The sequence below is a fragment of the Physcomitrium patens genome, chromosome 10 (assembly GCF_059467195.1).
Source record: "Physcomitrium patens ecotype Gransden chromosome 10, ASM5946719v1, whole genome shotgun sequence".
NCBI classification, from domain to species: Eukaryota; Viridiplantae; Streptophyta; class Bryopsida; order Funariales; family Funariaceae; genus Physcomitrium; species Physcomitrium patens.
The window spans coordinates 2,091,251-2,152,198 of NC_143419.1; the positions used below are offsets into that span (position 1 = coordinate 2,091,251).

Consider the following 60,948-nt stretch of genomic DNA (forward strand, 5'->3'; position numbering starts at 1 on the left):
GTCAATATTGATCTCATACATTCTGGAAAGGAATGATGCAACTCGATGTTCTGCCATCATTGAACTTATGAAACAATTATTGTCTGTTTTGAAATCTTGTCGTAGCAGCGTATGCTAAAATCTCTTGCCAATTTTCTTGTGCGAGAGCAACTGGATGTTGGTGCGACATCCAAGGACTTACGCTAGTGTTAAGACATTCGGATTAGAGATGCAGGATTATTTCTGCTATCAGCACAGTATCATAAACTCCTAACCATAAAATGACGACTGTAAATTCCTGCATTGTTCTGCATTACCTCGTTTCTACGACTTATCCCTGCTTTTCTTACGCGCAGGGAAAGCCTGGGAGCAGGGATGAAAGAGGGGAACCATTTGTAACGTCTTACCACAAAAGATTTAAGGGTACTGTCGATTACATTTGGTAAGCCCACATTGTCCTTTTATTTTGGTTTTGTCTGCAGTTGGATATTTGGGTGAGGTTTTTCTTGCTCATGATGTTTCTGAGAACATAGTTAATTATACCAGCATAATAGCTCTGAGCATATTACAAGCTTTAAGGTGGTGAATGATGCAGGCATACAGATGAGCTATGCACAGTGAGAGTTCTGGACACTCTTCCCTTTTCTGTACTCCAACGTTGTGGAGGACTTCCCTCGAAGGTCTCATTCTCTAACTTATCCTCCCTTTCTTCTAGAAGGGTCTGAAGTTTTTTCTTCCTCACAAAGTCATATACAAGCATCACGCGCACATGGACTAATAAGTTCCGCTTATCATCAGAAGCATAGCCGACGCTTGTTTTGTACTTCAAACATTAGTATTCTACGTTCTAAAGCCATCAACACTTTGATGATGAAATAAATTTCTACAGAAATGTGTGGTCTCTAAATCGCCTGTAACGATTGTCTAATTCTGTGAAAGGAATGCATCAACCAGAAGGTAGTAGTTTTGTAAAGAGCTGACGTGGTATTCGGCTTGCTCTACTCCACAGTTTTTGCGGCATTCTCGTCCGCAAACATCTAGATTCCCCTAATGCAATTTTGGGTTGTTGTCTGCAGAAATGGGGAAGTGACCACTTGGCGTTGGCTTGCGAGTTCTCCTTTGTTCCAAGCGCGGACGTTTTGACTGCAGGACGCGAAGAGTCTGAATCAGAATCTGGATAAGCCTGGACCTCTCTTTATAATCCTTACAAAATGGAAACTAGAAGGGAAGACAGATTCAGAGAGAGATAGAGAAAGAAGAAAGCATTCTGTAGATTCTGTAATTACATCATCGACAACATCAATACACTAATAGCCACTTCAAAAACTTGGTCTATGCCAACACATGCCGTTTCAGAGGGTGCCGTATTTTTTCAAACGCACAACACACTTGTCCATTCGCACCGTCTGTGCATATACTCAGCAAAGCATGAAACATGTACGACTATTCAAACCAACCACTCATTTTATCTATTTTATATAATTCATTGCAGTTTGTCAGATAATGGGGGTGGGTCCCACAGTAAAACATTTAGTCAAAAGAACATAACCTAACACACACTCAACTGACAACGAAATAAACATATATGTGTTAAAACAATAACACATGATGCTGAGCACCGCTAGACTGAAAGGATGGTAGCGGTAACTTAGATACTGCTCTCCCCTCGCAGCACCAAAGGAGCTCTCACAGCTCAGAAAGGCAATAGGCGTGTAGCAGTGGGGAGACAACTCTGAGCATGACGGACAGATGTACGTTTCCACAGCTTGACCTAGTCCTGGAGCATCATCAGGGGTAGCAGAGTTTGATCAGTGAAAGCAAAGATAGACTTGGTTGGACCAGTGCAAGCAAGTCTGCAACCCAGCTGGGTCCATCCAGATTCACTCCCCTCACTCCCTCACTCTCCGACAGCAAATGATCTGCTCTGCCATGAGCATCCTTCACGTAAGAAACTACTCCCCCACTACAACCGTGTTGGATTCTGTCTGTTTTCCATGTGTTGACTGGCTTTGTCTGACACCCTTGTTTTTTGTGGGGTTGCAGAATGCTGCAGTCATGTGGTGTTTTTTCGTGTTGCTAGCTGGAGGTGACGTGGGGGAGAGAGCCGCAGCCATGGGGTTGAGGAGAATGAGGAAGTGAGGGAGTGAGTTAGAGTAAGTAAGTGAGTGAGTATTTTCTTCGTTTCTGACATGGCCTTTGGAAGCTTCCACGTGCAGAAATGGGGTCGTTCTCTGACACTTGAACGTGCCGTTTCTGTGTCTGATTCTGCTCATTTTTTACAATGTTTTTGTGAACTGAGGTTTGGAGTTGGTGGCTTGGAATAGCAGGTGGGGAGATGAGTTGGAGAAATGGATAAGTGAAAAATAGTTCCAAGAATGTTGCATTTCAAGCTCGAAATAACTGCGAAAAAAGTGTTCACTTTTTTTTATTTTAAGAGGAACAGGAAGCTGAGGCTGCAAGAAATTTTTTTGGATTCTTTCTTTTATTTAGCTCTTGTGTTGAATGTTGTTCTTGTTGGAGCCCTGTTTTGGATTTTTTTTGGTTTTGTTTTTATTTTTAATTTTAATTTGGAGACGCTATAGAATGTCAAACATGGAGTGTGAATGGAGGTTCAATTTTGGTTGGGAGGATTGGATCATGTGTGTTGTTTGGACAAGTCTTTTTCAATCCATTTCCCTCTTTTGACGTCTTCTAAGATGATGTAAGATGCCAGTAATAGTGCCAACGAAAAGATAAGGACGCTTTATTTAAATATTACAAAAAAAAAAATACAATGGGTCGAAAAGAGGAATATATATATATATATATATATGTGTGTGTGTGTGTGTGTGTCAATAAATATATATATATATATATATAAGGAATTATAAATAAAAATTATTTAAAAAGTGACGATGGATTGATAAATGTAGTGCATTCATGGAGATATGATGTTAAGTATGTACATAATAAATCACATGTGTTCTTAACGAAGTGCCAAAAAATACTGTGAAGGTGTTTTAAATTTACTTTTTTATTGTTTGGAAAAAAATTCTATAAGTATACAACTTATTCTACTTACTTTTTAAGACACGTTGATATTGCACTGTTATTTAGATTTATTAGATTGTATCATTAATTTATGTTTATTCTTTTGTTTAATAAAAGAAGCTGCTCCATGATACAAAGTCTTCAATCTTAATAATAAATTTATAACTAGTTCTATAACTTTTGAACACTGATCAATAAACGTAAAATATGAAAATTTAAATTTATGTGTTGATAATAGATGATTTTATTGTGTGTATCAGTTTATACAAATTATGTATACATGCAAACTTTAACCTTAATGTTGTAGAGGAGAATGTTTTTATATTTTGAATTTTTAAATTTTAAATAGATTCTAATTCTTTGAGAACATATTTATATGTCATATTCCCAATAACCTGCACAACAACTCAGATGATTTCATAGTTAAATATCAAGATACACTTAGTTAATTGATTCTTGTACTCTTTCTTCTTTAATTTTAAATTTATTTTTTATTTCTTATTTTTATGCTTCTCTCATATTTTTATGTTCTAAACTGTTTTTCTAAATTAAACTTTTCATAATTGCTACCGTTGTCATACATTTGTAGGTTCTTCATATTTTAATATTTATTTTGGGTGATATCAAACAAGTAGAATTGTTAATAAAAATAAAATAAAATAAAACTTCATAGATTAATTAGTCATCTGATTTTTATAAGCGGATATATATATATATATATATATATAGAATATAATATGACAATGTTTTTTATTTTATTTTAATGCAAATTTTATTGCATAAAAAATAAATATTTTAACATTTTTTTGTTGTAGAATATGTGAAGTTGTAGATAGTGTCGTAGACAACATATATTTTCACTCAAGTGAAAGGATCTTTTTATTAATATGTTAAGAGAAATTCAATGTGATATATTTATTTTTTTTAGAATTTTTCTTCAATTATTTTTGCAATGAAAAATCCCAATTAAAAGTGATAATATTTTTAAATTTGATTAAATTGATGTAATTTTAAAAGACAGTCGAAGGATCAAAACGTCTAATAATTAGTTTTTAATAACTATTCATGAATCCTAGAGCTTCCAAAAACATAAGGTTAATATCAAGGTTAGTATCATTTATTTCTTCTCTAGCTATGTAGATGTGTTTTTATTTTGTCACATTTTTTTTTTAGAGAACTAAAGTTTTTCTTTTTTTTCTTTTTTTTTATTCACTATAAATTTTGGTGTCATTTTGGTTATATAGCCAAGTTACAAGATTTGTCTAATAATATTTAGTCCTTGTTGCAATAAACACCAATAAATGATTCAAAGTGATAAATTTAACAAAAGTGTAGAAAAATAAAATAACAACAACTACTAAATAATTTCTAAAAAAACGTTTCATCCAAAATATACTTCACTCAAAGTTTTTTATTTAATCAACATCCTTTATCAATTAGTATTCATATAAGTAAAGCACTTTCAAAATAAAATAATATAATGCTACAATCATATATTCGGTGCACAATACCTATACCTAACGCACAAGTTACATTGAAGTAAGTTTATATAATAATTGTTTAATATCTTTTATTTTTATTTTTTGAGATGATAACATGCAACAGGTTTTATAACACCCACATAATATTTTAATTATGTTTGTGGTATTATACCCATTTATCTAACATCATGGCATTTGACAAGTGAAAAAGCAGCATTCTAGTTGCATAATTTTACAATCTTCACATCTAATAGAACATATTTAAAAAACATAATAAGAACATTGTCAAATGGGCTTTATTTTGACCTTGCAGAGATTATTTATTTATTTATTTATGTTATTAGTTATATTTCTATTCTATTGCTGATTTCATGAATTTTATGCTTTCATTTCCATGGTTTGAACTATTCTTATTGTAATCCAAATTAAAATAAATAAATAAAAATAAATAAAAATAGCATTACACCATATGTAGCAACAAAAAAATTAAATACTTCAACTTGTACTGATTCCCTATAATTTCCACATGAATTACTGCAAATTGTGATGTTCTCAAACAAGAGCCGAGTATTAATACACAAATAAAATTGTATGTTGCCAATGCAAAGATTATCTTGTTTATGACAAAAAAACATTCTTTATGGGATAAAATAGATTGGCTTTTATCAATTGTGAGTGTGTTTAGGAAGTTTAATAATAGAAATGTTTTCAAAACATAAAAATAGGAAGAATATTGAGCAAGAGGCAATTGTTGTATCAACCTTCCTAAAGCAAATTACTATTCGAAAATTCTTGTTTCATCTAAAAAAAAAAAAAAAAGTTCTATTAGACAATAATGTCTATATTTAGTATTATCTAATTAACATTATAATTAATTTTAATTTTTGAAAAGATTTTCAAGCATGTAAAAAGAGCCTCCCAAATGATCCATATGGAAGTAAATGGCACATAATTTTCTCAACAACCGAATATGTTCTAAAAAGCTCTTATCAATGTACCTATTATATCAAAAAAATAGGTTAATGTTAAAACAATAATCTTATTCATTCAAACTTTTTAAAGAAAACAAAAATCTTCTCTACAATAATGGCAATAATATTTAATACACAAAAATTGGAATGATACAGGAAGCCCATCTACAATTATACCACCCACCATTATAATATATAGTTCTTCTTTTCAAATATATATATATATATATATATATAAAAAAGAAATTTTCAAATCATTCAATAAATGAGAATTTGTGAGCCTTCAAAAAGCTGGTTGACATTACTAAATAGAATCGACAGTTGCAAGATTGTTCAATAGTGGGTTTGTTGATCTTTCAAGGTAAATTGGAAGCAATTTTTATTTGTAATGTTTGGCTAGAAAAATTAGCATATGTATATATATATATATATATATATATATATTACCAAAATATCTATTTCAAAGTTATGTTGTTGTCAAGAACTTCAAAAATGTAACAATGCTTTAGAGCCAAAGTCATGGAAGTATTAAATAAATAAACAAAGATTCTACTACTAGAAGAAGAGTCTATTATGTTGATTAAATGGTAAGAAATTCAAATATTTACTCAAAAAATTGATAGCCATTAAATTGTATTTCTTATGTAAAAAAAAAAATGCATCCTGTAGAAATACACTATGTTTCAACATCCATCAACAACAAAACTTATTTTACATGTTTTTTGAATTCAAATAGTAAATGTAGAAACTATTTTATCTAATTTTCAAAAAAATATATATATGAGAGATAAAATCTAAAAACTTAATTTTTAATTTTTAAGTAAGTTTGTAAAAGAAAACATTTTTAACGCCTTATGTTCATGAAATATAAAAGCAATATATCATAGAAAAATAAAAGTCATTACATTTTTCATGAAACCAGATGAATTTATTCATGGAAAATAATGCATCAATTAGAACACTCGTGTTCATCATACTTATGAGGATGTTATTTTCCTTGTTCTTCACTTGAAATAATATTTACTAAATTCATAAAAATTCCTTAGTTGTGCAAAAGTAGAATATTATAAACAAGTTTATAGTATTAAGTAGTACAAAAAATTAATTATTTTTAGTTCAACAAAAAATAATGATGAAAACAATAATATTAGTAATAATAAAATCACTCATTTGAATGCAAACATATCAAAATAAACAAACATAATGAAACTCATATTTTTGATGTTTTTAATTATATAATTAATGTTATTTATTTATCATGAGTTTAGTATTATTTTATTCAGTTTGGTAGGTAGGTAGAAATTGTTTTCTCTAATTTTTTTTAAGGTGATATTTTATACATATTTAATGAACGAACTTTCAATTATGAATTTTATAATGTCTTTTCAATGAAGGAAATGAATTAAAAATTAAAAAACCTTAACCTCAATCTATTTTCAATTTTTTAAATATTTGACTTAAAAAAGATTTAATTCAATTTTTTTAAAAATATATTTGGTTGTAAAAAATGTTTATTATTATTATTATTATTATTATTATCATTATTGTCAAAAATGTCTCAAAATAATAATAATTAAATGAATATCAATACCCAATCCTTGTTTAAAAGAAACCCCACCTTGCATCCGTCAAATTTTGTCACCAATTGTTTCAAAACATACATATGATGCCAACCATCAACCAATTTATCCATAATATTCTTAAATATAATAAAATAAACATATTTCTCCTTTTTGCTTGTGGTTGTGTCAAACTTTGTTCTTAAATGAAAGTTTAGGTGGAAAGCCAAAAGAGATTGCACTACTCTCAATAAAATAAAAAATAATAATAATAAAAAAAAAACAACAACAACAACAAAAAGTGAGTTTAAATTCTTGTCCTTAAAACTCCTCTCACTCCCTTCGTCTTTTTGTTTTTTTCCTTTACTTTTATAATATTTTTTTTGTCTTTTTTTCTATTATGGTCACTCCTGCCCACAACCCATTTTTGTTCCAATTAATTAATTGATTCCATACAAAACAAACTATCCCCTTTCATGAACCTCGGGATTGGGGCCAACGCAGCGTGGGGACGAAAAAGGGGAGCGTGTGGCCGTGAGCGATCCCTCACAATCACCGGACCGTTGTCCTATCCCCACGCGGCTGACATGGCCCAAGGATCCTAGTCCAAAGCTGAGCAGACCCAGCTGGCATCCACAGCATGGACCTCCATTGGACGTTTGCCCCACCACCCCGCCACGCTGGCGATGCTGACGGAGACTCGACCAGGCCCTCGTGGCAAGGGCACAAGCTCCTTTTCCCACCCAGCCAGGGATTTCTTCGAATTCGAGGCGCCAGCTCAACCAATGTAGTCCAATATAAAACATTGTGGAATCACCCCCCTGGTCGAATATTCCCCATCTTATTCCCTGCAAGCATTCAACTCCATGAGACTCCAGCACAGTGTTACTTTTACTTTTACTTTTGTAAGTGCTGTTACTGGGTATTAGCACACCATTGAATTTATTGTTTTTTAATGTATTAGTGAATATAATGATTAAACTTACATATTGTGTTTCAGTGACACTTTAAGCAATATGGGATGGGAAAAAAATATATATTTTTGAAAAAATTTGCATTGATGAATCCAGTTTCTTTGTTGAGGGTTTGGTAAACAGTTAGACTCTATGTCCCCCCACCCTCCCGTTTTAAAATACATATTATTTTTTTAAATGTGAAAAAATATATTTTAGAAGAAACATTGGATCAACAAAATTGGTGAACAAATATATGTCACGAGCATGTGGACAAAGTTGTGCATCACAAAGTTGTTGACTCATCCAGAGCATTTTAAAAACAGACCCACAAATTAAAATATGAATTCATATTTTTCTTCATGGAGGAAGAAACAGAAACCCCTCAACTATATATATATATATATATATAAATAGAGACGAAGGTCTCTTGTAAAACACAGCATTTCCCAGAATAAAAAATCCTCCCTTCCCTCCTGTTCCTCAAATTCTAGCTAATTATGGATGTTCAAATGAGAAAAGATGCCTATGAGGTGGGGTAAACAAACAGTAAAAGCAAAAATAAAACATGGAGCAACAAGATTCTGCCAGTTGAAATAAGTATGTGACGTGTATAATAAAGTGAAAAGGAGGACTAGCAAAAGAATGGGAAGATTGCACTTTAAATTTATTTTCTCTAGCCCAGTGTAACATAACTACAGAGAGAGAATAGTATCATTCATAAATAACCAAATCTGTCTTATCACTCACTATTCACATTTTATCCCATCACTATTCACCAGGTGAGTGAGTTCCATCTTCCCCTCAGGTTGTATGAATGTTGTAGTAGTATTGGCATTTCGTCATTGGTTTCCACAATAAATAATTAATTAATTAAAGGAAAAGCGGCGCCAGTTTGCAAGCTACAGGTGCCGCTGCCGATGGTTTCCCCCCACCATGTTACGCGTCAACGCGGGTTGGCGTCACCGAGCGGCCCCGCGGCGACCCTCGAATGCCGACGAGTCCGAGCTCGCCCGCGCGCGGCGATGTTCACGAGAACCCAGTAAAAAGGACACCATCACCAGCAGTAATCAATCGTTCCGTGGAGTTGTGTGAGTGGCAGCGGTATCAGAATCAGGAGCAGGAGGAGAATTGGAAGTTGCAGCTTAATCCCCTCCCTCCCTGCCTTCCTTCCCCACCCAGTTGACGACGATCTGTGGCGATGAGGGAGGAAGGCCCAGGGAGGGAGCAAACGGAACTGGGCGCCGTGGCGGCGGAGATCACGGGGTTCGGCGGAACTGGGAATCCCACGTCAGTCATGGCAACGCAATAATCTCTGCTGCTGAAACGCACTGCCATCACAGATTCCAACCTCATTGCCCCCCCGCGCTCCATCGTCGTCGTGTAGTCACGGCTCCTCCCGATGCGTGTGCGTTACCCTTCCATCCATCTGGCGTAAGGCCGGGACTTTGCTGACCCTTCTCCTCCTCCTCCTCCTCGCCAGCATCGCCTGTTACCAGTGCTCACGAAGAAGAGGAGCAATGTAGCACCAGCCTGGTCCAGCCTGCCCTGCCCTGGCATGCCCACTCGATGGAATGCGACAACTCGCTGCTCATCCCCCACCCCCTCCTTCCCTCTGCTACTGTCCCTACTGTCGTTGCTGTGTTACCTATCACCCGCTGTGCTGCTGCTGCTGCAGCGCGTTGCCTCTACTGCACCCCAATTGAAGCTCAGCTCACGCTTGTGTCTACCAGAGTAGACCATAACTGGCTCGTTTAGTTCAATCTCACGATTGCTGGTGTGACGGTGCGGACTTGGGTTGGTGGGATTCGGAGAATTGAGCATTGCCTGGTGGGTGAGTGTGTTTGAGAGTGGAAAGGCGTGTGCTTCGCCACTAATCTTGTAACCCATTTGTGACAGTGTGTGTGTGTGTGTCTGGTGGTGGTGGTGGTGGGAGATTAGCTTTGTTTTGGTTCACCATACAATGTAGGTTGCTTTAGCGCTTTCTTTTGCAGGGTGAAGAGCTCTGGCGGCATGTGCTTTTGGTTATCTGTGTCGCTGTGTCGTCGCTCCCAGGGAAATTTCTTTGTTTTTATTTGTTGTTGTTGCTGATAATTTTTATGCCCATTCGGAGATGCGCGAGCGTGTGTTTTTCTTGGGTAGTGGAGCGGTGGGCGTTGAATAAGTTACGTCGGAAGGCCACCGACCTTGATACTTAATGCTGCCGTTTGTGTGTCAGAGAAGTCGTGGTGATCCGTCGTGGGGCTTGATTTGCGGTGGTTTACGTAGTTTGGTTGGCTGAATAGTTTAATTCTGGACATTGCAGTATTCAGAGAGGGAGAGGAAGGGAGGGGTCATTTCGGGTAGTGGTGCGCGTTCTTTTCTGGAGAAAGATTGCTTACGTGCGTTTCAACACGTCTTGAGCTTTGATTTTTATTTTGATTTTCCTGTTTCTTTTGTTAAAGACGGTTGTTCCTTTCCTGTAATTTGTTGCAGGCATTGGCCAGAGACGTACACTGTAGTCTTTCAGGCGCGGTTTCGGTGAAGGATGCGAGGGTTTCAGTGAGGCTTTGTTGGAGCGAAGAGTCATTGTTTTGGTTCGATACCGTCAGGACGGCGGCGAGAGTATGTGCAATGAAAACTAAACATGGAAGGAACTGGGTTCTCCGCGTTACCGTTCTAGTTTTGTGCTGCGTCTTGGCGGCAGTAGGGGCGCCCGACGATGGTGCTGTATTGCAGGACTTTCTGAAAGGGGTTGCAAATGGTGCGAGCCTGGGGTGGACTGGGACGGACTTTTGTGCAGGATGGACTGGGGTGGTCTGCTCCGGCGGCAACGTTGTGCAGCTACGGCTACGCGAAGCAGGTCTCGGGGGGACGGTCACGTCTACTCTCAATCAGATGACGGACTTGACGTATCTGGAGCTCAACGGCAACAGCTTCACAGGTGCAATGCCGTCCCTCGCAGGCATGGCCAACTTGCAGAACATATTCTTGCACCAGAACAACTTCACCAGCATCCCGGGAGATTTCTTCCGAGGGTTGACAAACGTCGTCAATTTGTACATCGACAGAAACTTGGGTTTGAATGGGACTGCGGGATGGACCATCCCTGAGGATATCACTGCGTCCACGAAGCTCACGAATCTCTCTGTGGCTTCGACCAACCTGAACTCTCTTCCGGAGTACCTCGGCACCATGGCGAGCCTGCGCGTCCTGTTGGCAGCCTACAACAACATCCCGTCTATTCCAGCGTCTTTCGCTGGGTCTAACATTGAAGTGCTGCAAGTGAACAATCAGGCGGGGATGAAAGGCACTATGGCGCCATGCGGGGCAATGCCGGCGTTGAGGGTCTTGTGGCTGCAGGTGAACCAGCTTACAGGTCCCATACCCGATGGCCTCGCCGCCTCCACAGGGCTTTCGGATCTTCGTTTAAACGACAACCGTCTCCTTGGGCAGATTCCTCTTGATCTGGCCAAGTTGCCGCTCACAACAGTTTTCTTGAAGAATAACTTTCTCAGCGGCCAGCTTCCTTCTTTCCCAGTTGTGCCGACCTTTGACGATGTCGATTTCTGCTCCACCGATGGCACGCAATGTTCTGTCGAGGTCGCAGCGTTGATACAGTTCCTGAAAGGTGTTGGCTATCCTCAGTCCATTTCTGAGGCCTGGACCGGAGCAAACCCGTGTGGGTGGATCGGCATAGGGTGTTCTGGAACTAGTGTTGTCAGCATTTCTCTTGCGTCTTCCGGTTTGACGGGAACCATTTCGCCGTACTTAGCAAACATTACTACGTTGAAATCAATCCTCCTAAACAACAACACTCTTACTGGGTCTGTACCTAATCAGCTCACCACCTTGCCAGATCTAGTTACCCTCGATATAAGAAATAACAATATTTCCGGCGAGATCCCCAAGTTCCGACCTGGAGTCACCTTTCAGAGCTCAGGGAACCCTTTTCTCGGTACCGTTCTACCACCCACCTCTCCGTCTCCAGGAACGCCCGGCGCTACTCCTAATACCCCTGGCGGCGCCAGCTCCTCATCCTCATCTTCGACGTCGGTGGGTGTCATTGTGGGTGCTATTGTTGGAGCCCTAGCTTTGGTTACTGTTGTTGCACTTTTGGCATTCTGCTTTTTCAGGCGAAAGAAGAAGAAGAAGTACTCGGCGCTAATACAAGGACAGAACACGGTTGTGCATCCGCGAGGAGACTCGGGCTCGGATCCCGAGCTGGGCAAGACATTGGCAGAGTACCGCGCCAATGACGGCACGAGAACTAACTACAGCGGTCCCAGCGACATGCAGGTGGGTGAGGGTGACAGCCTCGGAACCTCTTACGAAATCCTGCGAGATGTGACTGAAGGTTTCGCCGAGAAGAATGTGCTCGGGAAGGGAGGCTTCGGAGTTGTCTACAAAGGAACATTCCCCGATGGCACAATGGTCGCAGTTAAAAGAATGGAAGCCGCTGTGATGAGCAATAAAGGGCTTAAGGAATTCCAGTCAGAGATTTCGGTGTTGTCGAAAGTGAGGCACAGAAATCTCGTAGAGCTCAAGGGATACTGCGCGCACAGGAATGAGAGGCTCCTTGTGTACGAGTACATGGCACAGGGCACTCTAGCCCAGCACCTCTTTGAGTACCAGGCCATGGGTGTGAGACCGCTAGAGTGGACGAGAAGGTTGAGCATTGCCCTGGATGTTGCGCGGGGGTTAGAGTACCTTCATGGATTGGCGCACAAGAGCTTCATACACCGCGATTTGAAGCCATCCAACATTCTACTGGACGACAAGTATGCTGCCAAGGTATCGGACTTCGGTCTTGTGAAGCTGGCGCCTGAGAATAACTTCTCTGTCGAGACGAGGCTGGCGGGTACCTTTGGGTACTTGGCTCCGGAATATGCAGGTGAGAGCACTTTCCTTGTCCTCGTGCTGGTACTCACAACCCATTAGTAGACTTTAGGTCTGTTTCTACTGCTTGCTGCTTATTGTTGAATCTGTACACAGGAATGCATACTTCTAGAGGTCTTGACAATAGTACTTTTTGTTTTTGGTTTTATACGGGGACGAATACACCATACACCAGATGAGGCACTTTTTTTTCTTTTCTTTTTTTTCTTTTCTTTTCTTTTCTTTTGTTCAGTGATCACCAAGACGGTTCTGAGGTCGGATGCTGGCCACGGGTGAAACTATTTGCGAAAGATCGAGATTCGACCGTCAGATTACCGTTTGTTCGGTTCACTGCTGTTGAACCTTAGGTTTTGTTCATTGTATGGTAAAGCTTGTCATGCATTCATCGTTGCTGATGGGTTCACGTGCTTGTCTCCTGTCTACCTTTGTGGCAGTGACGGGTCGTGTGACCACAAAAGCGGACGTCTTTAGCTTCGGCGTTGTTTTGATGGAGATGATGACTGGTAGGAGAGCTCTAGATGAGACGGAGGCTGAGGAGAACATGCACCTCGTCACGTGGTTCCGACGAACCAACACTAGCCCAGAGACGTTCGCCAGGTGCATCGACCCAACCATCACCATGACCGAAGAAACCCTCAAGAGTCTCAACGTCGTATCAGACCTAGCGCTTCAGTGCACTGCCCGGGAGCCGTATCAGCGGCCAGACATGGGCCACGCAGTGAACATCCTGAAACCTTTGATAGAGCAGTGGAAACCTGCGAAATTCGTCGGAGAGGGTAGTGAAGAAATAGACCTACAGCTCACGTTACCGGAAGCTTTGAAGCAGTGGCAGGATTTGGAAAACGATTCTTTCTGTGGGGTGGATGACAGCAGGGCAAGTATCCCTCAAAAACCTCTCGATTTTGGTACTGCAGTTGATGGACGGTGATGTTCTCACCTTTGTTGGTCCAAAGTAGAGCATCTAGTCGGAGCCAGGCAGGTTAAGCCAAGTGAATGCATCAAGTGGAGATTACTTGGGAGATTAGGAGGAGTTTTGCGTTTTCGTCATCAGGCACTCCAGACTTGTAGATGGCGGCTGTAGTTTCTCTTTCATAGCTTGGTGTTGTGTGGATTGGACACGATGCACCCTGAGGCAAAGCCACAGTTTATTTAGTTTTTTCTAACTTTTAGTTCTTAGTTTTTTAGTTTTCTTTGGGGGGCTTTCTCCATTTCACTCTTCATGATACCTCAGTTTTGGACAGGTCTGTTTTGGCAAATGTTGCAGCTGCAGGGCAAGACTGTACATTATTATTCCTCAGTTGTAACACGATTTGGGTTTTCATGGTTGCTCTCCCTCGCCAAACATGGTGTTTATATTATCTGTTGCAAAACCTCTGATCCACATGGTTGAATGTACAGAAATTGCCTCACAGGAAAAATCAGATTTTTCTCTGCAACGAACATATACCTCTTGCAGTATCGCTAACTTTCAGGATTAATCTCACTAAAGTGAAGGCGAAGCTTCTTCAGAAGTTCACCGTTTGTGAAACCTGAAGGAACCTCCTGAAATGCTTTTATGGTTTGGTAATATCTTATCCCTGAGAGCTTCGATCAATGCTCTAATTAATGAAAAGGTAAAGCCTTGGCTACTGACTGGGCTTGTTTGGATCTTTTATTTACTTCCTTGTTGTTTGTTTCTTTGTATAATTTGCTATTTCTCTTGTTTAGGTCTCTTATCTACCTCGTTGTTTTCTTGCATTTCCTTTGTTGTATGACCTTCTTCTTTTCTTGTGTATTAGCTAGAACCGATGCCATTGATCACACAAAAACTTACAGAAATTATATTTACATTATTTATTTATTTATTTATTTTCTATGTTAACAGTATCTTGCCTAGAATCAATCAAAAATCATGCCTGTAGATTTTATCAGAATCTATTACAATATACTTGAGCCATCATCATGTCAATGTTTATTATTTACAATTTATAAAAAAATAAGGTTAGTTTCTGCAGGTTACTATTTGTTGCTTCAATAAATTGTGGGCATGTGGGAAAGAATTAATGCTAGAGAGTTCTGAAGCAATTATGAAATACTGAAATGTCATATAATGAAATTTAAATTTTCATTAAAAATTGACACCTCTTCACCAAACTTTAAAATGGTACTTGTGCAATTTACTTATAAATTCAATCCATGAGTATAGTATAAAACATAAAAGGTACTTATTTTAATCTTTTTATTTACTTATGATCCTATTAAAAATTACAAGAGAAATACCAGTATATTTAGAGGTCAGATACAAAACGCTACTACCCACACACAGAATAAAATAGTTTGAAATTACTTTAAATAACTAATTGGTGCAAAAATAGTTTTTGATGGTTATATTTCTTACACACACACACACATATATATATATATACCGATCTTATTTTTATATCTGTATGTACATAATTTCATCCACATACACATGTTGTTCTAATATTTTGCATTCAAATATTTCCCATGATAAACAATATAAGAAAAAAACAAAACAAAAAAAAAGAAAATTGCAAATCTATTTTCACTTTATTATATTTACCCAAGATTATAGATATTCACACACACACACTCTCACAAATAATAATAATTAAACTAGGTAAACTAATCAAATTAAGTAAATAAGTTCTTAATTAATTAAAATCTTAAGGAAGCTGTATTGATTCACGGGGGCTTATCCAGTGCTGACACGTGGAAGCGTCCGGACCGGTACAGGATGTGGGAACTTGGGAACAACGTAGGGAGCTCATTGGGGACGTGAGAACAGAAGGAGGAGAACGAGGCGTCCGGATAACAGAACCACAAGCTTTCAGGAACTCTGAGGAAGCTTGTGCTGCGGCGAGTGAGAGGCTTGTGCGTAGTCTTAGTTGTAGTAGTAGTCGTAGCCTTGAGCCATGGTGGCTGTAATGACGGATATGGCGTCCCTGCTTCGGCGCTCTACGGTGCCATTTCTCCACTCTGCTTCATTCGGCGCTTGTGCGCCAACCACAGCCCTCTTCTCCTCCAAAAATCCGCCTCGTTTTGATACGTTTTCGAGTGCTTGTAATGTACTAGGGAGAACTCAGAAGCGAGCAGGTGGAGTGCGCTCAAGATCGGGAGTATTTTGCGCTCGTGCTTCCGTGGGCGAGGATCGGCGAGACGATCGTAAAGAGCCGCAGTTTCCACCTCCGGTGAGGGAATTGACACCTGTGAGACCTTGAATTTAGTAGAATCTGGAATGAGTTCGTGTTGATGGAGGTTTATCTTGCTGTGTAGACTTGATTGTTGGCCTTCGGTGTGGACGTCACTGCGTAACGACAGAGTGGCTGAACGCTGTTCTAGAATAGGCGCAACCAAGTCTTGCCTCTTACCCCTGCGTAGTCCCTAACATTGTGGTTTGGCAATCATGGTTGCGCCAGCATGTCCTCTAAGGTCATTTTGGTTTAGATGAATGTTAAATTTGCGCAGTTTTAAGTTGCTTTTTCTTTTAGGGTTTTAACAGTTGACGGATTCCAGCTCTCGGATAGCTTCCTCGATGAATTCCGATGGTGCATATTCTTGGGGGAATGGAACTTCGACCGTTGGGTTTTGATTATTTCTGTGTCATAATTTGCTTTCTAGCAGTTGATTTTTTGAGCGAATATAGATTTAGACCTTGGCTGTTGACGGGTCTCTTGAATGGTTTGCTTGCTCAGGGCGAGCTGCAGTACTTCGGGAAATTAAGCGCAGGATGTGTTGCTGGTGCAATTTTGGTGAAATACGGCAGCCTATGTGTGCCCTCCATCACTAGTCCAGATATAAATGTGGCCCTAACTCTGATCTTCACTCCATGCGTCGTAAGTTTGATATTGTTAGCACTTGCTAGCGTGTCAAGTCCAGATGGAAATACAAGCAAGCAATAATAGTCGATTTTACTAGTCACTGTCCCCGTTGTCAATGTTGTGTGTGAACTTTTGGTCATCTCGTTCAGACGTTGCCACAGAAGTGTTATTATAGTTTTCATGTTAGGTGTTCATTGTCTGTTTAGCTCCTACACTCGAAACGCAACTTGGTCATGGAAACCTACATTCTGTGAAGGCTCTTTCATCATCTTTATTGGTCCTCTTGATTTTTCTCACCGCGGCCGAGTTGATGAACCACCAGGGATTCTGATCCCTTCAATACCTCATCCAATACCACATATCGAAGATGAAGAGTCAACCTTAAAACCAGTGACAGGGCTGATATATGTGTAAGCTGTTGTAGGATATCTGATTCTACACAATTAGAAACCATCACCACTTTGATGCATGAAATTGGCATGATCTTCCTTAACACATCGGAGCAAATCTCGTGCGAACTACAGTGAGACACTGCCGAATATGACATTTGAATCGTTGATATTCAGAGTAGCATGTGTTCTTCCACACCGCCATGAAAATCCCTAACGTAACGACAGTGTTCGGAACAAATGCCCATGAGTAGACCATAAGCAGGAGCGTCATTACCCTTTCATCTCTGCCCATACTTATCTCTTCTAACTAACTTTTTGCACTCGTGTCCGAGGATTCCAATCGCTCTATCCTCAGCTACAATGCCCGTGTCCTCTTCATGGTAGCGATCATTGTGAGGAGTTTCTGAATCTGGAGAAGTATAAGAACTCGTTGAGGAGTTGATAATATTTTCAGTTACGTTACCGTAATGCTTATTAGTAAACACGTTGATGCAGGTGCGAGCAATTTCTCGATTACCTTTCCTGTCGATGTTTCACTTGGTTCTTGATCGATTTTCAGAACTGAGAGCTGGTGCGAGCATGAGAGTGGAAGGATGCCAAAGTGTTTACACAACAAGGGACTGCATAGACAAAGTTGTAACGCATATGGTGTTTGGTAATCATTCAAGAATCTGGTTGTTAACAGCTTCAAGCTGCATCGTAGTATTCTATTCATTAAATTTTAGGACTCAATCTTTGAGATTTCTGGAAATGGAGGCAGGCATGTTGCTGCCTGATGATAGGTATCAGCCGCCACAACACAATATTCTGCTTGAGTAGGACGTAGCAGTGGCTTCGCAATTTTCTAACCTGAAGAAATGAGTTCACGAAGTTTGAGCCGAAATACATTGTGATCGCGACCTCTGTGGTGCGCAGGAGTTGAGCTCTCCGTCAACGTAGTACTGGTCGTGATTATGAAGCGTACTGTACACAGCACGCAATGGCAAAGACAGTGGCAATGAAAATTTACAATGGCTTAGAGCTCGAGCAGAGTTTTAACTCATTCCAGTTGGCTTTTGCAGCTCAGCTAGATTTCGGTTGCAATTGACGCGTTTTATGAGAGCATCAGAGAGCCTACAACGAATTAGAGCGGCACTGTACATTGGTACTATGAACAGACTCGTGCAGACATGATGATCAATGCGAAGCGTGACACATGATGCTATTGTGATGGCTTCGTAATGCATACGTTTGGAATGGCTACCCTGTTCCACCTCATAGGAGCGCGAGTACAACGGTATGTTCAACATGATACAAAACTCCACAGTGGTTGGTGGTGTCCGGTAGCCTTGGTCCCTATCATGCCCCTGGCAAGTGTTTCTTCCTTCAGAATCTTTGACCGGTTATGAAAGGGTTACAGTTTTGTAGGAGACTTAGAATGCTCTCCCCTGATCTTCCAGCCGCCAGTTCGAATTCTGTCAGGTATAAGGTAAGAAAATCAGAATCAAATCTGCTTGCAATGGATGCTGCCGGTAGTTGCTAAAGGTTGAACCGGATCGAGGAGGGACCATGAAGTACGTGAAGTAATACACGCTCCGGCGTCGTAACGAGTACAGGAATGTACATGTCGCAAGGCAGTTGGCGAAGAGAACAAAAGTTGGAGATACTAGTCCCGCATTTCTTTCAACTTCCTACCTTTGTCACTTCTCTCCAGTCGAACGTCAAGGGTTACCATGATCTACAGAACTTCAAGTAGCGCCTGAAAACGCCGCCTTAATATTAATGCCATACTTTTACTTCACCGTTGCGTTCAGTGATTGATTCCAGACTCTTGTGAAGACTATCCAAACTTTATCTGCTGTCTTGTCTGTGTCGGAGAAATACGTTGAAGAGTGCTTTGTCCTAGGCCTCGGTAATTTTAGAAATTAGACCAAAGCTACTGTAGGCGCTGAAAGAAAATTTGAGGTGTACAGAATTGTGGTAACTGGGAATACTCATGTGCACAAGACTTGTATACTCAGAAATGATCTGTTGGAAAAGTCACAGTAATCTGCGTGTAGGACATAGGAAATAGGTTTCTCTTTGGCGGCTATATGGAAAGGCACGTATAAAAGTGACTGGTGTTTGCGCTTCATTGAATGTTGGCAGGGATCTGTTTGCTATTACAACTTGGATGCGTGCTTGTTCGTGATGGAACAGTAGCAATATAACTAGAAAACGGGTTCGAAAGCTTCTGCACATTCTGGCATTATTCACCTTCATATTTTAGATTTATGTTCTTCAAATTGCCGCTCTCAACATTCACTCTACTACATTGTTCTTTTTTTGACAGAAAATTCCTTGTTCCATGTTTCAGTGTCAATTTGAGAGTGTGAGGTCATCCTCTTGAACAAGCGAAGCCCGCATTCTCATTCAAAATCCCGTTAAAGCGTCCAATCTGCCAAGACCTACCTCTGCTGCTTCAAAATGAATCCACCTCTACTTGCAGGAAGTGGCTGCACAAGAATCCTGACCATTCTCGCGGCCATAGTGGCAGCTGCAACCTGCTGCAGCGCGGCGACATGCTCGTCAGAGTCTTTGAAAGCTTTACTGGAATTTCGAAAAGAATTTATTGACCCGAGCGGCAAAGTTTTCTCTACCTGGAACGAAACCGTTAGTGATTGCTGCGCATGGAAGGGGCTTACATGTCAAAACGAGATGTTGGTGGTGTTGGATGTGGAGGGGCCATCTGGGACAGGGTCAGACTTTGTGACAAGTAACAAGAGCTACTCGAGCAAGCCGGGCCACAGTCTGTCGAAGCTCAAAGACCTGCAGACGCTGAGGTTGAAGAACATCTTGTTCAGCTCCAAGATCCCATCTCAATGGAGCTCCTTTTCTGATAGCTTGGTGGAGTTGACAGTCAACAATTGCGACCTCCAGGGCTCCATTCCCTCCGGATTAGCCAGCAACATCCACTTGAAATCGCTCGACCTCATGTCAAACAACCTGAAGGGAGGAATTCCTAGCAAACTATGCAACCTGAAGGAACTGAAGTATTTAGACCTCTCCTACAATGAGCTTAACACTAGCACAGTCCCCGATTGCATGACCAGTGGGCGCGGCTACACCATGAATGTCAGTTATGGGCATCAGAGCCACAATTCGGGGACCGGATCCCCTCAGTCTGCTCCGAGCGGTGGTGGGAGTGCCTCTTCCCCATCTTCCTATGGTACTAGCGGGGGTGGAGCAACGATACTTGACAAGTCCAAGGATAATGCGCTTCTTCTCTCGGCTGTCGCTTCAATTGCAATCTACTGCTTAGTTTGAGCAGCACTGCACTCTTGCGCCCTCCCACAAATCCCCACTATATTATCCCACTCACTGTATAATCTGTGGCATCATACTGTGATCTGAACGTCGGCGAATTCTGTTTGAAGTCGAGTCGAAGTTCCGCGCTGACGATCGAGGTGGATTTCAGCTCTACATTCATATTTTTGTGATTTGTATTCTGTTCATGTCAAGAAGCTCGAACTCGCTGCATTCGCAGCACATCTTGAAGTACCTTTTAAAGAATGCGTGATGCGAGGGTTAATTGAAGACTAATAGAAGACTACAGATGCGGTGACGTTCTTTGTTCTTCTTCGATCTTTGTACAAAAAGTGCACATTATACTGAAATGTTTTTATCGTCTCATAATAGAAATTCTTACATACTTTGTCCATGTCAGCCTAGTATTCAGTGCTTGAACTGAGATCAGCCTTTACCTTCTCCAGAAACTGGCTCTGCAGCAGCTCACTGAAGCTGCAAATAAGAACTGGGAGCTCACTACTATTCAATGGGAGTCTCAAATCCTAATAATCCTGCGCATACATGTGGTGTAAAAATAATAAAAATGATTATTTGCGTAGGATGGTCGAGTTTTCAAAATATCAAAAAACATTGAGTTTTTGAATTTTTATTGTGATAATTATTAGATTTCTTTATTTTGTTTATTTTGTTTCTTTTGTCTCAATTACTGGATTGGGAACTTGAACACGGACAATATGCAAATATGTGAATTTTCAATCAAACTTTTATTCTGGAGAGACACATTAAAAGAAAAAATGTTTTTAAAGAAATTAAATTTAAAATATATCTTAAATTTTGAGAAAATTATAAGTTTTGTTCATGAAATTCAATGCAGGATCGAACTATTTGAACTTGGTTACAAAATCCAGAACATTACACACATTATATGTTAAAGAAATGGAAATGAAATTAAATTTTCCTAGTAAGTTTTTCTTGTTGATTACATATACTTGGTTAATTCAACACATGAAATTTATGGAATGCATTTGAAATGGAGTTGTTGATTATATTTGTTGTTTAAATGATTTCTAGTTCAAATCCATTCCACAAATGGTTTAAACAAATGGTGGATGAACTGGTGGATGGATAGATTGTACTCTAGATGGATGCACAGAAACAAACATCATTATTTTGAATATATATATAAGTCATAAAAGTGTGAACATACATCAAAAATTAAAAAATTAAAAAAAAGGTCTTTTAAAAATCTCAACATTTAGTGGAATTTGCTCAAAAAACGTATTAATAATATCAAAGTATCATCTTTAATCATTTAATACATAAATAATTTTAAAACATTTTGTTAACACAATAAATCTGTAATACAATTACATCATTAATATTTTAGTTTTTTATAATCGATACTAAATATCTTCATTAGTTAAAAAATCTAATATAAAAATGCACATAGTTAAAATGCATATTTCCTTTAAGAGATTTTTATTTTTTTTAGATGTGTTACTTTAACATAAAATGTTTTTGAAGAAAGGTACTTGGATGTAAATCAAAAGTTTCACAATGGTTTTTTTTCTAATTTATTGTTAAAAAAATTGAAGCTGTTATATTATTTTGGGTTGTTTAGGCTTGTTAAATGTTAAATAAGCTAACAATATATGGGAAACTCAAAAGCACATTTGAAAAACGTGACAATTAACAAGCCTAAACAACCCAAAATTACTTTTGTGCTATGAAGAATCTAACACAATATTACTTACACTCAAAGATTACATTTTAAACTAAGTCCAACTGCATATTTAAAACAAATAAGATAAAGCTGGTTTGGTTTAATTATTTAAAGCTAGCTCAAATTATATTGTCATTCATAAGATTTAAAATTTAAAATTTTAAAATTTTAATTTAATTTTAATTTATTTTTTTTATCTTCACATCTTAACACATTTATCAACCTATGATATCAATTATGATTGTTTATATAACTTTCCTGGAAATATCACCGAATGGACGTCGACAACGAATTCTGGACTGAGCTCAACATTCGTTCCGTTTTCGTTTTCTCGTTCGTTGCCGTCGGCGTTTTTAGGGTTTCGAGGGTGCGTGTTTGTGTTTGTCGCTCTATATAGAACCACTCTTCCATCGATCCAATTAATTGTGTGTTGTGGTATTTCCCGTGCTACTGCACCTTAGTATAGTTTCTGAACTCTAGCATTACGTCCCAGTTTCGTTTCTATCTACTGAAGGCTTTTGGATTTATAAGCTTGTTATCACTTTACGTCGGAGCTTGTGTCTCTTCTGTTCTGTTGATGACTTCCTGTTATTTGTGCGTCGGTTCTGGGGCAGTGCGGAGATGAGGACTTCAATTAGATGTGTGAGGCGCGCATGCGTCGCTGATCGGAAAGAATTGAGGCATAATCCATTCTTAGCTGATCCCCTCTCCTTGGCCGTCGTTTAGGTCTTGAAATATATGATGAGCGTGCCGGTAAGATGAGCAGTGGCTGGGGAAGTGCAGCTGCGAAATGGGGCAAGCTTCTGGATGCATTTTCCCGTCCTCCCACTCTTCTGAAGGGTTTTTATGTCCCTGGTCGTCGGTTGTATCATGTGCTATGATTGTAACAATTCCTCGTACTGAATGCCAAAAGCATGACAGACTATCTCTACCCATAGAATATGAGCACAAAGTCTGAATATGCCTGTACTTTCTTTTACTACTAGTCCTTCGTGAAGATTATAATCCGGTTAACGTTTCGAGGAATTCTCTACTAAGGAAGGAAGTGTGTTCTGGACCAGAAAGTTGTCCAAAGGAGGCTGTTCCTCAAGAGTGTGGAGAAGCTCGTGCATATACATCCTAAAGCAGGGGAAGTGCAGCTGCATTACCATTGTAGAAGAAATACTCCACAGTGGCTTATTTCTGATTCGCAAGGTTATGACAGCTCCTTTGTTGAATTCGGTGCCTTTTGCATTTGATTTTACACTTATGATCGGGTAGCACATCAGGCAGCCTGCCGCACGTCTCCTGTGTGAGCAAGGTGTTCTGGTACCCGGACAGTGAACACTTGATTTGTGAGGCTCTTGATTCTCATGACATGAGTCACGTATACCGAGTGAATATTCCTATTAAATCTATAACTTACAGCTGAGACCGACCTGCAATCTGAAGGAGGTTATAGTTTCTAACAAAAATACCGAAATTGTATTCCCTACATGGGTGGATACGTTTGTGGTTACAACTACAAATGCATTCTTCTAAAATTTCTCCCTCCAGTTGTGGCACCCATATACAGTGAGCTAACCTCTAACAAAAGAAGGTTTAATCGATGTTTGTCGGAGAACTCACTAAGGTACCACTGTTGTGGTGGCTAGCATCTTCCATTCTACATCCGAAAACCTGGATTTCAAAATGAACACTAAGAATGATAAATATGTGGCTAAGAAATCTTATGCCAAGTCTCCGAGGAAACTTGTGTCATAGAGACGGTTTTCAAAGTTCTTCGCTGACTTTAATGCAAAATAGTCCACAGAAATAGCCTACTACATTAGTTAACATACTATTGAATGCACCCATTGTATGGTGGTAAAACAAGACTCCGAAAAGTCCAAATGATGCCGGGAATATGAATTTGTGCGTCAGAGCTTATCTAAGCTGACTGGACCCATGATGAAATTGTTATTGATATGTATGGATCTGTAACGTGAATTGTAGAACTTGACATACGTTACAAATGATACAAGCAACTATCAAATAGTATCATATTTTCAGTGAAACCATCTAAGATCAGATTTTAGGTCTGGGTCTTTCTATCAAATAGTCATCAACTTAATTGACTTAAAGGGTCCCTCTACATTTCAATTTTTATAGTTTATTGTACTTCATGTATTTACATAACTTGTTCACTTATTCACAATTTGTTATTTTTATTGAAATTCGTCTCTTTTTGTTGTCACCAAACTCTGTTTCTAGTGCTAACACTTTTACTGACTTATGTTTTGATACAACCTTATTAATCCATGTTGCAAATTAATAATATATATTTTATTTCTTTTGACGAGTATACAAGAGTTTATTATACACTAAATTTATTTTTAAAGGGTTAAATTTAACTTTTATAATCTATTGTTTAAAACTTGTTTTAAAAACATGTTATTTTGTTTATTCACAAACTTTTTGAGCTACATGATATTAGAAGACAATTTAAAAAATGAAAAATAGAAAAAAATACTTTTAGATGTTTTAGCAATATTTTGAAAAAAAATCATAAAATATTCATAATTGGATTATGTAATTATTCTAAATTTAAAAATCAAATAATTTCTTTAAAACTTTATAAAAAATAGTAAAAAAAAAAACAAACAAACAAAAAAAGAACCATAAATGTGTATCTTTGATATGTTCTGCCATGACAAATACACTTTAAAATATCACAAAAACATATCTTAAAGTCCTTTTGAAAAAGGAAAAGAAAAAAAATACTACTCCAATATTATTAAGAAAAATCAAATCTCAAAATTCATACAATTATAATTGAAAATTAATAAATTATCCTCCAAGATAGACTTACAAAAATCTTATTTTATTAAAGCTAATGTCTATATGTTTCTTACCCAATTGATGATGTTTGTCGACATCTATGCTATTTGAACAATATTGTTGGCAACATCCACATTCTCCTCTTTGTACTTCTTTTTCTTTTTCTTCTTCTAAATTAGTTATGTTCAATCTTTGCAGAATTGATAACATTGTGAGCTTCATGTCCTAATCATATCTATTAGACCAACATTTTTGTTTCCACAATTTTTGTGGATGGCTTCAATTTTGGAAGACAATGACAAGGAATTGCAGGGACAAATAAACAAGGAGTTTGGTGTTGAGGCTCTACCTCCATTCTTCTTTGTTCATGTACTAAGCAACGGTTCATCCACCAACAATTGAATATATTTCTTACGACATGTGCTATTAGACACCACAAGAACTAGACATGCTTGAAGAGGGAAAAAAAAAAATTGTTGATATGTCATAGTACACTGATTTTACTAAAACAATGAAGAATAAGAGAACAAATGTCTATATAATTGTAAACTAGGCAAACCTCGTAAAAAGCTTGAGTAGTTATATGACCATAAAGGTCATCAAAGACTTCAGCAAATACCTGCTTATGTGATAAATGGAGGAGTCCACAACATTTTATGCTCTGCAAGATAGAAACATTGTTGATAATATTTTTGTGCAATTTGTTAATGACTTTCCAATATTGAAAACATACATTTCGCCTTTTTTGAAATGGAGAAATTGTGCTCCAAAAACAAAGCGAAGAAGTAACTATCTAAAAAGACTATTTTGTATTGTTAAAAGACAAAGTGAAATTGGCCAATAAAGGATAAGAATTCAAAGAATGTAAATACATAAGCTAGATCTATATCTGAGAGAGATGACAAAAAAGAAATAAATTAATATGTATATTCAAGAAGAAACTGGAATGGCTATTGCCAAAGAATAGAAAATTAGAGATTCTTGAAACTAGAATAGAAACAATTAAAGATTTGACAAGAATGAGGAAGGCCACACTCTTACTCCTATATATACTAACTTAGAGCTAAATGGAAATATTCTATAAGAGCTTTAACACATGTCTGACTTACAAGACAAGTTTTTTATATGTGCACCACATAGCCAATATGTATAATGTATGGCTAAGTTGTTGGCCAAATTTTCAATCTATTAATCACCTCTAGACAAATATAAAGTCAATTTTGTGTCTATGAAGTTTCTAGGAGAGCTTCTCTACAAGATATTATTAAATTTTCTTACTTCCATTTACTTCTATATAAATCTTTTAATCTAATTAATTTCTTGTGTAAATATGTATGTTTATAACATGGCCTTATTATCACCCATACTATTGTATTTTAAAAGATTATTCAATAATGCTTAACCAAATATTAAGAATATTTGTTCTTACAATAGAATTTTATCTTTGTATTATAAAGATCAAAATATGATCAAAGACTAGCTAACATGTATGAAGATGTTCATACATGTTTTTGATTAAGGCGCAATTTATTATTGCATAGAAATTTTGGTGCTTACTAAAAGTAAACTTCTTTACTTTAGTCAAATGTATTTTCATGGCATTGCTTTCGAAGCTCAATTCAATTGTAATTGAAACATTTTTTTCTATTCAGATTAAATTTTTTTATACAATATTCAACATTTTTTTTTTTTTTTTTTTTTTTTTTTTTGCATTAATTCTTTTGTGTGAAAATTTATGTGTACATGTGCTTTTGTAGGAAGAGATATCATTTTTTATATTGTTAAAGGCCCTCTAATAAGGATTAATGATGTACTTGGTGTATTTGATTTCTTTTATGTATTGTATTATATTTCTCTATAGAAAATATAGTTGGAATTTTAATATATCCTATAAAAGAATGGAAATAATGGAGCCCAAAAATAATAAAAATGATGTAGAACATAAATAATATGATTTCAATTGACCTAAGAAAAGAACTTAGATGAATCCAATAGATTATGCTTTATACTGCTTATATTTTTGTAAGCTTCCAGATAGCTTTATTTACCATTGTAGAAGAAATTTTAAGCAATACATTATTTATCAATATTAAAAAAAATGATCAAATACATCTTTGTTGGCTCTAATTGAACCAACATACAATTTGTGCTGATTTGTACAAAGGTATGGCTCACCACCTATAAATCAATGGTAATTTAACAAATGTAAGAAGGCATATTTTTTTACCTTCTTCTTTTATAAAAAAATGTTAGGTATATGCATAAATGCTACTTAGATGCAATGAATATAATTCAAATCAATGGCAAGCCACATCTTTATATTACTTTTATCTGCAACCTAAGTTGGCCAAAACTTGCATAAGAATTATTCAAATGGCAAACAACATTAAATCGACTTAATTTGGACACTAAGAAATTTAAACAACAATTGACAATATTAAAAGAATTTTTGATGGAAGATAGGATTCTTGAAAAAAATATTGTACATATCCATGTTATTGAATTCTAGAAATATTTTCTAAGACATGCTCATTTCTTGATTGTCCTTCATCTTGATGAAAAATTGTCAAATTTGTTTGACTACAATACTAGGGTTTCAACTAAAATTCCAAATTTTGAGACCTAATCCTAGTTTTATGCTATTGTCACAAATTACATGGTTCATTGGTCCTATAGGCATCTCAAATTAGTTGCACTATGCATATTAGATGGTATTTCTTAAAAGCAATATCCAAAAGAATTTTAAGAAGAGACATAAAGATGACAATGATTGCTCTTCATATTGTAGGAGAAACAATGGCAAAATTATAGTTGAAGGAAGCAAAGTTCTAGACAATCAATGGATATTTGTCTATAATCTGGTTTTTTGCCAAATTTATAACTATCATATTAATACTAAAGTGTGCTTTATAATAATTGCTATAAAATACCTTTATTAATATGTTTGTAAGAAGCATGACTCCACAATTATTTTATTATCAACTCCTTTGCAAGAAGAGAATAATATAGACACCTTGAAAAAAAATAACAATATGTGGATGCTTGCAATGTTTCATCACTACAAGCATGTTAAAAAATATTTAATTTTAAGCATTAAATAAACAAGCCACAATATTCAATCATGGAGAGTCCACCTTCCAAATCCACATATTGTGTATTATGAACTTAATAAAAATCTAAATAATATGCTAGTTGAATAAATACTAACAATGTTAACAATTTCTTTTCATAATAGAACCAAAAACCTTTTATATAATTAAGTTCTCAAGTACTATAATAGAAGGGAATAAACACTAGCAAAAAAAATATATATCTGTACTAGAAAAAAGAAATTATTGAGCAAATGTATGATTGTAATTTGTCTCAAAGAGAACAATATTGCTTGTGCTTGCTCTCACTCTACATTTAAGGTCCTCTTTCTTTTGAATATTTCCAAACATTTAATCATATGCTACACCCTTCATTTTAAGATGCAACCAACATCTATGGACATTTGCAAGATGATACAAAGTGGTTTTGTGAAATGAATGATATTACTAATAAACAAATGCCAACCTCAATGGGATTATTGTTTGTTGAATTTACTTTTTGGAGATCCTTCAAGTATTGAAAATTTGTGGAAAGAAAATGTTGTTCTTATGATTAAAGATTTTATTTGTGATTTATGCCTTCGACAAGGTGTTATTGTTACCAATCATTCTATAGCCATTGTCAAAGCTATGTTGGACATTCAATCTTATCTCTTACAAAATGAAAAATATTTGATTGAGTTTCTAGGTCTATGTCATTTAAATGAAGAGATTCCCAATTAATTAATACTTGCATAAAGTAATCAATTTTTTGTAAGCCATATGTCATATGATCCTATTGAGATGAATTTTTTTTTGAATATAAATACATTATTAATAGTATTAATCAACCATTCAATGAAAAGTTTTTTATATTAGGTAGGAGCTTCTGACATATTTTGGGAGTTCTTTTTCTTCAAATAAGAATACAAATTATTAATGCAAGTTTGAAGTTTTTTTTACTTATGACTAATATAAGATTGCACCAAATTAATGGACCAAAAGGAGAAGAAATAGATCCTTTGTAAAGTATTTATTTTGCATTAGCAAAGGAAAAGATGTTGTTCACTAGAATATAGAAAAAAATACAATCTATATTTTTGAAGGAATTACTATTTGCAAAACCATTGATCACTTACTTTAAAAAAAATATATGTTGCATTGTTAAGCATTAAATCCAAAAATAGCATCACACTACTTTTCAACAACATTAAATTCTTCAAATATATTTAAAATATTGTTTATAGTGAAATATTTGAATATTGACATTTCTTATAACTAAAAATATTATTTATAATGAAATCTTTATAATTGTTTACTATCCAAAGTAAGGGCCTCAATGCTAGTCTACAATGATAATAATAAAATAAAAAATTAGTACACAAATAAATTTTAAAATAAAGAAAATTTATATAGGTGTGTAATATATTTATAAGGAATTTTTAATGTTACTATAGATTTTTCTATTGCCACCAAACTTGTCACCCACATAACATATTTCTTTAGTTTTTATTTCTATTTCTATTTCTATTCTAATAAAAAAGTTATTAATATTTTCAATATGTGTATTGACCATGATAAAATGATTGTTGTGGAAGTAGGAATATGTATATATATATATATATATATATGCATACATTTGATTAAAATTTTCATGTGGAATTAAGATGACATTAACAAAAACTGTGGTAACATTAGCAGGACCCTATTTATATTCACATTGAACCATGATAAAAGAAAGGGAAAGGAGGCGCCGTGTGGATGTCTCCGCCACGTCGGCACTATCGTGTCGCTTCCAACTCGCCACGGAGGCAACCACGTCGGACAAAGCAAATGAACGGTGGGGCCCGCGAGAAGAGCACGGGAGTAGGCAGGCAGGGAGGAGGACACGGGCGTGGGGGCGCATGCACGGGAATGGGATTGGCTGGGGGATGGCGGGTCTCGGAGAAGGGCCCTCTTCTTCCCCTTCCTCCCTTGCCTGCCTTCCCCTGTCGCTGCGTGCTGCTGCTCTCCGTGGGGCGCCGAATGTTGCAGGAGTATTCTTTTCGTGCTTTCCGAGACTTTTTCCCTGCATTTGTGCACGCACGGGTGCTCGTTTATTGCTTCTTGTTGCTCAGCACAAGGTGTTCCTGATGACACGCACACACACACATACACAGAGAGAAACAAAAGCTAGCGAGATAGGGAGAGAGACAGAGATAGAGGGTGAGATAGAGATTGAGAGATTGAGAGCCTGTCTGAGTGACGGATTCTATCTTGTTCGCCTCCTCAGCGCTCACCTCACTCTTGCCGTGATGGATATGGGCGCACCCTCGGTGTGAACCCGCGCGCTTGGCTCACGCCATGGCTGGGGTGACGGACGATGCTAGCAGCGTGCCACCCCAGGGCCAGTACGGCAACGTTAGCAGCCAGCAGGAGGAGGACAACAAGCCCGAGGTCGTGGGGCCGCACGGTAACGTTAAGGTGAATGAGGGCAGTGAGCGAGATTGAGCGAGAGCGGGCGCGCGCGTGAGAGCGAGCGAGAGAGATCTGTGGGAGTTTGCAGTGGGATTCTATTCCTTGGTTTTTAGGGTTTGGATGTTGGGGTTTGGAGAGTCGTTTCGTGAGCAGCGTCGTGGAGGAGACGTAGAGGATTCGGATTGGTGGGATGCAGGCTTTACTGAGCAAGTATTGGGTGTTATTTGCATTATGTTCGCGTTGATTCTGCTGTATGTTGAGGGTAATACTATTTCGGTTGGGTTGCTTTTGATTCGAATGTTTTATGGTATGTAGATCGCTACTTCCCAAGGGCAATCCACGGGTTCTTCCGCACCTCCCTTGCAACAGCAAGTTTTGGACCAGAAACCACAGGTACACAACCAACAGCAGCAGCAGCAGCAACAGCAACAAAATCAGCAAAAGCAGCACCAGCAACCGCCACCGCAACAAGCGACCACCAAGTCAGTTTCTCCGAGCAACAATCCCAATTCTGGACCAGCTCCTGCCAATGAGGGACGGAAGATATCTTGTGAAGACATTCAGCTGGTTGGACAATTATCCTCTCCTTAAGAAGACTTGCAATTTAATTGCTGGTGATACTTACCCGAGTTCTGTTTTGCAATAATGGGGCATAATTTGGCTGTATCACCTGTTTGAACCAATGAAGTGAGGGGATGATGCAAGTTCTCTTGTAACAGAGCACAATAGCTCTTTCAGGTGGTCGTAGATGTACCTGTGTGTAGGTGATCGAGTGTATCAATCGTCTTTCAAGCATGATTGAGTGTGGCTTCTCTTTATTCGTGATTTAATATCTCAACATGCACATCGCATCTAAGGAATATGCCTTAAACACGTTAAATGATGTTATAATACGTTCAGCATGGATTTCACATAGAATTCATTATAACGGTTGTTCATTTGCAAGTCACCATTTCCTAGCTAGTCTTGCTGTTCGGTTAAACACTAACAATGAAATGATTTCTTCGGCTTATGGCACAACACGGAATCGTACTGCAAGGCCTTTTAGCGCTCATTTGAGAACGGCTGTTTTCTTCGAGGCAGGTTCAAAATCTGATAGAACGGTGCCTCCAACTTTACATGAACCAAAGCGAGGTGATAACCACGTTGCAATATCAAGCTAAGATTGAACCTGGCTTCACTAGTCTTGGTGAGTGTTTCTTTTCTTTCACACTTGTCCTCTTGCGTTTTTGTCCCTGCATCAGGTCTGCATTCACAGTCATCATTCCTTAAGTTCCTAATACTCATAACCCATCCCCTTCTCCACCTCTGCAAACATTTCATAGGTTAATTCCGAGTTGATAATATCCCTTTTTCGGAATCAATGATGCAGTTTGGCAGAAGTTGGAGGAACAGAATCCAGAGTTTTTCAAAGCTTATTATACCAGACTGAAGCTCAAGAAGCAAATTGTGCTGTTCAACCACCTACTGGAGCAGCAAGTTCAGCTAATGCACAAGATGCGTCTTATTCCCAAAACTCCGCTTCCTTTGCAGAATGGCATGCATCCTGCTCCAAGTATGCTTCCGAAGTCCTTATTTAAGATATGCAGGGTCAACACCTGCCCCTATGTCACTTTAGGCTTCAAACGGCTCATATCGTATGAATTTTTATGGTATCTAAGCTTTTTGATGTGTTCCTTGGAAGTTTCTAGGAAAAGTTTGTTGTCCTTATGTCGGAATAGATAAGGGCGGTGCTGTTGTGTGGACTGGTGCTTGCAGATTCTATCCCTGATGGTGCTAATATGGTGAGGTCGTGTATGTATAGAATTGATCACTTAATATGATAACCTCATTTGCTTTGATGAATTGCAGTGCATCACACTCCAATGGGATATCCAATGCAAACCCCACCACCTGTCCATTCACATATGCAACCCATGGCTGTTATGCCTCCTCCAAACTCTCCACTTATGAACGGAAGTTCTGCTGTGCCCGACAGCTATCACTCTCATGAAAATGATGGGACAAAGTAAGTTCATGAGGTGGTTTACATTATCATCGAATCCTTTATTGCATGACACTTTCCGTGACCTCGATGATTACCTATATTTTATTTTGAGAATTTTTTCCCTGTTAACCTTATGTGCTCTTGGGGGTTGGTGGTATCAGTGGCTTAGGAGATATGTCGCTGGGTACTGCTTCGTCTGGCGGGAGTGACATTTCACTTGGCTCCATGGGATCTACTCCAGGAGGCATGCCTGGAGGCTCGTTTCCGTTTGCGAACATGGGTCCAACAGACATGTCGGGCATGGGGATGGGCTTACCAACATCCATGGGCATGGACGGTACTTTTGCATCCACTGATGCAACCAACCAGAATGGTATGGGAGGTATGGCTATGGGTTCTCATGAGACAGATGTCAGCAGCCACAGAGAATCGCTCGGGTCGCTTGGGCAGCTCCCCCGAAACTTCAGTCTCTCGGATTTGACAGCAGAGCTCACCAATAGTACAGGTCAGTAACCTTCGATTTCTACTTGGCCTAGGAGTGAGTTGAAGTTGGATAGCAAGTCCATCCAGAGGTCTCCGAGGCAGAAAGTTGTAACCACTGCATGTCCAACGGGGGGGGCTATTAGTTGCTTTGAACTTTTCAGCAGTCGTTTGGAGTTGCGTGGCAATCTCTTGCTCATAGTGACCGTTTTTCAACGAGGACATCTTTGATTGGGTTTATTTTCCAGGTGATTTAGATTTGGGTCCTCTGGGAAGCTATTCTGGATCGCCATTCATGACACCTGATGCATTCTTGCGGTCACCCGATAAGGATGTTCTCGGTGAGTATCTCTTTTCCTCTTATTTAACTATGTATCAACGCTTTTTTTTGTGAGTTTCATCTCTATCTACAATGCACCGTGCCGCACAAAGAGAAAAGGTGATGAGCTCTGTATTTAGTTAATTCTTCAGCAATCTTGGATGTCTTGGGGAAGTGTGTGCTAACGCAGATTTTGCACTTTCTCTCTGCACAACAGACGACATCGAGTTTTGTGATTTGAAGACAGAACCCATGTAAGAGAGGTAATTTAGAATGACAAGGATTCGTTTTCTGGTGGATGGCGAAGGTGTTTATGCATGGGTGGACTCAATTATTACCGATAGAAATGAAAAAGTTGTTCCAATCCTTAATTTGAACAGTGTCAGCGCCCTCCGCGGCTTGGCACTTACAATGTACAATCCTGCCCTGACCAATGAGGCAATGTTACTTTTGGTAGTTCACCATGTGTCTTTGTTGTAGGTGCGGAGTCACCATTAGAGAAGTTAACTGCTTGAGGTAATTGTAGTTGTTTTTGCTTGGCGCCAACCAGATCCAAGTACAAGGAATGTTCAGTTTGTTGGTTAGGGAGACACTCCCAAGAGAAATCTGGAGGAGCAACAGGTCCGAGGTGTATACTGAACATTTCCACATCGTTTGTGTACATATAAATGTCTGAATCAGGTTACAGTTTCCACACATTCGTTTTATGAGCTTCTGAGTCTCAGTTGTTTTCAGTGGCTGCCCTTCTCAACATTACTCGATACATTAATCATCGTGCTCTGATTTTTTTCTGTCAGTAGATCGAGCACAACGCTTGATATTTCTACAATACAGAGAGCTATGGGTCGAGAGCTCATGACTGCTTCTGGTAGCTGATTAGTTTTTGGTAAGAAATGTCGAAATAGATGGTACAGGCTTGGGTTTCTGTCTAGTTATATGATGTCGATTATTTAACCAAGTTTTATTAATACACTTGTAAGATGCTGGTTACAAGCTCATTCTCCTCAATCTCTACATGCAGGAGACCTCACACCCGCTTCAGAAAGCTTGGTCCAACGTCATAGTTCACCCAACCTCTGCCTATTGAAATTCTATGCTGTGATGGCTCAGGGAGTTCCCTAACAGTACAATGAAAAGGTTGTTTCATTGCTTCAATTACCATAACAAATTTTTTAATTTTAATTTTTTGATATATATAGAATAAATCAACACATCAATGGATACTAAAATAGTCGAAATGGATATATTATAAATACATAAATAACATATATATATATATATATATATATATATAGATATATATATATGTGTTTTTATACAGTTTGAATTTACCCACTGGTGACAAAAGTTTTTTTTTTTTTTTTTTTTTTTTTTTTTTGATATGAATAGATGAACAAAATATCTGAACGTCCTCTGATTGGCACCTTTTTTAGCTATTTTGTTGTTTCAACATAATAGTTCCAAGAATTATTAAGCCGCAATGTGCTAAGTTCCTTTGCTTTGACTTAATCATCTCAAACTTTTTCTTCTAATGATTCCTAACCATGAATGCAAGTGTAAAGGATTTGGTTCCAATTCTTTTGTGCAATTCAACCTAAATTGGGATAAATGATTAAAATCGAATCAAGGATTTCTTTTCTCATCGATAAAGTTTATATAGAAGTTTATTATATGTGGTTAATAACTAAAATATAACCTGTAAAGAAAAATAGACTTAAGCATGAAATTTACCATTAGCAGGAAGTTTTAAATGACATTGAGAAATACAAACAGTGATACTTTCAGGATGTATATGTGTATGTGTGTACTATTTTTACAATAAATAATCACATTATCAAATTTTAATATGAGAATACTGAAATTGAAAATATACATCCATATGATTTATTATTTTAGTTTTTTTCAAACTGTTTGTTGTTAAATTATATTTCTTAGAATTAAAGTTGCATAGTCATCAAATTTCTTATTTTATTTAAAAAATTAAAAAAATCATTTATAATGATAAAATCAACAACCATCATCATTATTTTATTAATTTAAATTAAAATGTAATAAAGTAAAGCTAGGACATTGAAAAGATTTTGAAGTATTTGTAAATCATATTAGTTTATTTTATTTTAAAGTACTTTACTTGAAGTTTCACAAAAGACTCCCTACAATAAAATAATCTAATCATTTTGTAAAAAAAGATAACAATATATTTTTGAAAATCAAGATCTTCTTGTTAAAATTTCCTATCTTCAAGTCATTAGATTTACAAAATATTCATTAATGGATAATATGAGATAATATATATATATATATATATATATATATATATATATAAAGATATAATTTTAAATTTTGATATGATTATTAATCTAATAATATACATACTTTTAACTTTTATGAGATAGCAGTATGTAATTCCTTAGATCTTTTATTTTTTATTTTTTATTTTTTTTTTTGTATTGGGTTCATTTTAGGATAAGAATTTATAGTTTTGAAGCACATTATTCATCAAGATGGAGGAAACACAAAAGAATTTATCATTTAAATGTGCTTGTAGTTGAATAGTTCTTAACTCAAAGATGCAAAAAATCCAACATGAGTGTTGAATTATTATCCTTGACTTTCCAAACAAAATCCCTTCCCACTAATAAACTCAAAAAAATTCCTATTACCCTAAAAATCTCTACAACAACCACCTTCCTCTTGATGTGGATGAAGATTTGACAATGGACAAGAAGATGAATGAATGGAACGTCGTTGACTCGGATGCATTGTTGGTCGACACTCACTTCCACAATTTCTGCAATTTTCAAGCATGTTGATTTAAATTTGTACATATATATATATATATATATTTAAATGAATATGTATATATATATATATATTTATTTATTTATTTATTTAAATGAATATGTATATATATATATATATATATATATGATGGAGAATAAAGTTTGATATTTTACCCTCCTTCAGAGGAAGATGATCTTGCAAGAGGATTAATTCGACACCGCATGTCTTCATCCATAAACAACATTTCAGCTTGAGAAGGATCTTCTAACAACAATTTGGCCACCAAATACCCGGAAATGGTCCATGTTTGTAGCTTACGAGCTTGTTTACCAATTGTACGCCCTAATTTTCCATCATAGTATTCTGGCCATTCATCTTTCAACAATCGCTTCTCAGCGATTTCAAGGGCTCTATGAGCAATATTGGGCCTTCCAACTTTAATAGCTGCCGCCGTTAAAAACCACAAAAAAACTGCAAATACATACATTTATGTATACACATACACACACACCAAAAAGAACATCAAATATTGTATACAACTTTTAAACAAATAGATTAAAAAAAATGTGATAAACCTTTGTAATTGAAGCATTATAATTTTGAGTTATTTTGAGCATTTTTACCATACAAAGACATGAATACAATTTAACTTATGTAACTAGCAAATATCACCTGGCCAAGAGCCACTATTGTGATAACTCCATCTTGTGTTTTTAGGATCACATCCGGTGACAATACGCCACTCTTCACCTTCTAAAGCCGGATACATACACTTCATTGGCATTTCTCCAATAAGTTCGTCCCATCGTTCTTCCACCAAATCCATGATAGCGTTTGCTTGTTGATTGGTGGCCAAAGAAGAGGTTATGGCTAAAAAATTGCCAATTGTGAACCATCTAAAATCCATGAAAGCCGGGGAAACATTTCCCACCATGTATCCACCTTTGTTGGGCATGAATTCAAACACCCAATTGGGAAGTGAATCCGGCATGATATTGAACTTGTTCACAGCTGTGTAAGAGTACTCTTCCGTTTTGTAGCGATAGATGTTGTTGAGTTGGTTGTGGTCAAGCCAAAAATATTGCCGCATGTGGAATGTAAGAGCATGCAAGCGTTTGTCGATACGTTCCACAAATGCTCCCATGTCTCTATCTTGTCTCAAAAGCTCTTTTCCACACCGAAGTGCCATATAAAATAGTGATTGGATATCAAGTGGGTATCCATATATGCCCTACAAGTATGTTTATATGACGATTGTTTATTTCTTTCCTTACTTTTAAACAATAAAATGTATATACTTACATACATACATATAAGTGTATAAATTGATTAGTGTTTTGAGATATATATATATATATATATATATTAGTTTGTTTTTTAGTTTTTTTTTGTAAGTTGAGGATGAATGTACCATGCGTCGATCAATCATTGAGCATCCATCCGCACAAAGAAGTGTAGGAAATGTGTCAAAACCATCATGTAGGCAAAGATTTAAACATCGGATGATGCCCAATTGGCATTGTGGGCTATTTGCCACAGAATGATCTCCCGTGGAGTGCGTGTACGCACGGAGAAGAACAATCCACCAAAACCCAGAATCCACGGGAGCCACTCTTGCAATTGCTGCATCGCCAAAATCAGCTTCCACAGATTCTTGATTTGAATTTTGATCTACTGTAACCTACAATATAATAATCATTAATATATATATATATATATATATTATTCATTTACCTGATATTAACAGAACCATCAGTGTGATTGTACAAGATAATAGTTTACTAATGAAGAGTTATCAATAAATAAATCTATATATATATATATATATATATATGAGAGAGAGAGATAACATACTTTAAAACTAGCAGGCATGACACCTTCTCCCAAAGTGAAACAATCAACTTGTTTTTCATCTCCTTGAAGTTGTACGGCCATCAATAAGAAATTTTTCACTATTTCTGGTTCACCCGCAATAAGGAAGGCAATTCCTGATGAAAAAAAATCCCGCATGAATACCTACATAACATTGAATGTCAATGTAGATCCATGATATTGCAAACCATGGTTTTTTGATTGAGTTCATGGGGTGATCTAAGACAATAAAATGAACAAAAAAAAAACAACAAATCTAGAACTCAATTGTTAGGCAGTGCAACAGGTTTCATATACAAAAACAGATTCCAAAATATTGCACATTAATTAGATCAGCAGTAAAGAAAAAAAATATATGAATACTTATGGTGTGATTAATTAATTAATCCCAATAAGAACTTATATCTTGTTCTTGCTGGTAATGTTCAATGCAACATATATTCATTATTTAAACCTTGATTTTTTTTAAAAAAAAATTAAAGTGTATTATTATTATTAGTGATGTAAAATTGATTAACCTGATTATAATTAACCATATCTTCCAATGGGTCTATGGTGGTAGCGGCAATGGTTCCAATGGGCATTCCATGATGATACATGATTGACTTTCTTAATACCTCCCATGCTTCTTTCTTCAATGAACCCCCCTTTGACATGATTCTTTTTTGAATCTAGCACATTCAAAATAATTAAAAACCCTAAGAAAAGAAAGAAAGAAAAGTAAGAAAGTTTTAAAACCCTAAAAAAACTTTGACACCTTGAGAGCCTAAAATTCTAGTATATTTCAACTTCATTGGGAAGTCGAGGTTGTTTAGGAAAATAATCCTTGTTTTTTGCAGTCAAAGTTTATGAAGTTTTATGAATGATAAGTGATAAGTGGTGGTAGCAGTGACCTTTGAATACTCAATGGTTTAAAAGGAAAAGAAAAACAAAAAGCTTTTCATAGACATGCCCATTGGGAGTGTGGATGAATGAATTGTGAGTTCATTGAATCATATTTTTTTGTTCCACCTTGGAATTGAATCGGTTTTCTAAAAATGAAAATTCAGAAAAAAAAAATTATGGTTGAAAATTTTACAAAAGAAAGAAGATGAAAGGTTTTTGAAAAAATAGATTAAATAAATTCTTCACGGTGTAAATGCTCCTTTAAATGTTGCTGTGAAGCGTTTAATTTTGAATTATAATTGAATCTTTATAGCTACAATTTTTTTTAAGTGCAACTATATTCAAATTAAATTACATTTTCATATTTAATATTTATAAAATTCACAAATTTATATACACCCTGAACTTTAAAATTTTGCTTTTATTAAAATTTAACAGGAATAACTTACATTATAACTTTATCAATTGATTTTTTATGTAGTTCTTTAATAAAAATACTTACTTCAAAAACAATTAAGATTTTTCTAATTTTTCTAATCAAACAGCAAGTGTGTAGATGATTTTTTCATAATCAGGGAATATCAAATTTTAACAGTATTCAATAACAGAATAATATACAATAATTTTATTTCATGTAACGTAAGGACTACACCAGTCTAGCTGTAATTACAAATTCCAAATGATTGTATTAAACAATAACCTTAAACAAAAATCTACAGGCTTTAGGCTTCCAAAATCAAATCCCAAAATAGTCCAATGAATAATTTAAAACTACTGATAATAACAATGTATGAATACATTTGAGAGAAAGTTTTCACAACTAAAATACATTCATATTCTTTGTAAGAACTTATCCGTGCATACTGTTGAATTTTGAAAACGATATATTTAAAAATGGAAAATTCATAATACACACAACTAGGAGAATTGGAATCCCAAAACAAGCGCACTCTGTCTTCATTAATAAATGTGGAGTGAAAGGGCTTTCACAAAATAAAACAAACCTTCAATCTGTAAAACATATGATGTGCACAACTGCTATCACCTAAGAGGTGAATTTAGAATTAACCAACATACTCGAAATCTCGATTCATACCGAGGCTTTCGGCCTGACATTCCGGTTGCTGCTGCAAGCATTGCGGCTTTGAAGAGGCCCCCCCCTATGGCCCCGTCGAAAGGCAAGTCCATTACTGCCGCTAATCGATTAACACTGGTGATGGCAGTTCAGATGTTCACATTTGCCATGTTTTCTCTGGGGAAACTCTCAATCATAGTTTCCTGGCCACAGACAACAATTCCACAAGGCAGAAACAACCACCACAAACATAAGATGAGAAGTACACTACGCAAAAACTAAAAAAACCGGTACCGCAGCTTCTGAATAAGTTCTGGACAGAGATGACCAAAATTGCAAATCGATAAGAAACACAGGGATGATAATTAACGTCTTCTCTGAAGACCGCAAAAAGGAATGTTACATTAAGCTGCAAGCCCACATCCACTAACATTGTACAACAAAAGCAACGGTCTAACGGAGGAACAACCCCACTGTTACAAGTGATCATTAGATGGAATTCCGCGTGAATGCGGAAGAGAACTCATTAACTAAAAAAATGATTGCTCAAATCCCCATATGCGTCGAAAGCAAGGGTGCTCAACACCAACTTCACCATACGTTGCAGATGAGAAAAACTGGTAAAGCACCTCCGGCTCAATTCATGTGCCAGGACAGATAGCTTTATGTCAAGATACATTGCTCCGAGCGAAATCTTGGTTTCGCTAATAGACGCTCAATCAAGCCCTGCAGCCTTCGAGCACCAGGACCCGGTCTGAGGACCGAGGTGTCCCCAATCATTGTACATGGGTCATCGCCAACTCCACCTGTAAGAGTGACCACATTTCATTTTGTTATCGAACAGAAACAAGTCAAATCACTTAAGAAATACTGAAGGATGTTAGCCGCACTTAACGATATGACAGCAAAGTTAGAAGAACCAAGTCCACAAGTCCACAAAGAAGAGAAAAACATTTATACAGACAACGCAGAATTAAATATGAATACAATTTTGCGACGCGGATACATTATAAGTAACAACTTGGATCCGTACCTATACACCATCCTCCGGGAGTGAACTTCCCAGGAGAGCGTCCCAGCAATTGCTTGTCGATGAATGTCAGGACGGGGTCCTCCCTATTAAATTTCCTAGCAAAGGGAGCCCCACTACTAGTCATGTTCTGGAAATCTCTCATACTTAGAGCAAGAGGATGTTGCTTCGGAGGATTATCCCATGCAATGTAGTGAAGGTCATGGTTCACAGTAGTATTTCTGAACTCTTGGCTGTTGCAGATTACAGTGTGAAAGTAGCCCTCTGGTGACGAAACAAAATTAGTATAATACATTAGCAATATTCGAGGTAGATTGTCCCAACCCATGATCGTAAATTCCATAAACGACCTTGATAGAACCGCCCATGCAGATCCTGCATCAAGAAGGGAAAAAAGTCACTAATGTTATCCGAAGGCAATGTCACATTCAGAAAATTGGCGTTTCAGAATGTTAAACGATGGAGGCTGACTTTGAATAAGGGGTACCAACCAGCTATCATACAGAATCAAGGTGATTATGGAATATGAGAGAGAGAGAGCGAGAGCGGGCGAGAGAGAGATTTTCTGACGTCATAAAAAGAAAGAGGGAGGGTTTACAAAACCAACAAAACAACACCAAAAACGAAGAACACACCTGTGAACAGACGATAAGCTGTTGGCAGTGCCCGTCTTTGAGTAGCCCAGAAAATGTCACTCTTCCTGTTCATATGCAATCCAGGGTCGATAATAATAGGTTTTGCTCTTTGGAACCTGCAGAACACAAGAGAGACTAGGAAAATTTTAAATTGTCTATAGACTTGTCCAAATACAAAGGATAAAAACTTCATCCAAATGGAGGACCTTCGCCAAAATCCACGCAACATCACATTAATCATCATCATCATCATCATCATCATGGTGATCAAAGAATTAGAAAATATTCATACTGATAATCAGTGCAGAAAACCTGAGAACCTACTCTTTCCATCCAATGTTGCTAGTGTGCTCAATGAAGTTAAGATCCCGCGGCAAAAATGAAAACACGTGTAAAATGTCTGAGAATTCACACCCAAGCAATACGATTAGTAAAAATCGCGGCTTTAAAGCGAAATTCCTAAGCTGGAGGTTAGAAGCCAACAAGTTAGAACAATATCTAAGAAACACAGTCGCCAAATGTGATCAAACTCTGCACCACTTGATCATGATATTCTTCGTTCCATTTCTGCTTGCAACTGCATATAAAAATTGAGCTTAAGAAAATTAAAATCAAAATTGTACTCTTCTAGTACAAACAATCGGATTGAATCAATATGTTAAATAGAATCTTTAAAACATTTCAGCATAGAGTGAGATACTAACCATCTTGAGTGGCCAATGGATAATCAGAGGCACTCAAGTTGATGAACCAATCCCAGTCTTGGAAATTCTTTAGCAGTATTGCGGCACCATGTAGAGTTGTTGAAACCATCGTAGGGCCTCGGTATGTCACTAAGTTCGCTTTCACAATCATAATTACATTTTTGGTTTGTTGAAAAACGGGATCAGAGCGCACGTATCTGGCTAACTCAACTCTCTCCTTAGGAGGGGCCTCAAGGTCCAAGTGTAACACGTAGTAGTTTCGCGGGTGGTAAAGAGCTTGTAATGTCCTCCGAATCCGCATCCCATCACCTTTATTCCCAGAGATTAGATACGCAAGTCGAGGAGGAGCAGGCAAGGTGACCACGGATTGTCCAACTAGACTATCCTCTACAAAAATGGAAGGCTCCTCTTTCTGCAGAAAACTGAAAAATGAGCCTGCCGGAGGTCTCAGACTCGTTCCGGCAACTAGTAATAGTACGAATGATATAAATATGCTGGCGAAAAGAGGTATCCGCCATTTCCTCTCCATGGTCGAAAAAATTGTTCTCATAATTCTAACACCACTAAAAGGCCTACGCACGGGGTGGAGTCAACCACGAGTTCCAACCCAGGTTTCGTAGAGCATTAAGATTGGGATCCTTGGCCAACCGAAGGTTTATCGGGCACTGTCATGACTACCGCATGGAAGGCCCTCACATGAACTTTGTAAATATTTCATTGAACTCCTTCCTTGTCCCAAGAGTAGACCAGTATCAAGGGAGCCCAACCAGTGTGCACAAGCAGTGTGTTCATCCGAGCCTTACTCAAACATAGTATAAACTAGGAGGTTCTCATTTTGAGTGTGAGAGCGAACACTTCCCCTAATCCACACGAAAGAGACTCATGGTCACTAAAGACTCACAGGGAAATATGCTGGAAATGACTGATCAATTCTGACGACAGAATCCTTCGATCTGGAAAGATCCAGGGCACAAACGTTCTCAACTCAGCCTCCGAAACCTACAGTAAAAGAATACTAACGGATCGCAATCAAATTTGTTCGCTCTCCCTGAATCATAAACGGTACGCTGAATCAGTACAAAAATAATTGATAGTATGTACGTCAAGTACAAGGTTCAGATCAAAGCGACGCATTACCCGATCACCATGAAACGCAATTGCAAATGTTTGCAGCAACTGGACATGTATCTTACACATACCCAAACAAAAACTCTTCTACTCCTTCAACCACTAGAACTCCAAAGATATACCAATAAATAAAAATCGATGTAACATCTCTACGTCAAGCCCTAACGTAAAGATGTATTAAAACACTGCTTTACACCTCTTCCAAACTTAGAAACCTGAAGTCGGCACCACGAAAATTCACATCTACGCTCGGCAAGTACTCGAGGACTCTTCAATGTGTCGACACGTTAGGGCTAACTAGAGCGAAGTAGGAAGATAAAAGGACGGAAATACTTACACTATTATTTTTATCGATCAAGTGTCTGACTCAAGGCCAACGAAGGTAAGTTAAAAGGTTCGAGCTTTTGTCACTCGTACCTTCATGTAGAAGGTATGGTAAGCTTACAAGATCTCAGTTGCAATAAACCAAAACATTGCGAAGTACGTCAGCGATTGCACCCACAATTTTGCAAACCGACCGCCCTTGCTACGTGACTTACTACTACCAAAGAAGATGTTGAGAATCATCAAGCACGCATAAGCTTCTCAAAAGAGGTACTAAATCATTAGAGGAAGGTACGGAGTCGTCCAAAGGAGGACCTAACCCAGATATTGCCAAACGCTCCTGAAACTATCTCACAACGCCTACAAATTGGTAGACCAAATAGATTTTGACCAACAGAAACAGCAGCCCAAGTAAATAGAAATTGCAAATTAAAAGCCTCGAAAAACGCAACGTTAAACCTCAGTACCGCTTACAGGATGCGACAGGGGAGAGTATGTACTGATGAGAACTACAAGGACTGTACCTCGCTGTACATTCTCTGGAAATGAAGGCTGCTGGAAGAGGCCAAAGAATCGCCAACACCTTCAGATTAAATGGCTGAAAGGACCCGAAACATGAGTCGCTCAACCACCCCTTCGGATAAATTGAAGGAAGTGCCGCGATTCTCACTAAAACATGCTAATGCCTGAGTAAGATACAATCACAGAACCCGCGCCCACGGATGCACACCAGAGGTATTCACTACACCTGCACCAGCAAGTCATGCTATAAAGACCAACAACTTTGCTGCTATCGACTCTCGCTGAAAGATGACTTCTCGATACAGGAGTACAAACGAAGTGTGATTACGACGTACAGACCCATGATTGCTGAGTGATACTGATAATTGTACGGAACCCAAAACCGGCAGGGAAGGTTATTCAACTGCCAGCACCGATGAGGCCTCGGTGCATTATTGGGATATCGATAATCCAACAGCATCCAAAGCTGGAATTGGACCACATTACCTCACAGATAGGGAAGCTGGAGTCAAAAAACGCAAGGAGAGGCACACACAAGCAGCGAAACGAGACCAATCATGAACTTTCCATGTCGGATCAGACCAACGTCACCATCTCAATTATTCCACCCCCCGCCCGATCCAGGAAAACGCACAGCAACACCACGAGAAATAATGAGAAGCGCGGAGTGACGAGCTGAACACGCGACGAAAACCACTTTTTATTTTTTTAAAACCTAAACCTCGGTTGTACACCTCCCTAACCACGCTTTGTTGGCACCTCATGCTCTCTCTCTCGCTCGCTCGCTAACCTACCAACCGCACCAGAAAACGACACACACCTAACACAAATTCTAGGCACCAGAAGGCTCCACCATGCAAGAGCACTACAGCTTTATTCTAGAAAGGAGAGAGAGGGAGGGGCCAGAACTACAGCAGCAAACAAACAGACGACACCCTACCATTGCTCCTCATTCCCTGGGGGGAGGGGGTACTGTTGCGGCGTTCTTTAAATGGCTCTCACCTGGCTAAACTTCCGCACTGTAGGGAGACGCTGCTGCTAAATTGCCGTCGTCGTCGTCGGCGGCGGCGGCGTTATTGAGCTTCCCCCGCGACGACAGCGAATCGCCGGCATTCTACGACGCCATAGCCACGACACGACAAAGCTCACGCGCTCCAGAACCAACCAACGTCGCCCTTAACACATACATGCCCCCCCCTCCTTCAGTCTTGGTCTCAAATTCCCTTCCTCGCGCTTATTCTACCTACCCGACGCCGTGTCACATCACTCGCTGCTCACTCAACCCGGTCTCCCGCGCTCCCACCCCTCCACCTCACCACCGGCACGCCACGTCTGCCATGCCTCGCGCTGGCGTGCTGACTCGGACTTGGATTGCCACCGTGGTTTCTTTTTCGGAAAAGTGAAGGGAAAAAGTCGAAAGTCGACGGGTTGGGCTGTGATGTAGTTTGGAAGCTTAGTTATTTATTCAGTTTGATGTATTAAATTTGTAGTGTAAATACATACATATTTGTGTGTGTGTGTGTGTGAGTGTGTGAAAAAAATTATATATTTTGATTAAAAGGTAGATAAAAGGTAATTTTAACAAATTATTGAAAAAAGATTGTAAGGCTATTATATGTAAGATATAATTCAGAAAAAAAAAAATTAAAATTAAAATTGATGAGACATGATATGATGGTTTCTATTACACTTTCAAAAAAAATAAATGCTACTTAAAATAATATAGGCTAATTAAAATTCTACTAATAAATAAGAAAAAATCACTCTTGTTAATGCATATAAAAAATAATCACTGATTTTTTTTTGAATATGTAATATTTCTATCAGTTAGAACTTATTTGAATTATTCCACACCATGTGCATTTAAAGTAACTTGAAAAACCATTATCAAATTTCATAATCTCATATGATTGGTGGTCTTTTATACAAATTATTCACATCTATACATATTTTAACTTTTTGAGTTTTTAATATTCTATCAAGCTTTGATGACCTAAAAAAGTGGCCAACTTCAATAATAAAATTTATGAAGTCCACATTTTATTTCCAATAGCTAATTGTCTATTATTAATATACATTTATAGGTACACATGCACATGTTGTTGTAAAGTTATGTAATAATATGAAAAGATATATATATATATATATATATATATATATTTTGTTATGAAGTTGTGTAATAGCACAAAACCTAAATTTAAATTATTTTATGGAATTATTTTGTTTTCTAAAACTTAGTTGCAAAGACTCTTGTATTATTTGTGAGTCTTACTGTAGATCTATAAGTAAAAATTTGCAGATTTGTGATAATAATTGTAGAAAATAAATTAGTATATAAATAATAGTTTTAGAAACAAGATCTTATTTTATATTTTATATTAATATTTATTACATCTTATTAGTATGCTTATACTTATTCTTGATTTTATTTTCTTTTTTCAATAGTCACAAATCCATACATGCTTGGATGTTCAATTATATGATTGCTTTATTGTTAATATATTTTTATGTTTTAAATAAGTCTTATATATATATATATATATATATATATAGTGTTTGAAAATATATTAATTTTAAGTTTTAGATGTGTTAGAAGTCACAAATTTTTAAATAGAAGAGTAGAATCTTGTTGGAAATTTATTTTGTAATGTTATTAATACTTATATGTATGTAATTTCATATCTTAAAAAAAAGAGTTTAGTAATACTTTTGCACATTTGTATAGAGAGATCTATGTATGTTTGCTAAATTAGAAGTTAAAAAAAATATCAAGTATTTAGTACATGTATTTATAAGTCTATTTTTATTGAAGATGGTGAATTTTAAGTAATAGTAGATTATTGGATATAATTTGTGGTTATTTCAAGTGATGTAAATCTTTGATATAGTCTTAAATTTTTTTAATAAATTGATATTAATTTTTTAATTTTTATAAATACTTTCTAAGAATAACAGTCTTGTTAATGAAAGTTTAGGAAGAGAGGATATTATTTCACAAGTTGAGATGTGGTGATTCAAATCACTTAAGGATTACTATAGATAGAATTAACCATTTTTAATTCTAACAAAATTTTATAATTTTTATTTTTAATCAAATAGACTTTAATTTAGTTTAAAATATCAAATCAAGGTCTTTGACTAGGTAGAAACAGTTCTTTGTTTTTAATAGGGCTTTAAATGAAGGTAAGAATTAAATAATTATTGAGAAATTTTATAGAAGCAAATTTTACCATTAAAAGGTTAAAATAAATTATGAATGGAAACATGAAACTTTTAGAAGTTTTTAATAAATTTGAGGATTCTCCACCAAAATGTGCAATTTTTAAACTAATAAAGGAGTCAAGTGAATTTTATAGAATTTTTTTGGAATAATTTAAATGCACAATGGTGAAGTTCTAATAAATTGTGGAAAACATTACAAAAATATTTATGTTGTATTATCTTTTATTTTAGCATAATTCAAATTGAGTTGCTTATAATAATATATATTTTTTTTTATTTAGATACATATACATAAACCTTCTTATGCTTCTAATGAACTAAAAGAAAATGTATAATAATTTTGCCAATGTTTAAAATGAATTCAAAACCTAATTCTAAAATAAAAAATCAAATTAAAAAATTTGGACTCATTTTTAATACAAAGTTTATTTTTTATTTTTGAAATACATCCGAGAATATTTTAGGAATATTCGGCTTATATACAATATTATTTTTTAGTAAGAATATACGATACTAGGGTTAACCATGCAGCTGCTATTTCTCTCTAGGCTGAAGTCCTAAAGGATATCCAAATAAAATTTAATGTAAAAATAACCAATGGCTAATATAAATTAATACAATCTTGAATTGGTCCAAAATTCAAACATGGTTATAGCGACAAACCAGCGAATGAGCTCAATCGAGGCAGGATTGAGGTGGTGATGGGAGAGGGGGACGGTCACGGGTGCCCGACGAATCAGGGTATTCTAGACGGTTCTTCCTTCGTGGGGGTGTGGGTTACGAGTGGCGAGGGCGTCGATTCCAACCCGAGGCAGCACCGTTCCGACGCCACAACCGTCGTGGAGGAGGCAGATGCGGAGGGACATTCTGGGGAGCAGTAGGGCAGAGCCGCCGCAGGATTCCACACAAGCGGTTGTCTTCTACCTCTGGGTTCCGAGGTTCTCACAGGGCTTTACACCCGGAATAGTCCTGGTGTTCCGATCGTTGCCGAGGGTGAGTTTTCTCCCTGTTTATTTGTGTTGGTTTTTTTTTTTTTTTTTTTTTGTTTTTTTTCCTTCTTCCCGGATTCTTGATTGCGCTTCCATGGCCTCTCTCTATGTCCAACCTTCATTGCTTTTACTCAATTTTCCTCGCCCGTCGCTGTTCTCTCGATTGATATGCTTCTTGCCTCAATGCGTTAAATATTCTGCCCGTTTTGCTCCAAAGTCGAGAAACTCTCACATTACCTGCGACCATGGTTCTGGATTTAAAGATGTGATGTCGTTCTCATTACTGTGCTCGTAATTTCAGGCGTATAAAATTCATGTTCGGTTTCCTGGTGTATCGTTTTTCTTTTATTTTTTTTCATTTTTTCATTTTTCATTTTTTTCGGTCTTGAAGTCTTGCATTTCGAAATTGAGTGAATTGAGCGAAGGTCTGCGATACAGAGAAAACGTAGGATCTTTTTTTGAAAATATGCATGCCTCGGCTGTTACTTAGTTTATTTTGGAATGCTGCAAATACAGGCAGTTTTTAGCAGTTTTTAGCAGTTTTTTTTTTTTTTCGGGTGTCTGTTGGCTTCTTTCTTGCTGTTTCCGTCATGGAAATTTCAGGTCAACGACATTAATGTTGAAACACTCCCGAGCGGGCCTTCTCACTGCTGTTCTATGTGAACGAAGTTCTCATTCTTTAATTTCTTTACTCTCATGTTTTTCTGGTCGCTGTTTTTTGAACTTATTTCTAACACTTCTTTGTTTCAGTGCCTCCCGTTGATTGCAGTATTATCATTCTCTTAGAGAGTCTTTTTATGCCTGATCGTCCTTCTTGGAGGATATGCATTGTTGCAGTATTGTGACATTTTCTTGAGTCCTAGTTACCAAAGTACATGTTCGTGATTGTGAGGAACCATGGAAGACTCCTCTTCATCGGGTGACTACATTTTTGATTTAAAACACTACTTTTTCTTGCAGGAACCTTTTGTTGTTGAATCTGGTATATTGTCTTTTAGGATCATTAGAGTCGGATACGATTCAACCGTGAGTAGGTGTCGTGCATTGTGGCATGAGTGAGATTTTTCTTTTTACAGCATTCGACTATCTTGTACGTTTGTTTTGCGGTTGTGCTATTTCAATCTGTTGGATTTGCTCCTTGCATTCCTTCTTTTTTCTCGAAATTATGTACTTTCTATCTGATTTTTTTTGAGTGCTGATCATACGAAGATCTTTGTGGTGATTGAGTTCGTTTTGGTATACATGCGCAGGTGAAAGTATCGTAGATTTAATAAAATTAAATAGATGGCAGATTCTATGGGGGAGCTGACGATTAATGGTGGTACATCTTTTTCACTTTCGAATTCTGGTCCACTACCCCTAGACGTGACAGCGGAGGCTTTGCATGTCCGCCCTCCTCCATTTGATCCTCTGGTGCATCCTCACTCTCTAACGTTGGCGCATGAACTTGTGTCAAATGGGGAAGAATCTGAGCATAATGATGCAGCTATGGAGGCCGTGGTTGACATGAATAGTCAGGGACCGGGGAACCTAGATGACGATGATGTGCCATCTGATGGCGAAGAATCTGATGGTAATGACTTAATTGGTGATGGCAAAGCTGAATCTTTTGAGCAGAACGCGAATGCTGTTAGTGGGGAAGATTCACAGAATGCTCTTCGAGACGAACGGAGGAGCAAACGGGCCGAGTCTTGGGCACGGGCTAGGTTTGATGCGTGGAGAGGTGTGAACAAGAAACCCACCACTGAATCTATTGAAGATTTGTGTGATCGTGATATGAAGGAGTTGGGAGAGCTCGTGGGACTTTTCCTTACTCAAGTGCGTAAACAGAATGGCAAGGAATATCCTCCTGAGACGTGAGTAGTTGGTATACCTCTTAGTTTCTGCTTTGATGTTTATCTATTGTGCTCACAGAATGTCCAATGAACCATGGATTCTGTTCGAATTTCGTGATCAAATAGTGGCAAATTTATTTTGGTGAAAGAGTAAGTTATGCAGGAATCTCTATCTCAAACGCTCGCACATGTGTGATATCCCTGGTGTATGACAGCATTGGAAGCCTTCTCAGGGCCTTGGGTCGAGTTATTCGTGCTCATCAAGAGGTTCGTATTGCTGAGACACAGGTACCTGAGGTACCGTTTAATATAATGTCAGATGTTAGATTCAAGAAAGCCCGACAAGCTGTGAGCGATAATGTAGCTTCGGCTGGTAGGCTCGGTTTGGGGAAAAGACGCAAGCGCATCGATGTTTTAACTTTGCATGATGAAGCGGCCATGCTTGCTCTTTCTACTTACAAGGCTACAACTGCAAAGGGGTGCTCCATGCGGTTTGCGTATTTCTGCACTCGGAATTTTTTCATCCGTGGCCCAGCAGAGCTTCATGAACTTACAGACATGGACTTTTCACTCGGAAAGGATCATCACGGCGAGTTCCTGCGGTACGATTTTTATACCCTATTATTTGCACGTTCTGATAGCTTACACTTACTCCGAGGCGCGGCAAGTTACCAGATATTACCAGCATCATTAGATAGCACACCTGAAATCATGGATCTTTGCTTCGCACCTTCGGACTTTTATCTTTATTTTGTTTTTAAAATTTTCTAGTTTGTCAATCTCGATCATGAAGCTTATACATAGACATTCTGTTATCTACTTTGTTTATTTCGTCTCATATACACTTCAATATTGGTGCCCCAAACCTGGTTATCTTCTTGACTCTATCTTTGCAATGTATTCACTCTGCGCTGTCGCTCCTACTGGTTCTTTATTGTTCGGATAAATTTCTGACTTTTACCTTTTAAACAGCTATGAGAAGCGTCCCAAAAGTTGGAGTTCTGATAGCCCGCAAAGCCAACCTGAGAAATTCTCTCGTCCCGTGACGTGCTACATTGAAGATGTTGTGTCGACGTATAAAATCATGGTAGAACATAAACCTAAATGGGCTGAAGATGAGCCTCCTCCACGGCCATTTTTTCTCACCGATATCAAGAATCCAACGTCAAGGACTGTGGTGAGCTAGAGGCTTAGTGGTTTCGTGATCTTGATATGCTTTCACGTGATAATTGAAGATGTCTAGCTTATCTATCTGTTGGAAGTACAGAGAACAGATGCACAATTTTCACAGTAACACCTGGCTCAATAGTGCTCTATTCTTGAACATTAATAATTTTTAACATTCGAGTAATTTATAAGTTCTCATGTTTTTAGTTTGTCTTGTGTCTCTTTGAAAACACTTTTGTAGTGGTACACACGGTCACCTGTGGGAGTTAGAACATTAGCAAGCTGGTTGAGGATGATGACTAAAGAAACTGGTCTTGGAGGAGAATACTACACCAATAAGACGGGGCGGACTACTGGTCTTGGAAGGTATATCTACTTCAAATGTAATTTATTTGAGTGCTGTGTACCTACCAATGTCTTCAACGTTTGTGGCATGCTATTCATACATGTTTGTGTTAATGGAAAACCAATTATGCATCCCATGAATCAGCATATGAGTCTCTTTGTTGAATTTAGTTTTGACCTTGTGAAGACTTTTGATGGTGCAGATTGCAATACGCTGGAGTACCTATTGATCAAGACATGCTTGCAACAGGTCCTAGAGTTGCTGGAACGTATGCTAGGTAGGATTTATGATTTTGTGTTAATGTATTTTCCCCTTCTCTTACTTTCCTATCCTTTTGGTGTAGCGTATTTTTACTCATTAATTCCTCGCTCATTTACTAGATTTTTTTTATATCTATTGTGTACTATTTGACAAGGCATTGTTTTTCACATTATATCTATAGGGATGATCCTGAATTCGAGGGCATTCGGGAAAGAGCAATGCAGCGGATTGTGTCAGGAGAGGTCGACAAATCAACAGGAAGGCTTATTGATTGGTCGAAAGCTCTGGCATTAGAAATGGAACTGTCCAAGAAGCCACAGGTAGCATGTTGGCGTTTTCAGAAGGCCACTAAATAATGTAAACATTTTTGATAATGAGAAGAATCGGCCAGATCAATACATGACGCGAGGGTAACTGTTCTACAGATAGTGGTGCTTATTGCCCTTGACTCCTTAGAATACTGATTGTTTAATTATGTTTGTCATGTTCATTCAGTCTGCAGGTACAGGTATACAAACAATGGCAATCCAATCATACAGCCGGGATCTCTGCGCCAATCTTTGTTGTCAAGATGTTGGGTCAGAAGGGTCCGAGCTAACTATGTACAAAGAATATATTGGCTGTGACACATGCAAACAAGACACTCACTCGAAGGACGCCTATGAACAATACCGTGGTTTGGTTGAAGAGTTGGAAAAAACAAAGGAAAGACTTGTTCATCTCGAGAGGAGGTTGCAGGGCAAGGAGTTTGACGGTACAGGGGATCTAGATCACATACCTCCACCATATTCAGATGTTGTCTTCGAGTCACTAGATGGTCGCAAGGTTTACGGACACAGAGCCGTCTTGGTGAGTTGAACTTTGCCTAAGCTATCGATTACGTTGCAATTGAGAAACTCTTTTCATGGTTACCCACTACCTACTCATGTAGCGTATACTATGAAGAATGCAAGTTTCTTAGAAAGTGCGACTGCTGCGCACCTTATCCTTTTGTTACTTCTGATCTGACGAATTCATGAAATATGAGCTGTTGTTCTTATAAAGCACTCACTCCCTTCTTTGATATCAGGCCAGTCAATCCGATGTCTTCAAGGCCATGTTTAGCATGCCCATGGCAGAAGGGACCCCGCTGCATATGGAAATGAATTATCCAGCTTTGGATGCTTTTATCTTCTTCTTTTATAGAGCCACCGTTAATCAAGCTGTCCTCAGGAATCACTTGGTTGAGCTTCTGCAAGCAGCAGACAAGTATGGTATTGAAGCATTGAAATCACTTTGTGAACAAGAAATTCTGCAGTCTCTAAATCCCACCAAAGTGCTAGTCACCTATGTTGTTGGCTGGAGACACAATTCTGATGTTGTGAAAGAGGGAGTAATCGACTATGCGGCAAAGGAAGTTGATGACGTGTCAGCACTTGAAGGGTATGATACATTCTCCAAAAAATGTCCCGAGGCAGTCATGGAGCTTTATGATGGGGTAGTGAAGCGGTTAAAGCGTAAACATCCTCGTCAAGAACCCTTGTCAACGCTTCAAGGTCAGCCAAGTTCGTTGATTTTAATAAACGTTTTTTTTTATTTATTTATTTTTTTCTGGGTTACATGTGATATTAGTTTCAAGCCTCTGTTCAATTCTTTTTTATTTTGAATTTCTTATCTGAAATTTATCTGAGTGCAGTTGTTTGATTATGGAATAATCTAAGTTCTGTGTTTTTACTGGTATTCTCCTGACAAGTGTAGCACAAGTTTTGTTCTCGAGTAATCATGTGTAGTGTCCTTGGTGTGCAATTGAACTTAACAATTTAGTTAATGGGTTTAAAGATGCATGTTTATACTAAAGCGAGTATCTTTAGAATTTCGGATAGGTATGATAAGCTAATACTGACATTCGGGATGTGGCCATTGTGGAGGTTTGCTCATGTTCGGTTGTGGTTCGAATCTGTTACTTTCCGTACTTTAGATCTTTTCCTGAGTCTCGTCTCTCTCTCCTACAGTGATTCCCCTGTTATGTGTAGTTTTTATGAATATTGGATGCTCCTTTTGGATACCTTTGTTTTGGATATCAAATGGGTTGTGAGTCTGATAAATGTACTAAAAAGTAGTTTGTACATGACATTGGTTGTGAGGTTTCTCAACTGGACACCCCCTGCTTTAGAAGAATAGACAATATCGACATAAGCTTATGTGTTCACAAGGTAGGTTATGACTCGAGAAAGGCGCAAATCCGGTCATATGACTTGAGCAAATATTGAAGGTTAATTAGTCATACAAGTCCAACTGATTTGGTGTAAAAGCTTCTTTGCTGATGTGCCTTGTGGTAACTGCAGATGAGACCTGCACAGCTGATGATACTGAATCAGAACACTCCGTCAAAAGGTTGAAGGTACAATGATGAGAAACTCCTTCGTTTTCATACTTAATTTTCAAGATCATTTCCAATGATCCTTTCTGAGATTAATTCATATCTCAGTAGAGGCAATATCTTCAGGAGAGGGGTTTGATAATGCCGCACAACTTTGCATCGCTCTTTCATAACTTCAGCTCCCATGGAGTCAAATTTCATCCCTAGGCTCAGCCAATGCCTGTCATCAAGCAGAGCCTACAGGGGAATGAACCGTGCGCCTATGTAGACAAGGACATGGACACTCGTGAGCGGGCGTCACCACTTGTTGAGCCGACTGGTGACTGGTGATCATGAGGTGAATTGTTTCTTTTCTTACACTGACTCCTTATTATACTTAAGCTTGAATAATACACCCGCTACAGAGTTGAAAGTCATTTCAGATTTGTGTGATGTCCTTTTTATTTTCAGGCAGACAACACTCTGCTTTGCCCTTGCATGAGGATGTAAACCACTCTGTTTTACCGATTCTGAGACCTTCCCTCACTTTCACAGTGATGTTGCGATTGTGAAGGCCTCTGTTAACATTCGAATTCCATGCAAGAAGGCTGGCACCCTCAGAAGCGAGCACTTCATATCATGCGAACAATTTTTCCCTGGCTTCTCTAGGTGAGCTTCAGACTGACTGTCCCTTAGGCTAGTGTGAACTTAGAGATTTCCAGTCCTCTCAGAACAGGGGCTAATTTTTGTATAATTTTCCTATGACAGGGCATGTATCTAATGTGTCATACTTTTCCATCAAATGAATTAGTCAGGTATAAATTCTTCATTAACGCCCTTAGATTGTTGGTATATAGAGGGGTGAAAATCAGACCAGCTAGGTTTTCTAAGAGCTTCAATGAGAACTAAATTAATGTTCCATCTCATGGTACCAGATACCATATACATCTTACTCCAATCATTCTTTGCGGATCATTCATGTGGTCAAACATCCCAATTTGTTCGGTCTCATGCATGACATTCATGTATTAATTCAACATCTGCCATCTTGCTGCTATGCGAAAGCGGTGGACATCGAGCTTCGTCAAACTTGTTCATTTGTTTACCTCTTTCAGTTTCAGTCATACTTAGAGCGTTGTTCCTGTAATAGTTGATAAATTCAAGGGAAAAAGGCAGAGTGTTGTAGCCATGATTATAATAACTGTCTGATGCCTGGGTATGTATATGAAAATGGCATCATTTCTGACCCTTGGTAAGAATTTCATTATAGATGGGGCTCTAAAGCATTTGCGTTGCACCTAGTGTCCTTCGCGGCTTCTATACATCGTTTTCTCGTTTAGTTTATACAAGACTTTCCTCGTGGTAGGCATCTAGTACGGTATGTAGCATTGTCGTTGATACGAGTTCTACACGATCACTGCGAAGAGTTAGAGTTGCAGAGTGGTGGATCCAAAAGGACCTCCTGCAAGAAGAAATACAGGAAATACTTCCTTAGTTATCCTGCTGTTATCAAATATTATCAAATTGAGCATTTCGAACTAGCCAATGCAGCCAGTGAACTCCTACTAGTTGTTGTATGTAAGTCTTCTTCGGTGTATTATTCTACTAGAGGCATCACGATACGAACCTTTGAGAGTTTTGCCACAAGGCTTGAGCATCCTTAAGGAAATTATCGACATTATCGACTCTTTTTTTTGCACGAAATGTTACTGCAATGTTTTCGCAACAGAGTTCATGATTTCTAAACGCAAGGTAATTGTGTACAAATAAAAAAAAATGCTATAGCAATTTTTTAAAAATATTTTTATTCATTTTCTATGTATTATATGGTAGCTACTATATATATATATATATAGAGAGAGAGAGAGAGAGAGAGAGAGAGAGGCTTCCATGAAAAGGTATAAAAGTAAGTGTAATTATGTTAATATAATCAAATATTAAAAAGACTATATGGTGTTTAAAATTTACATTCTAAAATGATGTTATGTAGTTGGAGTTTTTTCAATAATGAAATTATTGTTATTTATTTTAGTTGAAGCAGATATTAAAATTTGTAATTGGTTAGTAATATTAACAATTTTTTGGAAAAGATATTGCTTTTGAGTTCTATTGAAATACATCATTATCAATTGTTTTATAATAATAAAGTAGAAACTATTTATTTTTGGAGTATTCAAATAAATAAATACATAAAGCACTACAATACAAACCATTTATAATTTGTATATTATAATATTACTTGGTATCAAAGTCAATGACACTAAACAGAATAAAAAACACAAAAAATTTAAAATCATATAATTTTAAGTAAAAAGTTAACATCTATTTCCAAAATTAATTTATAATTCTACTATATGTATATAAAATAATATAAATTATGAATAGATAATAAATAGTTAAAATTATAAATATTTCAATAATATTATAAAAGATGATTTCAAAAAAGAAAAAGATATATTTTTTTAAATCTATGTTGTAAAATCTTTATGTAGTATTCTATTACAAACCTAATAAATATATATATATATATAGAATAAGAATCTCTTGCTTTTTTAAATCAATAATATGGATCTTTCAAGTATGGTTTTTTTTGCTTTATATCTCTCTTTTAATATGTATTATATAAAGCCTCTATTTATACTTTATTTTAATACTTGGAAATTTTCTTTTAATAAAAAATTCCAAAATAGCTAATACTTAACTTTGGTTGTAATTACTTTTAGAAAAAAGATTTAAAATTTTCTTGAAATAATAAATAAAATAATTTATTAAAAATAAAATTTATCTTCTAATTAATTCATATAAACTATATGACATTTATAAACATTTGATAAAAAAGATTTCTTTAAAGTATAGAAGGTAAAACTTATTTTAATAAAAAAAAAAAAAAATGATTAGTAGGATAAACATATAATGCCTTTGGTGAAGAAACAATTGGTTTTATACAAGGATTAGTAGAATACAATCCAATATGTGATTCTAAAGTACATTGACTACAATAATTAGTGTGGATCAAGAGTATATTATTTAAGTTAATTGCAATGAAGAAATTTATTAAATGTTTAATAACAACAAACTTAAAATGTCCTTGACAATGTTTCTATTGAAATGATTGCAGTATTTGGCAATGATACTTTGCAACTTTGGTGTCAATTATGCAACAAAGTCAATCCGTATTGAATCATGGCCTAAGGCGCATAAGTCAAGTGGCTTGCATTATGTTATAAGTTAAAATTTCATACAAAATTAGTTGTAAGTTGGAAGAAAAATAACTTCTCTAAGTTTATCAAATTATCAAATTAATAACCATTAGAGCAATTATTGTTTGATCAATCTAGCTCCTAGCTCATTTCTATCTTTTTTTTAATTCTAATGCTTGGCCCAAACATCCTTAATCTTAGAGATCACAAACAAAGTTGTTGATTGAACCTTGTTGGATACATAAGGTGCAAAAAAATAGGAATTGCTTTTTGTGTAGGCCATGTTTTGATAAAACATAACAAAGTTGTTGTATACTCTATGGTTATTCCAAAAAGATTGTCTTTTGCTACCCATATCAATTGAGTTGGTAAGTATATAGTTCCATAAACTATAGCAAGAATACCTTCTTGTTGTTCCATCTTTTTAGTTATGTACAATAATTGGCTCTTTTAGTATTATTTGACATTCTTTACAATTGATAATACCAATTTTTATTATTAAAGATTATTATTGGTGCTTCAATATGGATTAATGCTCTTTTCATGATCCAAACAATCATTGTCATTTCTTCCCCTCCAAATACAACATCTGCATACTTAATATAATTATTACCTATTATGCCAAATGTTTGACTATTGTCCAAATTGAACATAGAATGGATTTTGTTTATGTTTTCAATAAGATGTTTATTGAGCCCTCTTAACATTTTTGTGACAAGAGGATCTTGCTTAAGAAAGTATTGGGCCTTTATCTATCACCAATTGCATTCACTTTTCCTAATTCTTTCCAAAACAAAAACCTAATAAAATTCAACATCTTACTAAATTCTTTGTAATTGAATATGTGTAATACTCAAAATTAAAAGCTCTACTTAAATAAAAGAAAAAATCATACTTTTAAAGTCTTTATATTCTATCCTAAGAAGGTTGATGCTTTAATATCCAGTTTTTAATCTAATCCATTTTGTACTTCTATTTCTATAAAAAAAAAGTTTTTATTTATTTATTTATTTATTTATTTCTAAAGCTACTAAAATTTAAAACTTGTTATGTCCTAAAGCCAATCTTCAAGACCGATGTTGATATCATTAGACCAATTTTTGACCTATTCTATTTATTTGTTTATCCAAATTTTTGCATGATTAATGTATCAATTGAAAATTTTAGTTTTTAAAACCTCAAACTTATTTTCTCTAATCAACTTTTAATTCAAACATAATCAATTCAAACCTAACCAATAATATTTCTAATTTTTCTAAGTAATTTATTAATTAAAATTTTACTATCAATTAATATAATTTATTCATATATGTTGAAAATATGATTGATTATATATTTGGTCTTACTTAAAAAGTTGTTAGTTAAGTACTAATAGATTGTCAACTTCAATTACATTTTCCAAAAGAGATGAGGTTTTCTAAAGAATTGATGTCATTGCACATTGGTCATTACAAACTTGTGATCCATTTTTTTGGAAAAACAATTTATAGTTAGATCTATCAAAAAAATGATTACATAAAGACATGGATGTCACATATCATGTTGCGATTGAGAAATACTCTTTGCTCTATATTAGGACATATTGTTGAAAGATTTTCTTGAATGTGGCAGTAGTGAGGCTAAAATACAAAAAAATAGTATGTGTTTGTTCTTGTTTTTTTTGTTGTAACACAACTATTGAGTGAAAGAAAAATAAAAGAAGGATTATATTATAGAAAAAATTAATTGAAAGTATTGTAAAAAATTATTTTAAAAAATAGAAGTAAAAGTTCAAAAGGTAGTGACAATAATATCTTTTTATAAAACAATTCTACTTTGCATTATAAAATAAAAATAAATTAATAATATTAATATCATAATAATTTTTAGATAAAAATCAAATAGCTTTTAGCCAAAATTATCTAAAAGAAATTTAAATTGATACTTAGAGATAATTGGTAGTAAGCTTAGATCAAAATCAAACCTTCAGACACAAAATTGTACACCCATGGTAAGTGTAGGATTCTTTGTTTAATTGGAAAGTAGCATTAGAAAAAAAACTTGATAGGATTTGTTTAGGAATTTTTTTTGAAAAAAATCAAATTGATAATAACTTTGTAAGAGCTTTGCAAAATTGGAGTTTTTTTTGGATGTCTTTGATTTTTATAGAATAAAAAATGAAATTATATTTTAGTAAATTTTATACATTTTGTAGCAATATGTAAGTAAAAATTTGTGAGTTTGTGAATATAGTTGTATTAGATGTATATTGTATCATTTACCTCATTAAAAAGGCTAAATTAAAGGAAATTAAAATTCAAGTGAATCAAGATCTTAGAAATTAGATTTTAAATATAATTGAGGGTTTCTAAAAATTTGAATAATTTTTTGGTTGAATTATAATTATTTTTATATGCTTATATTAATTTAGTTTTTAATATTTGCACAAATTTTGAAAGCAAGTAAATAATGAAAAAAAGAGCTATTGATGCTAAAAGATTGAAGTGAAGATTGGAGAAGAAAGATGGCCAACTCTTGAGTGGATTAGAAGGACATTCTTTCAATTTATGAGTTTTATTTTTTATCTATTTTTGTGTATATATTTTCAACTATCACATTAAAAAGTGAACTTTATTTAATAAATATCAATGATTGTATTAACTAATAATTAAGATTTTTAATCTACTATAGTTTTTTTTAAATTTTAATTAAGATTTTTTAAGATTTGATTAAAACCTTTTAGGCTTTGATAAGGATATTTTAATATTTGATTACAATTTTTTAGGATTTATTTAGAATTCAATTAGGATTTATCTAATTTTTTTTAAAGATTGGCTAAAAATTGGCTAGAGTTTATTTAAGGTTTTTTTTATAATTTTATTTATTTATTATTTATTATTTATTATTTATTATTTATATTTTTAAATATTTTATAATTTTTGTAGAATTTATTTATTATTTTAAAACTATTTCTTTAGGATTTATTTTTATATCTTTAGAATTTATTTAATATTTCCTTAAGGCTGACTAGAAAATTTTAAAAGTTTTTGTGATTTTTTTAATGATTTTTTAGAGCTGACTAGGATTTTATCAAGGTTTCTTTTGATTAATTAGAATTTTTTAAAGATTTAATTAGGATTATTAAAGATTTTTCAAATTTTATTTAAAACTGATTAGAGTTTAATAAAATATTTTAAAGATTTTTTAAAGATTGTTAAGGTGTAATTAATTCAATGAAAAGCTTACTTAGGTTTAAACATCGTATACATTTTCTATACACCTTACATATTGTTTTTGGGTTGTAAATCCAACTTTGAGGTAAGATCAAACTTTTCCATAACTAGATGTTTAGAGCATTTTCATGGTGATTTTTACATAACATGACATTGTAATGATCAATTTTGTTGAGTTGCTTGTTGTTTTGTCCAACTAAAGCGAATTGTTTTATATTGGAGGTCAATTCTTTCTTCTATGCCTTCTCTCTTCTT

General features: G+C 36.4%; 8 protein-coding genes, 1 long non-coding RNA gene and 1 other non-coding gene across 40 annotated transcripts in view; 8 read left to right on the forward strand and 2 right to left on the reverse strand.

Annotated features, from left to right (window-relative positions):
• The window catches only part of LOC112287185 (carbon catabolite repressor protein 4 homolog 5), a 6,979-nt gene extending 5,674 nt beyond the window's left edge, over positions 1-1,305 (forward strand). For both annotated transcript variants that reach the window (XM_024529938.3, XM_024529939.3), the window contains exons 15-17: positions 336-421; positions 575-659; positions 1,056-1,305. In XM_024529938.3, coding sequence (XP_024385706.1) covers positions 336-421; positions 575-659; positions 1,056-1,160 — 276 coding nt within the window. In that variant the 3' untranslated portion in view covers positions 1,161-1,305. The remainder of the gene's footprint in view (positions 1-335; positions 422-574; positions 660-1,055) is intronic.
• A 476-nt stretch (positions 1,306-1,781) lies between these two features.
• On the forward strand, positions 1,782-2,442 carry LOC149988190 (uncharacterized). The gene is made up of 3 exons (XR_016504916.1): positions 1,782-1,923; positions 2,023-2,132; positions 2,307-2,442. It is a non-coding gene; the product is annotated as an uncharacterized LOC149988190 (long non-coding RNA).
• A 6,620-nt stretch (positions 2,443-9,062) lies between these two features.
• On the forward strand, positions 9,063-14,177 carry LOC112287206 (receptor-like kinase TMK4). 2 transcript variants are annotated; one of them, XM_024529973.3, is made up of 3 exons: positions 9,063-9,803; positions 10,449-12,846; positions 13,286-14,177. In XM_024529973.3, the coding sequence occupies exons 2-3, from the start codon at positions 10,587-10,589 to the stop codon at positions 13,777-13,779; spliced, it is 2,754 nt and encodes a 917-aa protein (XP_024385741.1). In that variant the 5' UTR covers positions 9,063-9,803; positions 10,449-10,586; the 3' UTR covers positions 13,780-14,177. The 2 variants fall into 2 exon arrangements, with proteins under 2 accessions (XP_024385741.1, XP_090109507.1); XM_090253381.1 differs by having other exon boundaries at positions 9,082-9,807.
• A 1,527-nt stretch (positions 14,178-15,704) lies between these two features.
• LOC112287208 (uncharacterized) lies at positions 15,705-16,768 on the forward strand. The gene is made up of 2 exons (XM_024529984.3): positions 15,705-16,042; positions 16,547-16,768. The coding sequence occupies exons 1-2, from the start codon at positions 15,767-15,769 to the stop codon at positions 16,751-16,753; spliced, it is 483 nt and encodes a 160-aa protein (XP_024385752.1). The 5' UTR covers positions 15,705-15,766; the 3' UTR covers positions 16,754-16,768.
• A 143-nt stretch (positions 16,769-16,911) lies between these two features.
• LOC112287207 (uncharacterized) lies at positions 16,912-20,743 on the forward strand. 10 transcript variants are annotated; one of them, XM_090253386.1, is made up of 3 exons: positions 16,912-18,340; positions 19,192-19,264; positions 19,400-20,743. In XM_090253386.1, the coding sequence occupies exon 3, from the start codon at positions 19,510-19,512 to the stop codon at positions 20,347-20,349; it is 840 nt and encodes a 279-aa protein (XP_090109512.1). In that variant the 5' UTR covers positions 16,912-18,340; positions 19,192-19,264; positions 19,400-19,509; the 3' UTR covers positions 20,350-20,743. The 10 variants fall into 10 exon arrangements, with proteins under 10 accessions (XP_090109512.1, XP_090109508.1, XP_090109510.1 ...); XM_090253382.1 differs by having other exon boundaries at positions 16,912-17,719; positions 17,980-18,340; positions 19,192-20,743; XM_090253384.1 differs by having other exon boundaries at positions 16,912-17,559; positions 17,980-18,340; positions 19,192-20,743.
• A 2,180-nt stretch (positions 20,744-22,923) lies between these two features.
• On the forward strand, positions 22,924-23,004 carry LOC112288105 (small nucleolar RNA snoR8a). Its single transcript, XR_002971471.1, has one exon. It is a non-coding gene; the product is annotated as a small nucleolar RNA snoR8a (small nucleolar RNA).
• A 6,912-nt stretch (positions 23,005-29,916) lies between these two features.
• Positions 29,917-33,860, forward strand: LOC112287864 (uncharacterized). Of its 2 annotated transcripts, none has more exons than XM_024531421.2 (8): positions 29,917-30,384; positions 30,694-30,945; positions 31,462-31,567; positions 31,751-31,933; positions 32,230-32,386; positions 32,527-32,870; positions 33,094-33,186; positions 33,382-33,860. In XM_024531421.2, exons 1-8 carry the CDS (start codon positions 30,265-30,267, stop codon positions 33,420-33,422), a joined length of 1,296 nt encoding a protein of 431 aa, XP_024387189.1. In that variant the 5' UTR covers positions 29,917-30,264; the 3' UTR covers positions 33,423-33,860. The 2 variants fall into 2 exon arrangements, with proteins under 2 accessions (XP_024387189.1, XP_024387190.1); XM_024531422.3 differs by having other exon boundaries at positions 29,932-30,373.
• Positions 33,861-35,572: 1,712 nt separating this feature from the next.
• On the reverse strand, positions 35,573-38,915 carry LOC112287863 (putative alkaline/neutral invertase F). Of its 3 annotated transcripts, XM_073536822.2 has the most exons (7): positions 38,714-38,915; positions 38,339-38,491; positions 37,803-37,964; positions 37,360-37,629; positions 36,621-37,179; positions 36,122-36,419; positions 35,573-35,955 (listed from the first exon to the last, which is right to left on the reverse strand). In XM_073536822.2, the coding sequence occupies exons 2-7, from the start codon at positions 38,474-38,476 to the stop codon at positions 35,829-35,831; spliced, it is 1,554 nt and encodes a 517-aa protein (XP_073392923.1). In that variant the 5' UTR covers positions 38,477-38,491; positions 38,714-38,915; the 3' UTR covers positions 35,573-35,828. The 3 variants fall into 3 exon arrangements, with proteins under 3 accessions (XP_073392923.1, XP_024387187.1, XP_024387188.1); XM_024531419.2 differs by lacking the exon at positions 38,714-38,915 and having other exon boundaries at positions 38,339-38,706; XM_024531420.2 differs by lacking the exon at positions 38,714-38,915 and having other exon boundaries at positions 37,803-37,936; positions 38,339-38,476.
• A 717-nt stretch (positions 38,916-39,632) lies between these two features.
• Positions 39,633-45,362, reverse strand: LOC112287792 (beta-glucuronosyltransferase GlcAT14A). Of its 7 annotated transcripts, none has more exons than XM_090253395.1 (8): positions 45,126-45,328; positions 44,610-44,798; positions 44,126-44,349; positions 42,150-43,197; positions 41,770-41,845; positions 41,446-41,561; positions 40,814-41,185; positions 39,633-40,586 (listed from the first exon to the last, which is right to left on the reverse strand). In XM_090253395.1, the coding sequence occupies exons 4-8, from the start codon at positions 42,697-42,699 to the stop codon at positions 40,444-40,446; spliced, it is 1,257 nt and encodes a 418-aa protein (XP_090109521.1). In that variant the 5' UTR covers positions 42,700-43,197; positions 44,126-44,349; positions 44,610-44,798; positions 45,126-45,328; the 3' UTR covers positions 39,633-40,443. The 7 variants fall into 7 exon arrangements, with proteins under 7 accessions (XP_090109521.1, XP_073392927.1, XP_090109522.1 ...); XM_073536826.2 differs by lacking the exon at positions 45,126-45,328 and having other exon boundaries at positions 39,633-39,983; positions 40,410-40,586; positions 44,610-45,051; XM_090253396.1 differs by lacking the exon at positions 44,610-44,798.
• A 2,804-nt stretch (positions 45,363-48,166) lies between these two features.
• Positions 48,167-55,256, forward strand: LOC112287849 (uncharacterized). Of its 11 annotated transcripts, none has more exons than XR_016504917.1 (13): positions 48,167-48,338; positions 49,585-50,190; positions 50,385-50,771; positions 51,142-51,346; positions 51,578-51,702; positions 51,885-51,959; positions 52,125-52,263; positions 52,439-52,792; positions 53,013-53,478; positions 54,268-54,323; positions 54,429-54,639; positions 54,856-54,950; positions 55,050-55,256. XR_016504917.1 is itself a non-coding variant. In XM_024531375.3 (12 exons), the coding sequence occupies exons 2-11, from the start codon at positions 49,619-49,621 to the stop codon at positions 54,630-54,632; spliced, it is 2,475 nt and encodes an 824-aa protein (XP_024387143.1). In that variant the 5' UTR covers positions 48,167-48,338; positions 49,585-49,618; the 3' UTR covers positions 54,633-54,639; positions 54,856-55,256. The 11 variants fall into 11 exon arrangements, 6 of the variants coding, with proteins under 6 accessions (XP_024387143.1, XP_090109515.1, XP_024387149.1 ...); XR_002971427.3 differs by having other exon boundaries at positions 54,537-54,639; positions 54,837-54,950; XR_002971426.3 differs by having other exon boundaries at positions 54,537-54,639.
• Positions 55,257-60,948: the final 5,692 nt, after the last annotated feature.

Coding starts and splice junctions, on each gene's coding strand:
- LOC112287849 (XM_024531375.3), top strand. CDS start 49,619: ATGGCAGATTCTATGGGGGAGCTGACGATTAATGGTGGTACATCTTTT. Junction 50,191..50,384: donor AAGGAATATCCTCCTGAGAC/GTGAGTAGTTGG, acceptor GGTGTATGACAG/CATTGGAAGCCTTCTCAGGG. Junction 51,960..52,124: donor GTTGCTGGAACGTATGCTAG/GTAGGATTTATG, acceptor TTATATCTATAG/GGATGATCCTGAATTCGAGG.
- LOC112287792 (XM_090253398.1), bottom strand. CDS start 42,699: ATGAGAACAATTTTTTCGACCATGGAGAGGAAATGGCGGATACCTCTT. Junction 41,846..42,149: donor TCCATTGGCCACTCAAGATG/GTTAGTATCTCA, acceptor GTGAATTCTCAG/ACATTTTACACGTGTTTTCA. Junction 40,587..40,813: donor TCCCGGAGGATGGTGTATAG/GTACGGATCCAA, acceptor TCACTCTTACAG/GTGGAGTTGGCGATGACCCA.
- LOC112287864 (XM_024531421.2), top strand. CDS start 30,265: ATGGCTGGGGTGACGGACGATGCTAGCAGCGTGCCACCCCAGGGCCAG. Junction 30,385..30,693: donor GGCCGCACGGTAACGTTAAG/GTGAATGAGGGC, acceptor TATGGTATGTAG/ATCGCTACTTCCCAAGGGCA. Junction 33,187..33,381: donor ACCCGATAAGGATGTTCTCG/GTGAGTATCTCT, acceptor TCTGCACAACAG/ACGACATCGAGTTTTGTGAT.
- LOC112287208 (XM_024529984.3), top strand. CDS start 15,767: ATGGTGGCTGTAATGACGGATATGGCGTCCCTGCTTCGGCGCTCTACG. Junction 16,043..16,546: donor AGCCGCAGTTTCCACCTCCG/GTGAGGGAATTG, acceptor TTGCTTGCTCAG/GGCGAGCTGCAGTACTTCGG.
- LOC112287207 (XM_090253386.1), top strand. CDS start 19,510: ATGAATCCACCTCTACTTGCAGGAAGTGGCTGCACAAGAATCCTGACC.
- LOC112287206 (XM_024529973.3), top strand. CDS start 10,587: ATGAAAACTAAACATGGAAGGAACTGGGTTCTCCGCGTTACCGTTCTA. Junction 12,847..13,285: donor CTTGGCTCCGGAATATGCAG/GTGAGAGCACTT, acceptor CCTTTGTGGCAG/TGACGGGTCGTGTGACCACA.
- LOC112287863 (XM_073536822.2), bottom strand. CDS start 38,476: ATGTCAAAGGGGGGTTCATTGAAGAAAGAAGCATGGGAGGTATTAAGA. Junction 37,630..37,802: donor TCATGCCTGCTAGTTTTAAA/GTATGTTATCTC, acceptor ATTATATTGTAG/GTTACAGTAGATCAAAATTC. Junction 35,956..36,121: donor TCATCTTCCTCTGAAGGAGG/GTAAAATATCAA, acceptor TGAAAATTGCAG/AAATTGTGGAAGTGAGTGTC.